This window comes from Homo sapiens, chromosome 14 (genome assembly GCF_000001405.40).
Source record: "Homo sapiens chromosome 14, GRCh38.p14 Primary Assembly".
NCBI classification, from domain to species: Eukaryota; Metazoa; Chordata; class Mammalia; order Primates; family Hominidae; genus Homo; species Homo sapiens.
The window spans coordinates 86,977,714-87,049,802 of NC_000014.9; the positions used below are offsets into that span (position 1 = coordinate 86,977,714).

At 36.6% G+C, this 72,089-nt stretch overlaps 1 long non-coding RNA gene across 1 annotated transcript, besides 3 other annotated features; it reads right to left on the reverse strand.

Annotated features, from left to right (window-relative positions):
- Positions 31,674 to 32,218: an enhancer, noted in NCBI's record as "NANOG hESC enhancer chr14:87475731-87476275 (GRCh37/hg19 assembly coordinates)". NCBI's record gives its function as "activates a minimal SCP1, AML or CMV promoter by ChIP-STARR-seq in primed H9 embryonic stem cells {active_cell/tissue: H9 hESC(primed)}" and the evidence as "EXISTENCE:reporter gene assay evidence [ECO:0000049][PMID:30033119]".
- Positions 39,312 to 40,174: an enhancer, noted in NCBI's record as "OCT4-NANOG hESC enhancer chr14:87483369-87484231 (GRCh37/hg19 assembly coordinates)". NCBI's record gives its function as "activates a minimal SCP1, AML or CMV promoter by ChIP-STARR-seq in naive H9 embryonic stem cells {active_cell/tissue: H9 hESC(naive)}" and the evidence as "EXISTENCE:reporter gene assay evidence [ECO:0000049][PMID:30033119]".
- Positions 42,328 to 42,938: an enhancer, noted in NCBI's record as "NANOG hESC enhancer chr14:87486385-87486995 (GRCh37/hg19 assembly coordinates)". NCBI's record gives its function as "activates a minimal SCP1, AML or CMV promoter by ChIP-STARR-seq in naive H9 embryonic stem cells {active_cell/tissue: H9 hESC(naive)}" and the evidence as "EXISTENCE:reporter gene assay evidence [ECO:0000049][PMID:30033119]".
- On the reverse strand, positions 55,658 to 56,427 carry LOC105370608 (uncharacterized). Its single transcript, XR_001750934.2, has 2 exons — positions 56,349 to 56,427; positions 55,658 to 55,982 (listed from the first exon to the last, which is right to left on the reverse strand). It is a non-coding gene; the product is annotated as an uncharacterized LOC105370608 (long non-coding RNA).
- Positions 56,428 to 72,089: the final 15,662 nt, after the last annotated feature.

Below are 72,089 nucleotides of genomic sequence, written 5' to 3' on the forward strand. Positions count from 1 at the left end.
CCAGCAACACATCAAAAAGCTTATCCACCACGATCAAGTATGCATTGTCCTCAAGATGCATGGTTGATTCAAAATACATGAATCAATAAATTTGATTAATCACATAAAAAGATCTAAAGGCAAAGATCACATGATTACCTCAATAGATGCAGAAAAGGCCTTTGTTAAAATTCACCATCCCTTTACGTTAAAAACTCTCAATAAACTAGGTATTGAAGGCAAATACCTCAAACTAATAAGAGCCGTATATGAGAAACCCACAGCCAATATCATACTGAATGGGCAGACACTGGAAGCATTCCCCTTGAAAACCAGCACATGACAAGGATGCTCTCTCTCACCACTCTTATTCAACATAGTATTGGAAGTTCTGGCCAGGGCAATCAGACAAGAAAAAGAAATAAAGAGTATTCAAATAGGAAGAGAAGAAGTCAAACTATCTTTGTCTGCAGATGACATGTTTCCATATCTAGAAAACCCCATTGTCTCAGCCCAAAAGCTTCTTAAGCTGAGAAGCGACTTCAGCAAAGTCTCAGGATACAAAATCAATGTGCAAAAATTGCTAGCATTCCTATACACCATTGACAGGCAAGCCAAGAGCCAAATCATGAATGAACTCTCATTCACAACTGCCACAAAGAGGATAAAATACCTAGGAATACAGCTAACAAGGGAAGACAAGGACCTCTTCAAGGAGAACTACAAACCACTGCTCCAAGAAATCAGAGAGGACACAAATGAATAGAAAACATTCCACACTCATGGATAGGAAGAATCAATATCATGAAAATGGCCGTACTGCCCAAAGCAATTTATATATTTAATGCTATTCCCATTAAACGACCATTGACATTCTTCAGAGAATTAGAAAAAACTATTTTAAAATTCATGTGGAACCAATACAGAGCCTTAATAGCCAAGAGAATCCTGAGTTAAAAAAAAAAGCCAGAAGCTTCATAATACCAGATTTCAAACTATATACTACAAGGCTACAGTAAGCAAAATAGCATGGCACTGACACAAGAAAAGACACACAGACACAGATGGAGCTGAATAGAGTACCCAGAAATAAGACTGCACACCTACAACCATCTGATCTTCTACAAAACCTGACAGAAACAAGCAATGGGGAAAGGATTTCCTATTTAATAAGTGGTGCTGGGAGAACTGGTTAGTCATATGCAGATAACTGAAGCTGACCCCTTCCTTACACCTTATACAAAAATTAACTCCAGATGGATAAAGACTAAAATGTAAAACCCAAAACTATAAAAACCCTAGAAAAAAACCTAGGCAATACCATTCAGGACACAGGCATGGGCAAATATTTCGTGATGAAGATGCCAAAAGCAATTGCACCAAAAGCAAAAATTGACAAATGAGTTCTAATTAAACTAAAGAGCTTCAGTACAGAAAAGAAACTATCATCAGAGTGAACAGACAACCTACAGAATGGTATAAAACGTTTGCAATCTATCCATCTGATGAAGCTCTAACATCCAAGCACCTATAAGGAACTTAAATAAATTTACAAGAGAAAACAAACAACCCCATTAAAAAATGGGCAAAGGGGAGGAACAGACACTTCTCAAAAGAAGACATACATGTGGCTAACGTGAAAAAAAGCTCAGTGTCACTGGTTATTAGAGAAATGCAAATCAAAACCACAATGAGATACCAAGTCACACCAGTCTGAATGGTTATCATTAAGAAGTCAAATAACAAATTCCTGCAAGGTTGTAGATAAAAAAGGAATGCTTTTACACTGTTAATGGGAGTGTAAATTAGTTCGACCATTGTGGAAGTTAGGGTGGTGATTCCTCAATGTCTTAGAGACAGAAATACCATTCGACCCAACAATCCCACTACTGTGTATATACCCAAAGGAATATAAATCATTCTATTATAAAGATACATGCATGCGTATATTCATCGCATCACTATTCACAATAGCAGAGACATGGAATCAACCTAAATGTCCATCAATGATAGATTGGATAAAGAAAATATGGTACATATACACCATGGAATATTATACAGCCATAAAAGGAATGAGATTATGTCCTTTGCAGGGACAGGGATGGAGCTGGAGGGCATTATTCTCAGCAAACTAAAGCAGGACCAGAAAGCCAAATACCACATGTTCTCACTTAGAAGCAGGAGCCAAATCATGAGAACATATGGACACGTAGTGGGGAACAACACACAGTGGGGCCTATCGGAGTGTGTGGGGGTAGGAAAGAGGAGGGAGAGCATCAAGAAAAATAGCTAATGGATGCTGGGACGACCTGTGCAGCAAACCACCATGGCACACATTTACCTATGTAACAAACCTGACCATCCTGAACATGTACCTGAACTTAAAAGTTGGAAATCAAAATAAAATAAAATAAAATAAATATAAGAGACATATATATTACATATATATTAACCAATCAATGTGTAGACCTTGTTTGGATCCTGATTCAAAATATAAGCTGTAAAAATTATATATATATATATATATATATATATATATATATATATATATATAAAATTTACAGACACACATTGGACATTTGATAATATAAAGAAATTAATTTTTATGGAAGTATAATAATGGTATTTTGGTTATATTTTACAAGAGTATACATAGACATAAAGACAAGAAAAATAGACACTGGGGCTACTTGAGGGTGAAGAGTAGGAGTGGGGTGAGAATGGAAATCTGGAAAATCTACCTGTTGGGTAGATTATTTTGTTGGGTAACAAAATAATTTGTATACCAAACCCCCATGACATGCAATTTACCCATGTAACAAACCTGCACACCTACCCCCTGAATCTAATAAAAGTTGGGAGTAAAAACTAATTAAGTGAAGAGTTCTTGTCTTTTAGTAATAGATACTGAAATATTATTTAGATGGAATGTCAGAATATCTAGGATTTGCTTCAAATTAATTTAAGGTCTGAGGAGTGGGTGGGAACAAAGATGAAGCAAGATTGGCCAAGAGTTCAAACCTGTTGGTGGTGGGTGATGGGTCCATGAGGGTTCATTATCCTGTTCTCCCTGCTTTTGTGTGTTTCTGAATTACCATAATAAAAAGTTTAAAAAATAAAAAATATATATGCAGGCATCAATATACAGATGAAGTCCTGACATCCCTGATGTCACCCATGGAAAATTTCTACAACCCCTTCCTGTCTAATGGACACTTTAAAAAGTGCTGGAGTCAGATTATGGAAGACATAACTGATATTTTAATAAAATAAATATGGAGAAAATATTTCATACACTGTAATTCTGACTGCTTATCTGGTCCTCTTGCTTTTTATTTTCATCCTATTACTTGCTGCTTTCACCAGACCTCTAGATCAGTGGTTCTCTACTGCAATGAAAACAAATGGTATCTATTAATTGTTCTGAAGATACTTTCAAGCAGTTTAAACAATGATACTTTGCGAAGAAACCCCATTCTACATATAAACAAAATTATATTTCCAAAAATTGCTGTACACTGTACACTGTTGATTCTTTCACCTTTACTAATGACTCTTGTGATGCCTAATATAGCAGTTACTTTTTGGTTTCTAAGGAATGCATGGTCTAATGTAATATTCACAGTCACCCTCTGTGGACACTGAAACAGAGTGCTACAGGTGAGCTGCCCAATGTAACCTAGCTAGAAGGTGGTGGAGCCCAGTTTGGATCCTAGCAGTCAATCTTAAGAGGCCACTCTTAACCAGTGTGCAATATCCTCCTGAGTCAAAGCGAATGGCGGGCTCATGTAATCAGTATCCCTGGGGTGTCCACAACCTAGGCTTCATCTCCCTGGGATGCCATGTCACCTGTCACGTGTCATGTCAGCCCCAGAAGAATGAAGGGTCAATACAGCCATTTTATATTCTTGCTGGTAAAACACACTGCATTTGCTAGTAAGGATACTGAGTGTGTGGTCACCATCAGTCACATTTCTGCTCAATGGATTAAATCTGACCAGAAGGAAAAGATTAAAAAATCCTCTCCCCAAATCCTGTACTTTTGTATTATTTTAAGTACATATCTTTCAGAAAAAAAGTCCTGTCAGATGCCTCCAAGGTAAAAATATTCAGAGAAGGGCTTAACGTCTGCATTTGGACTTTTAAACTTACATGATATAAGCAAAATTCAGAATTAGCTTATTATTTTTTGGATTCATATAGGAAAATTAGAAATTCTCTTTTTTTTAAGATCTTGGACAGATTGGGCACTAAAAAGGTTTCAGCTCCATGAGTGACTGGGCTGATCTGCTGGGGAACTGAATCCATGGCATACTCAGAATAAGGAAAATGCTTCTTTTGAAGAACTGTAGGTGGTTCAGAAGAAGGGAAAACGAAAGGCAAGACACAAACTGCATCTTGATTCAGCTTTTTCAGAGACTGTCTTATTCACATGGCATTCCTCAGAGATTTGATATTTGCCTTCTTATTGAAAGAAATGCACACAGAATTGTAAAAGGAAAAGACTGCTTTCAAATGTTACATAGGGAAAAACACAGCATAGAGATCTGAAGGCAGCTTTTAAGCATCTAGGTGGCATTTTAAGCCATTAATAGAATGTTAACGCCCACCTCTATATGAAAAGTTCAAAAGACAGTATAATGTGATTGGAAGTGTATGAGTGCTGAAGTCTTGCAGCCTTAGTCAAATTCTAAGCTTCCTGAATCTAGATTTTCTTATTTCTGAAATGGTAATTTATTTCACAGGATTCTTATTAAAAGCAATGAAATGATATTCCCTAATTGTGCTTAGAGAGAGTCAGCATAGTGTCAGTTGAGAGCAGGGACTCAGAAGCCAGACTGTGTTCAAATCTCTCCACTCTCTCTCTCTCTCTCTCTCTCTTATTAGCTGTGTGAGTTCAGGAAAGTTACTTTACCACTCTGGGCCTATAAAATGGAGTTGAAAATAATAGTGCCTACCACAGGGCGTTATTATGAGGATTTAATGAGGAATTCATTATAAAATGCTTGAAACACTACCCAGATGAGAATAAGTACTATGTAAGTTTTTGAAAAATAAATACTATGCTGGCTATTAACAGTCTAGCATTCATTCCCTCTAATTCTAGAATCATTATCCCATGTCTGCTTTGGGAAATGTCACCTTCTCCATTTGAATACAATCTTAGTGATGCGCTTAATCCAGGTGTTTCAACAAATCCTGGCTGAGGGGATGAGGATGTGATCACAGCTGGGCTAATTAGACAATCTCTCCCTGGAATTTGACTCATAAGGAGATACATAGACCTTATGGAAATTTATTCATTCTGACTACTGTGTCCTAAAGTACCCTCTGTAAATTCCTCACTCCAAAATTTCCAAGGCTGCCTTCATGTCTGCCCACTCTGGGACACATATTTTCACCCTCTCCATTAATTCTATGAGCCAACCTTTATCTTTTCAATAAATCAGTTTCTATTTTTTTATTTTCTTCCATCTGTTTCTGATGCCTTTAATCAAACACCCCCTAAATGGTTAAAATAGGCACACAAAAAATGTACTATTATTAAATAAAAATTGGAGGCCAAGGCAGGTGGATCATGAGGTCAGGAGATGGAGACCATCCTGGCTAATATGGTGAAAACTCGTCTCTACTAAAAATACCAAAAAAAAAAATTAGCCTGGCGTGGTGGCATGCACCTGTAGTCCCAGCTACTCGGGAGGCTGAGGCAGAAAAATCACTTGAACCTGGAAGGCGGAGGTTGCAGTGAGCCGAGATCCCACCACTGCGCTCCAGCCTGGGCAACAGAGCGAGACGACGTCTCAAAAATAAATAAAAAATACAATAAAATTTTATAAAATAAAAATTAATGATTCTAATTTTTTATCAATACCAATATTAGTTTACTGTGTAAAAATTCTTTCTATCAAAGTAATCTCTCCCCAAAATTAGTGTGTTTGTGCTCGTTTAAACTCTCATAAAGTTATTTAGTTGTATATCCTCTCTACTCCTCACATTAGTAAGCAAAAATACATGGTATAATTATAACCTGGCAAGGGCTGTAAGTGTATATAACTGGGAATAAGTGTTTTATAGGTGACTAGTAGGTGACCAGCTATGGAATTCAAGAAACAAGTCTGGGCAATCAAGGACCAGAGCTGGCACTTCATGCCCTGAATGTCTCAGCGACGCATAGAACTAAACACAAATTCAGTGGTGGGAAAGAAGTCAACTTATTGATATTTCATGTGTTCTTAATTTTACTGCTATGCCCATTCTCTCACTGCTAAAAGACAGAAGAAAATTCAGCAAAAATAGCAAAACCTATCTGAACAATTTGAGAATCCCTAATTGAACTTTGAAAATTACACACATAAGAAAATAAATTTCTAATAGCTAATATTCCAAACCATAATTACAACTTCATACTGAGAAGTTAGAGATCATGTGGTGAGCAATTTGAGGATTAAAAAATGGAATCTTTTCTGTGACTGGTTAGATCATTTATCAAAAATCATAAGCTAATCTATAGAGACAAAATACATTAGCGGCTGCCTAAGGCTGGGAGATGGTGGTATGGGAAATTATTGCTAATGGGTACAACACTGCTTTTGAGAATGATGAAAATGTTCTGAAATGAGATTATTATGATGGTTGTACAATTCTGTAAATATACTGACAATCAGTGAATGCTGTACTTTAAACAGATAAACTTTGCAGTATAAAGTATTAGTCAGGCATGGTGGCTCACGCCTGTAATCCCAGCACTTTGGGAGGCCAAGATGGGCAGATCATGAGGTCAAGAGATCGAGACCATCCTGGCCAACATGGTGAAACCCCGTCTCTACTAAAAATACAAAAATTAGCTGGGCATGGTGGCGCGCACCTGTAATCCCAGCTACTCAGGAGGCTGAGGTAGTAGAATCACTTGAACTTGGGAAGTGGAGGTCGCAGTGAGCCGAGATCGTGCCACTGCACTGCAACCTGGTGACAGAGTAAGACTCCATCTCAAACAAACAAATACAGTAGAAAGTATTATACCTCAATGTGGTGTTTTAAAAATGTGATTGTCAGAAGTCCCATCTTTTGAGTAACTGGTAAGCTCTAGTCTAAATGCAGGCTAGCAGGCTTGGGTGAGAGATGCCCAGACTAAGGTGGAAAACAAGATCAGCAAATTGTACCCAAGCCAAAATCCATGTCCAGATTCCTTGGCTGAGGACCAGACAGTTGATGGAACAAAGAGCAGGATTACAAATGAGAAGTGGGGCTGAGTTAGGAAGGAGATAGGCATTGGATCCAAGCAGGAGCAAGTTCAATTCAACTTGTCACCCTTAATGACTAGGTATCATGATCTGGTGGTGGTTTCTTAAATGAGCCATAGTCCATCCACCTAATCTATGTTCCTCTCTGGTATAGAGTCAAGATCTCTTTACCCAGGATTCTTCAGAGCATCCTTCATAATTTTCCTATTTTCTTATCTCAGTCTTACTAAGTGCTCTCAGGTGGTTGCCAGCACCCAGCACCTATTTCTGAGTGTGCCTACACACCTGGCTGCCCCTATGATTTCACAGTCCTTCCTAGGTGTTTGGCTATCTAGTGGATGTATGAGGTTAATTGTTCCTCTCCTTTATGTCACTCTGTTTGCATGGCTAAGTAGCTCTCATTGTGAAGAAGAAAGCTCTGGTCATTATTTACAAATTATGCATTAGTCTCATATTGAAAGGAATAATCAAAGACAGAAAAAAGATTAAGTGATATCCAAGCAGAAAATAGTTAATTCAGGATCTTTGATTTCCCTCCGTCGCTTTGTAAGCTCTGCTTCTACTCACTGTTTTTTGATTGTTTGTTTGTTTCAGAGCTTAAGGAAGATTCAAACATAGTTCGCTCCAAAAGTTCTCAGCTTCTCTCTCTTTTTTTTGCATACACTTGTAATAGATGGTTCTTAACACAGACTACTACTCACATTCTATAGGACCTATCTGTCCACATAAACTGTAGGGTATAGGTAATTCTCACCTCTGTTCCTTTCAAGGAAGCATATCAGATGGCAGGAGAATGAGAATGATATTATAGAAATAATCTAAACAAACACTTAACAAAATATGAATCATTAACAAAAGTTAACTCATACCAGTAACTATTAATTTGAAATATCCCTCACAACTGATTATAACACTTATGTCATGAAATCTCAGACGGTCTCTAAAATGGTTCCCACTCTTAGATTTATAGATGAGGAGAAAGAAGACTCGGAGACTTTTGCAATTTTGCTCAAGCATTATCAATCTAAATTAAAGTTGACTGTTTCCAAAATTAAGGACTTCTTCCATTGTTCAATTCCCACTGTTTTAGACAGTGTTTCTCCAAATGGACTGTGGATATTAAATACTAACCAACTTGGAACTCTTGTGGAAAGCCAGAATCTCACTTTGAGGTGTACATCTTGACTTATTTTTGAAAGCACCTCTATAATTTGCAAAGCACTTTACATAACGTAATAACATTTTATTGTTTCCATGACATCCATGAAAAAATAAATTATAAATACGGTTTTATAAATGTGCTGGTAATATGCCTTGTGTTGTACTCTAAATGACAGATCAAGAATTCAAACAAGGATCTGTGACTTTAAATCTTACATCTTTCCCTTGACATTTCTTCTTGCTAAAAACACATCTTTTATAAATCTTTCTTTCTGAAATCTAAAAGGATACCGTAACGGTAACTTTTCCAAATATCTTATTTTATTTATGTTTTTAAATTCTCTGTCTTTCAGAGATTTTTCTTGACATGGCTTATATTTCTAAATATGATCCTATTATTACTTTTTTATTTTTGAGACAGGGTCTCACTCTGTCGCCCAGAGTTCAGTAGCATGATCTCAGCCCACTGCAACCTCCGCCCCCCAGACTCTTGTGATTCTCCTGCCCCAGCCTTTTGAGTATCTGGGATTACAGGGGCAAGCCATTATTGCCTGGATAATTTTTGTATTTTTAGTAGAGAGGGGGTCTAACCATGTTGGCCAGGCTGGTCTTGAACCACTGACCTCAAATGATACATCCCCTACTTTGTCATCTCAAAGTGCTGAGATTACAGGTGTGAGCCATCGCACCTGGCCCTATAATCACTTTTACTATCAGTCTCCGTCATGAATCCATTCAAGGTAAGGTGAGATTTTCTCCTCTAGGTTATTTACATATTTCTCCACTGGTTTCAAATCTCCTCTATAGTCAGTCCGTTAGACATGGTACATTAAACACATTAAATTCTCACAATCTATTTCTATCTATTAATTTGCCTTTTAATCATATTTACTGTTTCCCTATAACTTGTCTGAACTTCTTACCCCCATTATTTCAGAGTAATTAAGAGGAACATAAGTACTTAGAGTCTCAAGTTTGCTACACCTGGATCTGTATATACAGCAAAACATCTCTTTGCTCTTCTCAAGGTCTTTGTTTAAAAAAATAAAAGATGTCATCCCGGCGCATTGCCTCACGCCTGTAATCCCAGCACTTTGGGAGGCCGAGGCGGGCGGATCACGAGGTCAGGAGATTGAGACCATCCTGGCTAACACGGTGAAACCCCGTCTCTACCAAAAATACAAAAATTAGCTGGGCATGGTAGCAGGTGCCTCTAATCCCAGCTACTCAGGAGACTGAGGCAAGACAATTGTCTGAACCCGGGAGGCGGAGCTTGCAGTGAGCCAAGATCGCACCACTGCACTCCAGCCTGGGTGACAGAGTGAGACTCCATCTTGAAAAAGAAAAAAATAAATAAAATAAATAAAACAAAAGATGTCAAGTGACCCCAAGTATATTTTGGGGGTATTTTAATTATCAGCTAAGAAGAAGGATACACATTTGAAAGAATGATTTATTGGAATTAAAACTTATGATGTTAGTTATGAATTATTTTAATAAATCCAGTGCCATCAATTTAGTAGCTTGAGATCTTGAAAAATACTAAAGATGCACCACATATGATTTTCCTAAGTGGATTTCTTAATCATTTATAGTATATATATTACTTAAAAATGAATTTTTTCAATTATTTTTAATAAAAATATTTAGCCATCCTATTAATGATAAAACTTGACTATCATGAATGGCATTTTTTTCTATTAGGAGAGTGAAAGACCACTGAATGAAATAATAATCATTCATAACAACCCAGGTATGTATAACATCATGTCTAGATTTGAAAACCATGTTCATAAATTTTCTGAAATGATGTGAAATAAAACCTGCATCATCCACTTTAATCATACCTGGCTGGCTGGTTCAGACCTATGTCTTTCCTTTCTCCATTTACAGAGGCAAGGAAGACCACCTGAAAGAGAAGAAATATAGATGCCCCAGAGAGACTGTCTTTTCTACAGGTACTCATGAGGTTATATCACACATCGTTGTTTTGAAATCTTTGCCATGTCAGAGGTCAGCTCTAACTGTACCATAGTATGCGGGGCTAATGGAACGAAGGCCTACAGGCCTCTGATTTTGAGAATGTTTATACTAAATGCTGATAAGAGATCAGATAAGTGCACTGCAGAGAGACTCAAAGTAGTTTAAGTGCAGATATGACTTCATTTCATATGTTCATTACTAGAAGTAGAATATGATGCTAAGATCAATTATTACTGCTAAGGATTCTTCCTGCAATCTGTGTGTGTGCAATAGAATTCACATTCTTTCTAGGCTTGACTAATTCCTTGGCTTTCCTGAAGGTGGTTTAAAAAGGACTCAAAACTTTGAAACTTAAGAACAAACCCCTTCAAGAAAGGGATCTAGACCCTAGGAGAATGATTCTCAACCTAGGCTACATATTAGGATATATAAAGAAGTCTTTTAAAACTTGTAAATGCCCAGGTCCTGATCCTGACCAGTTAAATCAGATCATCAGGAGATGAGGCTTTAAATTTTTAAAGCTTCTCGAATGATTTTAATATGCACCAATTTAGGAGGCTACTTTGGAGATGATCTAGGTGTATAATTTAAGAATAAAAATAAATCCAAAATAAATTGGCAACAGAGTTAGAATAATTCCTTTCTAATCAAGTGTTCCTTTTTGTTCCAAAAAGAATAATTTAAAATAAATTTTAAAAAGGATACAAATTAAATGACTATTTAGCAAATTGCAATGGAAAAGGACACAGATATAGGCTTTAATAAGGAAGGGCAATAGAAATCAAATTTGAAACCCCAAGGGGAGGAAATCACGAGGGTCAGTGAAAGTTTGTAGCCAGGGGAGATTATATCACATATTTACATTATTATTTAATTGTATGTTAAACAGGATTTGGAAAATGAACCACAAATCCAAATACCCCCACAGAGGCAGAATGCTAAAAACCTTCATCTCAGATTGACACAGTTTAGAGATTTGAAAGCCCACTTCTCCTTTTACCATGTCAAATTATAACAGGAAAAATAAAATGCTGATTTGAGTCTCTAATGAAAGGTAACTGTGCAATTATTGGAAACACACTTTCACAGCAAAAGCGGATCTTGTTACAGCACAGAGCTAGGTCTTCGTCTTCCTACCTTTAGTTTCGATGGTGAGATTGATGTTTACTTTCATCTGGTTTTCATTTGAAAAATCCCATCTGTGCTGAGCCTGAAAGAATTGTAAAAATACTAAAGTTACAAGCATTTAAGTAAGGTGAACAGAATTTCCTGGGTTTACTTTGCTAAAATGATGTTTAAAGAAGATTTGGGTGATGTAGGCTATGAGACCACTATAATATAGCTGCTACAACTAATTATGTGTCTGAGATGAGATGCAAAGCAAAGCTTCAAACCCAGAGGGGAGGGGAAGAATATCCTGGCAGCACTATGCACTTACATTAAGTATGGACATTTTCTAAAGTGAATGCATTATACTTTAATTATGCAAAACTCTGGATAATAGCATATTTGTCTGCCATCATATAGTGTAATCCAAACACTTATTGCTACACACGTAAGAGATGGAAATGATAGAATGGAGGAAAGAATGTTTCTATATTTCAAAGGAACTAAAAATGAATATAAAATAAACCAGAAAGTTTCTCTTTTATATATCACTCACAAAGGATCAGGTTTGTTATGAGAAAACAGTAAGTAGCTTAGGTACTCTGGCATCAGCACATAAAGTGTGTCTCAAAAGAGGAGATATGAAAGAAGTCAAAATGTCAATACATTAGATATGAATATTTTAAAAGATATCTTGGGACTAGGCATTATAGAAGTAAAGTTGAGTGTTTGGGTCAAACATGACTTCTAGGCAGGTTGTCCACAGTATTATCTCCACAATTCTACCCCAGATATATTATTAATATTAATGAAAAGAATTCAGGCTAGACATTTGAAGAAATTATTTGGGTATCTCTAAGGTGCTCACTTTAGGATTCAAAGGCGGCAGCAACTAATCACCTGGGCTTTGTCTCACTTTGGGTGACTCTTCATCGAATGTTTCCATGAAGTTCAGACCAGCCATTGGTCCAAGAAACAGTCTCCATGTTTAGGTTTTAACCCAGCTATTTTAAATCTTTTGCAAGCCTTGCATCCATGAATGATTGACTCCATATGCCTTTGTAAAAGTACGTGCCCAATAGCAATATCCAATAGAAACCAATCTCTCACTCATGTCCAGTTAGACAATGTTGAATTTACAAAAGTTCCTCACCTCATCTCTTATTTCTCACTCAGTCATTGCTTCTGTGAATAATTTATTCTGGAAATTAAGAAAACAAAAACAAAACGCTAAATAAACCTGCAGAAAAAGAGTATACAGAATTAAATCAGGGGTCTCTGCTAGCTGAGGGTCTCTCCATCGAGATCCATGTGGCTGGACTTCTTATGCAGATGTGAGATAATAGTGGAAAGTTTTCTTATGTGAATACCTTTTCTAATGGTCATAATTTAGCTGTGCCATAGCCTCCAGGCAAATTCCTGTGACCTCCTGATTCTGGTAGATTCTGATATGCATATTTCTCCACTAAACCTTTATAATGATTTGTACATTCTAAATAAAACTTACTACTTTGTGATTACTTAAGGGTCTGTTTCTCTCTCCATATTTTAAGATCCTTGAACACATAGGTTACAGTTTATTTAATTCACCACAATTAGGTATCAATAAATATTCCGTGATTAAATAAGGCTGTAGATGAATATTTAAATTGTATCGATTAGGCAAATGTATAATTCAGCATACCTATTTGCAAGAGTTTTGAGGTCCTCTAATATACAGTTGAATGTACAGAATTTTCATTCTTTCTATTGTCTTATAGAAATTATGTGAATCTTAATTTTTTTAAATAGACTACATTTTTGAGAAGTTTAGGTTTATAGCAAAATTGTGCTGAAAACACAGAGAATTCCCATGCATCCCCATCCCCACACATGTAAAGCCTTCCGCACTATCAACATCCCTGATCAAAGTGGTGTATTGGACACTATCCATGAACCTACTTTGACACACTATAGTAACTCAGAGTCCATAGTTTACATTAGGGTTGTTTCTTGGTGCTGTACATTTTATGAGTTTTGAAAAATGTATAATGACATGTATCCACCATTACAGTGCCATGCAGAATAGTTTCACTGCCATAAAAATTGTTGGTACTCAGCCTATTTATCACCTCCTTCAACTCCTGGAAACCACTGGTCTTGTTTTTTTTTTTTTTTTTTTTTGAGACGGAATCTCACTCTGTCACCTGGGCTGGAGTGCAGTGGCGCGATCTTGGCTCACTGCAACTTCCGCCTCCCAGATTCAAGCGATTCTCCTGCTTCAGCCTCCTGAGTAGCTAGGATTACACGCTTGCACCACCATGCCCTGCTATTTTTTTGTATTTTTAGTAGAGATGGAGTTTTGCCATGTTACCCATGCTGTTCTGGAACTCCTGACCTCAGGTGATCCACCCACCTTGACCTCCCAAAGTGCTGGGATTACAGGTGTGAGCCACCGCACCCAGCCTGGTCTTTTTACTGTCTCCATACTTTGGTCTTTTCCAGAATTCCACATCCATGGAATCACACAGTATATAGCCATTACAGGGTTGGCTTCATTCACTTAGTAATATGTATTTAATTTTCTTTATGTCATTTCATAGATTGAAGCTCATTTCTTTTTAGTAGTGAATAAAATTCTATTGTCTGGGTATTCTGCAGTTTATTTATCCATTCACCTGCTGAAGGGCATCTTGGTTGCTTCTAAGTTTTGGTAATTATGAATAAAGCTGACATAAACTTCTATGGTTAGGTTTTTATGTGAACATAAATTGTCAACTCATTTGGGTAAATGCCAAGGTATATCATTACTGGATTACATAGTAAGAAGATGTTTAGTTTTGTAAACTATTGCCATACTATCTTCCAAAATGGCTTTACTGTTTTGGATTCTCACCAACAATGAATGAGAGTTTCTGTTGCTCCACATCTTTGCCAGCATTTGATGTTTTCGGTGTTTTGGATTTTAGCCATGCTAGTAGTTGTCTGGTGGCTTACCATTGATGGTTGTTGTGATTTGCAGTTTGATAATGACACAGAATGTTGAGCATCCTTTCATATGCTTATTTGCTGTGAGTGTTTCTCCTTTGGTGAGGTGTGTTCAGGTTTTTTGCCTATGTTTTAAGTGGGTTGTTTATTTTCTTGTTGAGTTAAATTTTTTACATTGGAAGTTTTATCTAATTGTTTTTTCAAAATGTCTACCAATTTTTTTTAGATGGGGTCTCACTGTGTTTCCCAGGCTGGAGTGCAGTGGTGCAGTCTTGGCTCACTGCAACCTCTGCCTCCCAGGTTCAAGTGATACTTGTGCCTCAACCTTCCGAGCAGCTGGTATCACAGGAGTGTGCCACCAAGCCTGACTAATTTTTGTATTTTTAGTAGACATGGGGTTTCACCATGTTGGCCAGACTGATCTCAAACTCTTGGTCTCAAGTGATCTCACCCGCCTCAGCCTCCCAAAGTGCTGGGATTATAGGCATGAGCCACCATGCCCTGCCTGTATACCGAATTTTTAATCAATAAACTGTTCAAACACGTTCTCAGATATATAAATCGGTAGCTCTTAAGTCTAATTTTCAGTTGAAATGTTTACAATGTATGCCTATTACCACATCAAAACTCACATTTTATTGCTGAATATTGTTTCAACAGCAGTCAAGCTGAACAGAGATTCTAACGGTGGGCATCCTGCACTCTAATACACTAAAGAAAGCAAGATTTTCAGAAAAGCAAATAGATAGACCAATAAAAAACCATAAATTGTTTAATTTACTTTCCTAAAACTCGAAAATATAGTAATATGGATTTAATTCTAAGAGTTGAACCCCCAGAAAATGTGTAATAAAATTGAGTGCCATAAAAGCTACATTTCCCAGCTTTATTTCTAGCATTATTATCTTCCAAGAAATATTCAGGAGAAAACTTGGGTAATATTAGATGCCCTTATATAATGATACTCTGGGATGTATAAAGTGTTATTTTGGGTAAATTTAATAAAATAAAAAAAATCAGTGAATTTTCCTCATAATTGGCTACTTTACATTTTTAGATCTATGCCTTTTAGATTTCCAAATAATGTGTCTTCAGAGTAAGCAAGGCCTTCTTGCCATGACTCACTCTCTGGTATAACAGCTTGTTAGAGAATGAAAATGGAATTCTCAATTAGAAATATATACATAATGTTCAAGTTATGTCCAGCTCTGCAAATGCAAAGGATAGAAAATAGCAAATGCATTTCATTTACATAAAACAAACAGATTTTCCTCTAGAGAAGGCATGTATTAAAACACCATTCTGTCCAACCAATTTGAGATTCATACAAATCTAAATGAACTAAGTGTCAGAGATTTCTAGAACCCAGTCCTGGCTTCCACAACATGGAATTTAATTTTTTTAAGGGAAGGGAAATATTATACTACTAATAATCATAAATAATCTGTAAAATGCCTAAAGCAATTTACACATTCAATGCTATTTATCAAACTACCAATGACATTCTTCACAGAACTAGAGAAAAATTAAAAAAAATTCATATGGAACCAAAAAAGGAGCCTAAATAGTCAAGGCAATCCTAAGCAAAAAGAACAAGGCTGGAGGCATCATGTTACTGACTTCAAACTATACTACAGGGCTACAGTAGCCAAAACAGCATGGTACTGGTACAAAAACAGGCACATAGAAAAATGGGGCAGAATAAAGAGCCCCAGAATAAAGCTGCACACCTCCAACCATCTGATCTTCAACAAAGCTGACCAAAACAAGCATGGGGAAAAGACTTCCTATTTAATAAATGGTGCTGGGATAGCTGGCTAGCCATATCAGAAGATTGAAGCTGGACCCTTTCCTTACTCCATAAACAAAAATTAACTCAAGATGGATTAAATACTTAAGTATAAAACCCCAAACTATAAAAACTCTGAAAGACAACCTAGGCAATACCATTCAGGACACAGGAATAGGCAAAGATTTTCTGACAAAGACACCGAAGACAATTGCAACAATAGCAAAAATTGGCAAGTGGGATCTAATTAAACTTAAGAGGTTCTGCCAAGAAAAACAAACAAACAAAAAACTATCAACAGAGTAAACAGACAACCTACAGAATGGGAGAAAATATTTCAAACTGTCCATCTGACAAAGGTCTAATATCCAGCATCTATAAGAAACTTAAACAAATTTACAAGAGAAAACAACCCCATTAAAAAGCAGACAAAAAAAGACAGACACTTCTCAAAGAAAGACATACGTGTGGTAAACAAGCATTTGAAAAATAAGCTCAATATCACTAGTCATTAGATAAATACAGTTGAAAACCACAATGAGATAGCATCTCATACCAGTCAGAATGGCTATTATTAACAAGTAAAAACAAATAACAGATGCTGGCAAGGTTGTGGTGTAAAGGGAACACTTATACACTGTTGGTGGGAGTGTAAATTAGTTCAACCATTATGGAAAGCAATGTGGCAATTTTTCAACAGCTAAAAGCAGAACTACCCTTTGGTCCGGGAATCCCATTACTGGGTATATACCCACAAGAATATAAATCATCCTACCATAAAGACAAATGAGTGTGAATGCTCACTGCAGCACTATTCACAATAGCAAAGACATGAAATCAACATAAATGCCCATCAGTGATAGAGTGGAAAAAGAAAATGTGGTACATATACACCACAGAATACTATACGACCATAAAAAAGAACAAGATCATGTCTTTTGTGGGAACATGGATGGAACTGAAGGCTATTATCCTTAGTAAACTACTGCAGGAACAGAAAAGCAAATACCACATGTTCTTACTTATATAAAAAAACTTCTTACTTAAAAAAAAAAACAAGAAGAATGTTTTATATAAACTAAAGCTTAAGAAATTTTTGATTATTTAAACAAAGTTTATTAGTTAATAGTGGGAATATTAACACATTCAAGGAGGAGTTAAGATATTGATCATTCTATCACAATTTGAGCGTTGTTGTATATTGACAGCTATCATTTTTGGTTTTTGACTTTTCTTTCTATAGTGCACTGTGGAATTAAAACTGAATGTTAATCTTGATAAAGGAAAATGATTCCATCCCATGAGTAAGACTGAAGGTCAGCAACTCTAGCCCTCAAAGCCAATGCTGCTCAGGCAAGGTGTATGTTTCATGAACTATCCAAGGTGTATGTTTCATGAACTATCCATAATCCAGTTGATTTATTCCATAGTCTTTTTAGAAGCAGATGTTTGCCTTGCCTGCCAATCAGTGATTACTTTATAGAGTGCTCGGTATGTTTGGTGGAGTATATGGTACTTGTTCTCAAGGGGCTTATAATGTGTGATTTGATGTCATGATTAATTTAACAGCTTTCTAAACTGAGAACTTTCTTTTTCTGTGTGCCAGTCCCTAAGCTAAGCAGCTCTTGATCCCCTCACCATTTCTATGTGGTGGATGTTTTTATTGCCATTTTACAGATGGGGAAATAAAATCTCAGATCCCAAGTTCTTATAGTTAGTAATGCTGGAATTCAATACCAGGATACCTCGCTCCAAAAGCCAGTATGATTAATGTCACATACTTTCCTGATGTTGGTTTTTCTTAAATTTTTGTAAAAGGCTTTTTCTTTACCTTTCTTTCTGTTATTACATAAAATTGCTTCCTGTTTTGCATTTAAAGTCCTTTACTTTTGTCAACAATAATCTTCATATAGTTTTAGGCCATGAAACATTTATGAGAAACCAGGGGAAAAAAATGAAGAGAATTATCAAATATTTAAAAATGCTCAATATGTAGATAAGGGAAATTTTTGTTTGGCGAACGTGTTGGGAACCTTAAATTTTACAATGGAAATACACTCTAGAGTGAATAAATGCCCATAGCAATAACAACAGCAGTAACAGAAGCCCTTTATAGCCCATTTCGTCTAAAACCCTGTTCCCCATGAAGTGGTGCATGAGAATGATGTTTTGGTCTCAGAAAATTAAAAATAGCTTATTTATGGCAATATTACTATTATATATTAGTTGATTAATTAAGTCAATGAAGGACAGCAAACTGAGTAGAAGCATGACATAGAAGTGAAACTGCTACGTAAGCTGTGTGGTAGTGATGGTTGTCTGACTTTGGAGGAAACCCTCCCAGCCAGACACAACACAGGAGCAGACCGGCCTTGCCCCTAAACGTATCGCCAATGAATGTTCTATATCATAGAAAGTACTCATGAAATGAGTTGACTCTATATTCTAAAACTCTTTTGTCCTCGTTTTGTAAAGCATACTTAAAACAGGCTGTATGTGGTGGCTCACACTTATAATCCCAGCACTTCGGGAGGCCAAGGTGGAAGGATTGTTTGAGGCCGGGAATTGAGACTAGCCTAGGCAAATGGCAAGACCCCATCTCTATAGAAAATTTTAAAATCAACTGAGCATGGGCCGGGCACAGTGGCTCACGCCTGTAATCCCAGCACTTTGGGAGGCTGAGGCGAGTGGATCACAAGGTCAGGAGATCAAGACCATCCTGGGTAACATGGTGAAACCCCTTCTCTACTAAAAATACAAAAAATTAGCTGGGTGTAGTGGCGGGTGCCTGTAGTCCCAGCTACGCAGGAGGCTGAGGCGGGAGACTGGCGTGAACCCGGGAGGCGGAGCTTGCAGTGAGCCGAGATCTTGCCACTGCACTCCAGCCTGGGCAACAGAGCAAGACTCCATCTCAAAAAAAAAAAAAAAAAATTAGCTGAGCATGGTGGCATGTACCTGTCGTCCCAGCTACTCAGGAAGCTGAGGTGAGAGGATCACTTGATCCCAGGAGTCCAAAGTTACAGTGAGCTATGATCATCTCACTGCACCCCTCTGTGTGACAAAGCAGGACCCTGCCTCTACAAAAAGAAAAAGTAAACAATTTAGCTATCAATAAACATTTATTAAACACAGCATTAAATGATTTGGCAACCACTTTTGTAACACTTTGTATGTGCAATGCATTGTTTTACGTTCTTTACAAATATGAACTATTTATTCCTCTTAGCGACACTTTGGTCCTCTTTAGTCCTTTTTAGCAATAGGTACTTATTATCCCATTTTACAAATGAGAAAACTGGGGCATTACAAGGCTAAAAACCTTAGCCAATTCTAGTAGAAGATGTTGATAATAGGAGAGTGTCAGCACGTGTAAGGCAGGGAGAATAGGAGAAATCTCTGTGTCTTTTTCTCAATTTTGCTGTGAACCTAAACTGCTCTAAAAAAAAAAAAAGCCTTAAAAAAAAAAGAAAGAAAAGAAATCTAGCTGAGGTCAGTTAGTGAATAACAGAAACCTGACCCTAGAATTCATCTACTAACGATTATGCTATGTGTCTCTCACTTTGTAAGGAAATTTTTCAGATTATTCAACCTTGAAATAGTGTGGTGGGAAGATCTTTACAACTTTACCTCTTTGTAAAGATCAAAACAAAAAAAAAATCTTCTAGCAACATTTTAAAAAATCACAATGGAACTAATTTATTGGGCTATATATAAAACATGTATGTCTTTAAAAATGTAATAGCCTAAGGGCCAGAACCATTTAGTCAGACAAGTGAACATGATAAAAACTGCCCTGCTTTTTAGCCACAGAAATGCTAATATCTGGGCATGTTTGGGATAACAAAATAATTTGGAGGCTTCATTGTATTTTATTTTTTATTTTGAAATTAAAATGGATGCATTTTGCAAAGTTCAATATCTACTGCCACCCACCTCTATAAAATATTTATCACTGCAGATTTTAGAAGATGGAAGCCTTAGTTGCATAAACTATGTGTGGAACTGTCTCAGTTCTCCATTTTTCTGATAACAATGTTGACTGGAAATTGTAATGAAGGCTTGCAGGAGACACTCCAGCCAACGCTGTGTGCCATTTCCTGCCTGCCCTCATATTTAATGCAGCGGCACAGTTAGTAGAAATTGCTTTACGAATCAGGGAAAAAAACACATTGCACAGAGGAAGGCATCATTTTCATATTATACCGGAGGTCACTATAGCAACATTACAAGTCAGATGGGCCTCATGAAGAGTGTGGTCATGCCTAACTAAGCCTCTATGTTTATTTTGAAAATCTTCCTTGTGAAAAATAAATAGTTATTTGTGTTATCAAATTAGCCAAACTTCTTGACTTCCATAGTATCTTTCCAGTTGAATCTGTCTAAATAGATCCCATAATTTGCACACAAATCAGATCAGTTATCATTACCCTACTCTTCTCTTTGGGCCTCCCAAATCTGTGGTTAATTTCCTCAGCCATAAAGAGGAATCCATTTCCCAGAATGGCATCTTGTTTTATTTACACAAATAGGCATGTTCCATATAAGAATTTCCATAACACTTGCAATGGGAAATGACTACTTTCTCACCCAATATTACTGTCAAAAATTATTTTCAGTGGGCTAGGTTTCTAGGGCTGGGGTTTTAAATAATATATAGCATATGTATAGACCATAAACAAAAATATATTTGAAATATATGAATAACATTTTAGTTTCTTTGTCGTTTTCTTTCTTTTTGAAGAGGGAACAAATAAAGTAAGCTGTATTTCCATCGGAGAGAGTTAGATGTCTCCTATTTGCAGAAAATAAGCAATTTAGTTAATCATGTTTAATCAAATTTATTCATATGTGAAGGAGGGTGGCTTATTTTCTTTGTGGGGGAACAGTCTGTGTAGAAATGCACCTTGGTCGTAGAGGCTCAGCATATGCACATTCTCTGTGCGGCCATTTTATTGTCTACTGCTTGCTGACTGGGCAAGACAATCAGACATCTTTAAAGTACTCACTGCCTTCTCATTTGAGACCTTTCCTTGCTATTCTCCCCCCTCCTTCTTTCCTGTCCTCACTTGATGGTGATAGAGGACAGGCCAAACTTTTGACATAAATGTGAAGCAAAAATGTGTTCTTAAATACACCCTTTAAAGACATTCCAGTGGTAAGTGCAATCACATTGTGGTAAAAACCCCTTTCTCAACAGTTTCTAATTTATTTAATAGCAATTGGCATGCTCGCCTCTCTTCCCTTCCACCCCTTGCCGCTCCACCTCTGCTCTGGAGTCCTGATTCTTTTCAAACTGGTTTGCCACAGAGAGAGATACAAACATTTTGGGCTCAAATAAAACTGAGAAAGGTGGTGGAAAGTGCTCAGCTGTGAATTCTTTGAATCTTATAATAGGAATCAGATGAGCAAGTGACATCACTATGGCTCAGTCACGGCTTTGGCAAAAATCTGTTTTTAATTTTTGAGTTGCCTAGAAGCAAAAATAATATTTAAGTGAAATGGGGTATAACTTCAGTGTGTTAGCTGGTACCAGGTAAGTCAGCCATTTTATCACTTTAAATATCTAAAAACACTCATGTACCTTTAATGAAACACTGGAATTTAGAGCAGTGAACAGGACACTGGGACATCAAAACAAATAGAGAAGAAGACTTCACGTCCCCATCACACAGGTGCTCCAAGGGGTCATGACCACAGTTTGCTTCTTACATAGTAGCCTTTAGAAGACAGGAGCACAAGCATAGACACTTCTATTTTTCTCCAAATATCATCTCCAAATGAGCTACAGGAACCTCTCTTTCCTGGTTTTTGTTTTTATTATTGTCAGTTTCTCAGGTCGATCTCATAGTTTTTCTTCATCGTTGAGCTACTAAAAGTCCTGTCTAGTCAAATTCAATATTCACATCTTCAGCCTGGCTGTTCATGCCTAAGGCTACCATTGTCTTGGAGCCAAACATGAGTGTTTTTAAGCAAGCTCTTGGTTGAGACTCCTTATGACAGAGTTCCCCCAACCCAACTCACCCCTCAGTTCCTGTTCTTCCGTGTGATCCCCCACAGCCTTTTGGTGATATAGTCCCATCACCAGATAGCCAGCTTTGTGGGTGAGTTAGCAGCCAGGGAACAAATGCTGGGCTATCTGTATCTTAGGCTGTTTGTGTTACAGCAATAGGACACTACAGACGAGGTAATGTATAAAGAAGAGAAATGTATTCCTCACAGTTCTGGAGGCTGAGAAGTTGACGATCTTGGCACCGGCATTTGGTTTGGTGTGGGCCTTCTTACTGTGCATGTTCTCACATGACAGAAGGCAGAAGCGTGAGCTAAGCTAATGCTGTGTGAGGCCTCTTTTAAAAGAGCCTTAATCCCATTAACTAGGGAGCAGCTGTCATGCCCTAATCAACTGTTAAAGGCCCCATCTTTTAATAGTGTCATACTGGCAACACCTGAAATTTGGAAGGAATCCATTCAAACCACATCAATCTGCTATAGTGCACATTGAACCCCAGAGGATACTTAACTGTCTATACCAAACAAAAGGTGGAAGGGTTGTCTGTTTCACCCCTGGACCCTGTCTGTGCTCAGGTATCTCCTTTCCAGATCTCTTTTCCCTAGATGAGGTAGATGCAGAAAAAATAAATAAATAAACAAGGTTACTACCTAAACTTATATCCAGTGTGGGAAGGAGATAGAACTCTTCCCTCTTCCCTTCTTGTAGAAACTCTCCATATTTAAAAGTGATTTTCTTGGTACCAGCCACACTAGATACAGGAGTAGTTAGCACCCTCCTCTCCAGGTATCAGAGAGGAAGACCTAGCACTCTTCAGTTTAATGTCTCTCAAATCTGAAGTTTCTCTCTCTTCTTTCCATTCCCCTTATAGAGCCTGGGATGAGGCTAGAATAGGATTAGGGCAACAGAGCCTGTTCTTATCAAGCCTGAGGGAGGTGTACCACCCTCATTTGGGGCATCTCCCTCTTTAGAATATAGGCTACTTTATGCCCACTTATCCTGGACTTTAAGTTTAGTCATCAATTCCAGGACATCTAGAAAGGCATATTTTAAAATGACGTTGCAATAGCTTGTATTCCCTGCTATGCCCACTCCTATGAGAAGAGAAATTTTCAATAGTAGAACCAACTAGAAATACTTTTAAGCTTTGCATGTTGAGTTGGTTTATAAAGACAAGGTGAACAAATGTGAAATTCTTTCTCACTGTATCATCCTCCCTCCTTAGTTTCTTTCTGCCTTAAGTATACTCCAAGTTCAAGAGAAAAATATTAATTTTACTGTTTGGTTGAAGTATTTCCCATTCTCCCTGAGTGCCTGCAGCAGTCCAAACATGAAAATAGTTGACCTTACTAACATGACACCAGGTGTTTTGAAAATTCAGTGAATGTTTATCAAATCCTCTGTTTATAGAAAAAATCAGATGACTGAAGAATACAGGCTTATGAATTCATTTACTTGAGTGTGATTAAGATGACAACGGCAAAAAGTAACTTGTAAGCATGAAAATAGAGATACTCTTTCCTCCAAAGAGTTGAAAGCTTTATGACAGCTATTATTATGTTGGCACTCTCAGCTTCCTATGGAATACTTTATTTGAGATAAGTGCTATTCATTTTCATATTTCATGGATTTGAAATTTGACAAATTGATGTACACAGTGGCTTATTCTTGTGCTCATAATCTCAGTGGTGAAGGCAGCCAAATCCAGGACTTGCTTGGAATCTCAGGATGGGAAGGCTGTAGCTGTGTGAACTCTGCCTAACGCTGGGTATCTTGATCTCCTTCTGTGTCTGCTCTTGCTTAAAATCAGATTCCTTTATCCTAGAGAGACCTGGCACATTTAAGAACCTCAAATTGCATGGAAATAATTGAGGCTGGCTTATTGCGATCAGTCCTATCACATCCAACTCTTACGAGGTTGGTGAGCTCTGTGAAATAACACCACTGAGTCCTAGACACTGTGATTATCTGTACGAATGGTTAGTTGACTGTGTCACTCCAAACCTCAAAAACGTATAATGCTACTTTCATTCAAGTCATATGTGTTCATAAGTCTTCAAAATAGTATAAAGTTACCGTGAAAGTCAAAGTTGTGCGCAAGCTTCACATTCTACCCATTACAAACTGTACCCAGGAATTCTTCACCTGTAGGTGCAAGTTCTTCTGAAGACAGCACCCTGCACTTTTCTCATCTTGTTTGTAAGAAGTGATATTGAAATAAATCATACCTCAAACACAGAAGTAAGTTTTGACAGGACACAGATTTGTCTTCTGCCAGATTTATTTTTAGAATTTTTTAAAAACTTGTTTTCTGAGAAAAAAAAAAAAAGCAGCTGAATATACAACAGGTAATAGAGCTGTAACACTTTCCAAACAAGGAGGAAAAGTGTCTTTAAGTAACGGGACTAACAGAACTATACACAAACATGTTTATACAGACACATTCATGCATATGCTGATAAATGAATTTTTTTTTTCTTTTTAGCACTGGAGTAGAATTTAGCCAATACTTTAAAAACATTATCTTTGCTTTCAAAATTTTTATTTCAAAACACAAAAGAGCATAATGCTATCTGGTAAGAATAAATTTGGAATACTCTTTTTTTCTATAGCCCATGTCTCTCAATTCCCCACGTTCCATCTTAGTAAACATAAATAGATCCTACATTTTTGCAGTTTCATCACATGTCCCACTGTGAAACTCAACTTGCAGACACCTGATGATGAGAACTGAATCCATTTTCTTTGCTCTTGGTTCCGGTTCTCCTGGTAACCTAAATGCTGGGGAAGAAGTTGCTCTGTACTGATCAAGCCAGTATTCTATTCAGAGTCGAACAAATTGTCTTTCTTGCTGGTGCTGATTCCTTCAACAATCTCTGGAAGTTGTCAAGGACGAAGAGGGTCAAGAATAGCTTTCCCATTTTAAGCTACATGACAAAACAGCATAAAGTTTCAGCAAGTCTGTATGAAGTTTATTCCTGTCATTGGTGCAATCAAATCAAATCTGTTCAGCAGAAGTCAAATGTATTGCCTTCATTCTTCTTTAAAATTCAGGAATTAGAGAGCCATCTACTGGTCTTATCTTCTTCCTAAGTGGTTTTCCAAAATAGCTAGGGGACTATTCCTAAGTAATTGAATCATAGGTCAAAACTTTAAGCCACCCCTCCCCTACCAAATTACATTTTCCATTATATTTGGGGAAAAGAAGTAAACATTCTTCTCTTCTGAGATTGCAGAGTAAAACAAAGGTATCGTTTCTATTGGGCAAATTACAGAAAATGAAGATTATGCTATAAAAGTACAGTGAAATACTAATTTATATTAACCAGTTATTAATCAGCACACAGTTACAGAAAATATGTTACATATTTAGGGTTTTTCTTCAAGAATAATTATAAGACATGCTAACTCCTGTCAGAGAACTTATATTCTAATTTTAAATAAAAAATACAACACTGAGTGGAGAATGCATTGTTTTGGCATCAAAGAAAGTGTTCAGACTTGGCTAAAACATCTGAGTTTAAATGTTGCATATCCCACAAATTAACCCGATAATTTGAGGCAGATGAATCATCGTCAGCTTTTCTGCCTGGAAATTGAGGAATATAATATCTGCTTTACCAACTTATCATTGCTACTACACTGTAAATCATGAAAAGTTATATGTATGCAGGATATAAAATGCTAAAATCATTAAGTCTAATGAGATGCATGAGAAGCAGAAATCTAAACATGCAGGAGAAGTAATGAAGGCCACAGTAGTTAGGGGTGGTGTTATAAAGAGGTATGAATGACAGATAATGTGTCCACAGGTGAAAGGGAGGTAGGTGGGCACTTGATAATGTACTTAAGTAATTTAAACATAGGACACATCAATCTGGGGGGAAAAACACATTAACAAGTATGATTTCCCTATGGCTAGTAGCTTTTAGTATATATTATAATGCTTCAAGGATGAGAGAGAGTATGAACTAAGTTTAAATTTAATCTCTGGCTAGAGGAACACAGGTTTTAAAAAATCATCAAGGGGGGAATGCAAAATCAAGTATCAAGTAAAATGAAAAATAGGAAGAGGGTGGAGATAAAGAGTTCCAAGGAGCATTAAGCTGACGAGGGAGACTTCAAGAAATATATATGTATGATGGAAAGAGTCAAATTAACCTTGAGAGCAGAAGTAAAAATAACATTAATGATTCAAATCTTTGTGATTTCTGGAGGTTTTGTATTAGCGTTAAACTCTAAGGTGAATATACTGATTACAGACATGTGGTAGTCTTCTATAACTACTAAGTAATGAAATCAACTCCTAAGAGAACATTGCTCCCTGCTTTCAAAGCCCACTGTAGATGAGAAATTTGCTATCTATCTATATCAAAAGGCCTGATATTCCTGAGAAGCTTCTTTGCAAAGGGAATTTAAAGCTAGTCTTAGCTTCAAGTAGTAAACAAAGATATGAATAGGTTTTCCTTGCATGTCTTCATTCAATAAAGCATACTGTATTTCCTCAAAATGTAATTAGAAGAAAGAAAAAAATCTGACACCAGTGTTTTCTTTTCGAGGATTGCATAATAAATAAGCAATATAGTTATTGCTAATTTTTGGAAAATGAAGGTAAATTCATACTGGGTAATCTTGTGTATTTTCCAAAGCTTTTTATGTTTGAGTAAAAACTAAAAGCATGTATTCTCCTTCAGATTTCTATTTAAAAAAATCTTATTAACCATAATTTATATTAATATTAGTGGAAATAATGGAAAATTTAGGGTGCTTAAATTCTTAAATTCTGTTTTTCATTTCATGGCACATTTATTTTATTTTGGATAAAACATTTAACCATCCACAGCCACTATATTTGTAACATGGAATTTAAATGTAAACCTCATTCTTTCTCACACGTACCATCTTTAAAGGTCCAATTTACATGATACCTTATTCCTGAAGCAAGTTAATTCTCAAGACTGTAAAAGCCTGAAGGTAAAATTCACCACAGTTTCTAAAGCACATGCCATTTATTTATTGGATCATTGCATTTACAATGAACTAAACTCTTGCTTATGTCTCTCTCTCTCTCTCTCTCTCCACCATTCCTTTCTCAGTTGCACTGCAAAATGTCTTTGGCACGTGAAAATGTATTTCATCTCTGCAATGAAAATCACTTTTTCCTTCTGAAGCCCTAGATGTTTTAATGGGTTCCTCACTTAGGATATTTGTATTCCACTTTTATTTTAATTATTTTTGTCATTGTTAGTGGATCCTAGCAGAAAATGTTGCTCAAAATAGGTGTCACTCTCTGGGAGGAGTCAATGGATTGATGGATTACTACCCTCTGCCTCCCAATACAAATACACACGCATAGCTCTTAGCCCATATCAGGGATGTAACAGAAATAAGAACAAGGCACACCACCCAGAAGGAGTTTTGCTGTAGGCCACATATTCCAGGAATGGAGTCATTGTAGCTGACTAAAGGTCTAAAAACTGGACAGTTTTTGCCAAAATTAGCCAGACATCAGAATAACTGGGAGCGTTAAAAAAATTAAAGGTAATTTTAAAAAAGAACTTATCTAGGCCCTACCTCAGGAGTTCTGAATTATACTCCCCTAGGGTTGGGCTTCGTAAGTTGCATTTGTATGAAATCCTTAGTGATTCTTATGCAATCATGCTGGAATTAGTGTCTGGAACACTGACTAGTCCAAGAAAAATTATCGAATTTGCTAAGTCCTAAGATACATGTTTAAATTAGTTTGAAGACGTTTATGCCTTCTACTCTCTAACCCAGCCAACTAGAGTTCTTTGCAATGGTTTAGGACTCAAATATGACTTAATTCTTTGTTTGACTTCTTTTGCCTTATTTTGTATGTTTCTACATCCAGGACTACCTGGAGTGGAAGAAATTTTTGCAAGCAGAATTCTGGACACTGTGCTAGAATTTAGAACATCCTGCAAGATCTAAATTCCCCAGTCTCACCCAGTCTCCCCAGTACTTCTAGACTGTATAACCTGATACTAGTTTTGAAAATTAAATTAATTTTAAAATAACTTTAGAATTTGAGGTATATATATCAAATCATATGTTAACACATTATAACAAGAAAAACCTGAATATGAACCCATAAATTATGCAGTATTTTATAGTCATAGAAACCTTTGTGAAACCACAAAATGTGTGTAGATTTTCATGTAAAATCATTAGAGTTCAAATCACATCCCCATTAACTTATTTGCAATCAAGCACAAATTGTTTAATCTTTCTTAGACTCAGTTTTCTCATCTGTCAAATCGTGATAATTACACTCTCTACATCCTGAGTTTGTTCTGAGGACCATATGGCATAATCCACGTAAAGCACCTAGTGTTCAGTAAGTTAGTTCTAAATACCTGCTAGTTAAGGGTATTTTAATATATTTATTACTATCATACTATTAGAAATTTAATAATAGGTACCCTTACCAGTTAGAGAAGTCAGGCTTATATCCTTAGTTTTGTTCATTAAATTAATCTCCAGTACTGTAAAAGCCTTGGGTTGAAATTCACCAACAGTTTTTGAAACACATACAGTTGCTAGTTAGATCATTGCCTGCTGCAATAAATCCTTAAGCATGTGCCCCTCTTTTACTGCCATTCCTTTCTCCACTGTACTGCAAAATGTCTCTGGCACATGAAATGCACAGATACAAATTTGTAATGAGAGGCCTTTATTTTTTAATTGACAAAAATTGTATGTGTTTTTAGTATACAACTTGATATTTTGATATGTGGATACATAATGGAATGACTAAATATAAAGCTAATTAACATACACCTATCAGCTCACTTATGATACTTAAATATATTTTTTACTGGCTGACACCTCAACATTTTTCCCACCCCACCTCACCCCTCTAGTCCTCAGTATTTACCATTCTATGCTCCATTTCTATAAGTTTACTTTTTAAGATTCTACATATAAGTGAGATCATGCAATATTTTGCCTTTCTGTTCCTAGCTTATTTCACTTAGTATAATGTCCTCAAGATAACTAAATGTTATTTCCTTGTGTACAAATACCACATTATCTTTATCCATTCATCTGTTAATGGAGACTTAGAGTAACTGAGTATCTTGGGTATTGTTAATAATGCTACAATGAATGTGCAGCATTATCTTTTGCAAATATCTCTTTGAAACACTTCATTTCTTTTGAATTTATATTCAGAAATGGAGTTGCTGAATCATATGGTAGTTTTATTTTTATTTTTTGAGGAACCTCCATACTGTTTTTCATAATGGCTGTACTAATTTATGTTTCCACCAACAGTGTGGGGGAGTTCCACTTTCTTCACATCCATGCAAAGGCTTGTCAATTTTTGTCTTTTTGATAGTAGCGATTCTAATAAGCATGAGTACTATTCCGTTGTGGCTTCATTTGCCTTTCCCGGATGATTGTCTTCGTTCATTTTGTGCTTCTATAACAGAATACCTGGAGCTTGGAATATATAAAGAAGAAAGGTTCATTTAGCTCATGGTTCTATAGGCTGGGAAGTTCAAGATTTGGTGGCTGCCTCTGGTGGCTTCTAGTGAGAATCTCATTCTGTGTCAAAACATGGTAGAAAAATGGAATGGAAACAAGGCACTTGGGGGGAAAAAGAGGGGCAAACATGAAAGGCAACTTTGTTTTATAACAACTTGCTCTCACAGAAACTAACCCATTACTGAGTAAACCAAACTAATCTCTCAAAAATGACGTTAACTTATATTCATGACCTAATCACCTCTTAGAAGCACCACTTTTTAACACCACCACATATAAGACCAAGATTTAGCATGAGTTTTTCAGGGTAACAAATTATATTAAACCATCACTGTGATGTTGAGCATTTTTCCTATACTGTTGGCCTTTTTAAAGTGTTTTTAAAGAAATATCTGTTTATGCTTTTTACCTATTTTTTAATCAGGATGTCTGTTTTCTTGCTATTGAGTTTCTTAAGTATTTTGGGTTTTAACCCATTATTAGATGTATTGCTTGCAAATAGTTTCTCTATTTTCATAGACTGTCTCTTTATTCTGTTGATTGTTTTCTTTCCTGTGCAGAAGCTTTGTAGTTTGATGCAATCCCATTTGTCTATTTTTTCTTTTGCTGTTTATGCTTTTTAGGTCATATCCAAACATTCTTGGCCAACACTAATGTCAAAAAACGTTCCTCCTATGTTTTCTTCTGGTAGTTTTACAATTTTTGGTCTTATGTTTGATTCTTTAATCCATTTTTAATTGATTTGTGTATGTGGTATAATATAGGGTCTAATTTCATTCTTCTGCTTGTGGATATCCAGTTACCTCAGTACAATTTATTGAACAGATGATCCTTTTCCCATTATGTGTTCTTAGCCATCTTTGTCTAAAATCAATTTAACATAAAAGGGTAGATGTATTTCTGGGCTCTGTATTCTGTTCCATTAATCTGTATATCTGTATTTGTGCCAGTACCATACTGTTTGGATTACTATAGCTCTGTAGTGGATTTTGAGATCAGATATTAAGATGTCTTGTTCTTTCAGATCAAGATTGCTTTGGCTATTTGAGGTTTTTGTGGTTTCATACAAATTTTAGGACTCTTTTTTTGTTTCTGTAAAAAAAAGTCATTGAAATTTTGATAGGAGTTTTATTGAATTTGTAGATTGCTTTGGATATATGGACATTCTAGCAATATAAATGATTCCAATTCATAAACAAAAAATATCTATTTATTTGTATCTTCTTCAATTTCTTTCATTGCTTTATAGTTTTCAGTGTGTAGATCTTTCAGAGAATCTTGCTTCTTCTTATTCCATCTTTAAAAGAGGAAAAATATCTGTCCAAAACTGCAGTGTTTTAATAGCAAAAAATATCTGTATAGAATCAGATAATTATGAGCACTGAATTAGATGCTGCTTTGAAATAAATTGATGATAAACAAAACCTTCAAGGAAAAAATAAGATTAAGTATGTTGGTAATGTCCCAGACTTTTCTCTCCACCACCTGGCTAATTGTAATATCTGACTTCTTCATTTTAATTGATGAAAAAATTGATATCTTAACCATGAGAAATGCAGTCTGTGTATCTCAGACTGTACCCAGTTTCTGTGTGTTCTATAGCTGTTACACCAAGCTGTAGGTTTTATATGTACATATTTATGCCTTTGAAAATATGCTCAGTATGTGCAGTTAAATGTTACTGGATTGGGTCAATATTCCATGTGATGTGCTAAGTATAGCTAAGCTGAGTCACCTGACAAGTCCCTGCAGTTAAGAATTTAATTTATAACACCTCCCAGTACAAAGAAATAAAAATAAAGTACCACTTACATGACATTATATAGTATAAGTTATGTATCTCAATTTCTCCAGCGGCTGAAGCTGTTGAGCCAGCTTCAGCTGGAGAGACAACTGGAGAGAAAGGCTTACATTTTCATAAGGGGAGAATCCAAAAATTTTCTTCTATGTTCTGTAATAAGGAGGCAAGAGTCCTATTCCCATTTAATTCAAGCAGTGATTTAAATGAATGTTTCTGTGTTTGTTATTGCCATAAATTTTAATCATACATGCACCTTTTAGTCTAAAATATAAAAGTGTTTCTTCAAACATAAGGTAAATCGCTCAGATTTGAAGAGTAAAACATTTTCAGTGATGTGGTAATTTATGCAAATGGAGGCTCAGTGGTCTTCTCAGGACAATTGGCAGGATTTAAGAGAGATAGAAGGACTTTTAGATGTGACTGTTTTACTAATTGAGGATGTGTCTGATGTGTCGGGGTCATCAGACTTTTAGCTGCATCTGATGTGATTGAATGAGTTTCTGTAGAAAATATAAAATGCTAGACAAGGATTGAGGAGTGGAGAACACCTAGATTTATTCCCAGAGTCTACAAGCCTCCCTCTGGGTGACTTATGCAAGCTTATGTTCATATCTTTAATATGAGAGGCATGGAGAGAAGATAATAGAGAAAATAATAATAATAGTGATATGATGATACTAATACTTAACATTTATTCATAATTTTTATATGTAAACATTGTTTTATTACTCCATGTGATTTATGTTATTTAAAAAAAACACAATCTTTAAAGCAATAAGCATATTAAAGGCCCTCAGGGAATAGGGCCTGTACAAAGGGGATTTTCAAGTGAAAGAATCTAAAATAAAGGGAGTCTATGACTAATCTCTGCTACATCTCCACCAAATAAAATCTTGCTATTTAGCAACTATGAGACCTGCTGCATTATCTGGCCTTCATCCATTCCTGCCCTGATCATTCACCATGCAAGATATTTACCTTGTGATTGTTAATTTTATGTCAACTTGAATGGACCACAGGGTGCCCCGATTGAACACCGTTTTGTGGTGTGTCTGTGTGGGTGCTTTGGGATAACCTTAGCATTTGAATTAGTGGATTTAGTAATGCACATTGCCTTCTTCAATGTGGTGGGTATCATCCAATCTGTTGAGAACTTGAAGAATACAAGAGGCGGATGAAGGAGAAACTCACTTTTTCTTTTTTTTTTCCGTTTTACTGCGTGCACTGGGTCAGCTTATTTCCTCTTCTACCTTTGGACTGAAATTCATACCATTGACTCCCTGATTCTCAAGTCTCTGGACTCTGACTGAATTACACCCGTGGCCACTGGCTTATTCCAGTTATGCAGCTTGCAGATGGCAGACTGTGGCACTCCTCAGTCTCCATAATCATGTGAGACAATTCCTCATTAAGTTTCTCTGGAGAACCATAACTAACATACTACACCTTCTTCCTTTTATTTTGTACAAAAGAATTTTATTATATATGTCACACAAAGTTTACATACCTATAAATATTAGATACACCACGTCATTCTCAAAAAATGAATTGAAGAGGACACTAAACAAATTTGAAGTAGATAATATTGTTCTCCCCATTTCTCAGATTTCAGCACTCAGACTTGGAGAGGATATGTAATTATCTCATGCTACACACTGGTGAATGGCAGACCAGGGACATGAAACCCAGGCTATCTAACCTCAAATCTGCCCCCTTTTAAACAGAAGACTGTGTTGAACACATTTTTCGCTTCTATCAGCCCCTTGAAAGGGGAAGGGCACCTAGACTGGCTGTTACCATTGCACTTGGGAAAGCTAATGATAAAGCTTGCAGAAGCTCTTCCAGCCCTAGGAAAATGAGCCAAACAACTATCTTATTTGAAGAGTTACAAAATGAATTGTTACAGGGAAACTTAGAGGTCAGTTGCTTACAGCCAATTTCCTTCTCCAAGGTTGTACCCACAGTTTTGGGCTCTGATATGTCACATTCCCTAGAATTGCTACCTCCTCTTAGGTACTCAATTGATGTTTAAAAGAAATCAATATGCAGTTTTAAGTCTCACTGACAAGGGAAGGTGGATTTTTGTTTCCCGATATATCAAGATAACTTGCTCCTGTAAAATTATTAAGTCTGTGTGACTTGTTGGCCAACCTGACTTCAAATAAAGTTATTTCAAAGGATAATAAAAGTCCTCCAAGCTCAGAAGACAAGGAAGACCTTAATTAAAATCAATGAAGAAAAAATCTGTAAAACAATTAAGCACTTAAGTTGACTCCTTTTAATTTGAGGTCTGAAGGTCTTCTTGGGAAATTCCTAAATCACTGAGATGATTTAATTTGGCTGCCTTGAATTAAGTCTGGTGAAATAGAAATGGTCTCTCAGATACTGTATAATGTATAATACTCAGAAGCATTATAGGAGTAGTAAAAACCAAAGATACAAGAAAACATTTATTTAAAGAAACAGGTGCAGGAGTTAGTTGTCCTCTGGAATAGATTTTTACAGTGGAAATATTTAATAGGCTGTTTATTTAAGAAAAATCCAGTTGGAGCCATTTTCTCTGAGACACAAATGGAAATTTAGTAGAAATTTTACCCTAAAAAAATCTATGATTCCATCTCAAATTTTTTCTAGAATTCAGTGTTTATTGAAATAAATGTCAGTGAACAAGATAGAATCATTCTAGCATTTCTATTAAAACTGTTGTACAAAATAGGTAAAGTGATGAATGACTGTGGAACTAGTTGTTTTGTTCTTTATTTTGATAGACATCTGTTGTTCCTACTGCCTAGTGTTGGTTGAATTTCCTTTAGGAAGTTACCTTTTTCCTTTTCTTTCCATAAGGTTTTGGGGCTAACCTTAGCTCCAGAAATATACATGTGATCCAAATCAAAGCCAACTTGACATTCTGTTTGCCAAGATCCGGTGTAGACATATGATTAAATTTGGTCTAAAATTAACACACAAGAGTCGAATCTGAGGCTTTGTATTGAAATTATTAGAGAAAATTCTCTTTTTAATTTTTTTTTTTTTCTGAAACCATGTCAGGTTCATACTTTGGGTGGATTCGAGCCTAGGAGAGTTTGAACTGAGTTTGCTAGGGTCATTATGTGAAGGAAAAAAAAAAAAAAAAGAAAAGAAAAAAATGAAGAGATGCCAATTCCTGATGATATTGTTTGGACTCCAGGATCAAACTAATTCCCAAGCCTACACCTAAGCTTGGCGGGATTGCTACTGTTTCTGCCTAATACTACTTGATGTGGTTTTTCCATGTTTGCAAATAATCAAGTAAATATTTCTGAGAATCCTTATTTTATCTCACTTGAGTTTCAAACGGGTGATAACCATTTTATGAAGTAAATGTACACATTTACTTTAGGTTTCTTTCTTAGGAAGTAATGAATTCTCATTATTTAAGAAAGATTTCCTGGTGAGTAGCATTTTTTAACTCCTAAAGGAAGATATTTAATCTATTTAAAGAGTTTTCTCATTTACCCTCAAATTTGAATACCTGTAACGACTGAATAGATCTGCATAGAATTCAGCTCATCCCATTTATGAGGCCCTGTCTTTTCCGAAAGGATGATATAGACTGCAGGCTTGTATTTCCATTGAACTCATATGCTGAACCTCTAATTCTTAATGTGATGGTACTTGAAGATGGGGATTTGGGGAGATAATTAGGTCATGAGGATGAAGCCCTCATGGTGGCATTAGTGATCTTATAAGAAAGAGACAAAAGAGAGCCTGCTTCCTTTCCTGCTGTCTACCAGTTGAGAAAACCAGGGAGAGGTCACTCGCCAGAACCCAATTGAGTTGACATTCTGACCTCAGACTTCCCAACCTCTAGAACTGTGAAAAACAACTGTTGTTTAAGTTACCTAGGACGTGGTATCTTTTAATAGCAACTTCAAATGACCAAGACATATGCCTTAAGCAAATAGCACACCATAAAACAGAATAATAATCTGAAATTTCTGATTATTTTTATAGAAGACTGACCCTAATTGGTCATTTGACAAGTTGGTATAGGCAGATAACTAGTGGATAGAGTGCCCTTCTAAAGTGAGTTCAAGGTAACAATAGTTGACTAATAAATGACAAACATTACACTGAAACAAAGAAAGTTTAAACTATTTAATACATCCCATATTTAAATCAATGTGACCTAGTTTTTTAAATTTCTTAAATCCATGAAGTGTTGTCATGTAAGTTAACCATTGTACCATCATAAAAATGGGTTGATTCTATTAATTAAATTTCTCTCCATAATGTTTATTTAGGAGTAAAAAAGAGAGAGAGCTAAGCTAATGATATCCAGTTGTGAGAATTTTTACCTACCGGGTTGAGTTGGTCTTGTGTGAACTTGGTTGAGTCAGTCTTATAGGAACAGTCTTTAGGAAACCCAAGCTTTGACCCTCTGGTTAGTGATGAACTTGCTCTGCAATTATTTAGGTCCTTTTATCTTTCCTTTTGCATCTGCAATGGGTGACATATCCTCCACTGAGTCACTTTTGACTTTAAATTATGAAACGATGCCAAAACTCCTTGCAAAAATAAAGGGTTCTGTATGTGATTCATAACCAAAACAATAATGTTAACCTCTACACAGTCTCCTAAAAATAATTATGCTTCATAAACTCCAAATCAGTACAGCTGGCTTGAGTTTCATTTTTAACCCACATTAACTTAGAAGCATTTGATCAAGTAAATTCAGCTTAAAAGCAATAGACAAGCTAGAGAATAGATGGAGGGTCTGGTTAAGAAAAGAGATCAAGATGGAAAAGTCAGAATGATTTTGGTAATTTTTGTACATAAACACAGGTCTACCCTCAAAGCAGGGAAGTAATTCCTTGCTAAGCAATTCCCAAAGAGAGGCCTGATAAAGCCAGAATGAGTTAATATCCTTAGAAAGAACAATGCTGAAAAATACCAACCAATTGAGAAAATTATCTGTAACAGAAACTAGCTAAGCTGTGCTCATGTATTTTCTCAATTAGTTCATATAAAAATTTTAGGAGTTAGGTATTATTAAATTTCGTATTTTACAGAAAAGCAAACTGAAGTTGAGGGAGGTTAAGTAGCTCTTCCAGAATCACCTATTAGTTAGTGGTAAAATAGATATTTACACCAAGCTTGACTTGTTACTGGAAACAACTACAATGCATAACAAGAAACACCGTATTTTCTATTTACAAGGTATCATATAATTAAAAGTAAGAGTTTTTCTCACACTTGAAGATGAGCAGTCATTTAAAACCTTATTGTTAAAGCATTAAGGGTTTAAACTTTATAGATTAAAGTGTTTTTTTATTTTTTATTTTTTGGTTGTCCCACTAACCAATCTCAACTGTGAAAAGGAGCAATGACAATCAAGGCAGAGAATACTTTCTCAAAAAGCCTTCTAATTATATCAGCATATGACTGAAGATTGCAATAGGATTCCAAGAAAACCCAAAGTGTTCAGAAGGTACTGACTCCATGAGTCAAAACCTCCAACTGTCAGTGATACAACCCCAGTGTAATTAGCATACCCAATGAAAAAGAAGGGGCCAGCTTATTAGACGGCGTAACTGCTAAGTCTGAGGTTAGATAAAACTTCAGGCACACTGGAACCAAGAACAGAAATGATCATAAAAGCTTTCACTTTCTTTCTAATTACATCCATCCCCTCATCTTTCACCTTGACTTCTGCATGTTCAGGTCTCTTTTATGGACCAATTTCAGGGAAGGATTATGATTGACTTGTTTACATCACATCTCAATCTTTAAACCAATCAGTGCCACCAAGTGGTAAGGACTGGGAAGGTACATGCCCATAAATACCTGTTCCCCATTCTAATGTTAATTTGGGACAAACGGACACTGGGAAGACAGATGTGGCAGATATTCATTGCAGAGGCTGCTGTTTTCCTGTGCAACATATATAATACCTCATTTGCCTTCACGAAACTTCCAATGAGATACGAATATTATATTTAGAACAGTTGAGGTTCAGAGATCTTAACCATGTGGTTCATCATAACACACCTAGTGTCATCTTCAACACATGTACATGTTCTTAGCCATGATATTATAATGCCTCTAGGAAAGAAAGATATTGCTTGCCTATCAAGGGAGCACAATGTTTTTCCTCCATGCCAAAGCTATAAAGATTCAACGATCCATGCTAGATACCTAGAAAATGGAAAAATTCTTCGTTTGCTTTAAATGTAACCCGGGAGTTTTAAAACTTTCAGTATAGGCAGACCTATCTGAAAGAAAATGGAATCTGGCTCTGCCTAAATTTTCAGAAACTATAATGGAAACTCTCTGCTATTTTATTATCACAAAGTGAAAGCTTATAATGCTCAGCATTCTAATTTCTACTTCTCTTACTAACCTGATTGAGAATGATTGAATTAGACATACTGGCATGCAAGCTTTTAAAATAAGAAACTTATTTATAAGAAGACAGAGGTTAAAATGAGGAATATAGTATAGGCTTCTTCAACATTTCCTTACTGCTCTTGGACACAGAGATGAAGATTTTACCCTGATGTAGGTTTACAAGTATACGGAACTCTCTGAAACAGAAATAGTTGAATGTAATGGAATGTGTCCCTTGGCTATAAGTGGATGTCCAGTTATTTATCTCAGGAAACTAGAGAACTAAAGGGACAAGGTTCTGTCCCTTCAAAAGATCGTATTTTAATAACCCAGTCTCTTTGATTGAGAGCAGTATTGGGCTGTGTTTGTTTGTTTGTTTGTTTCATTCTTCTTTCTTTTTTTGTAATATACTTTAAGTTCTGGGATACATGTGGAGAATGTGCAGGTTTGTTACATAGGTATACATGTTCCATGGTGGTTTGCTGAACCCATCAACCCATCATCTACATTAGGTATTTCTCCCAATGCTATCCCCCACCAATCCCCCATCCCCTGACAGGCCCTGGTGTGTGATGTTCCCCTCCCTGTGTCCATATGTTCTCATTGTTCAACTCCCACTTATGAGTGAGAACATGCGGTGTTTTTCTGTTTCTGTATTAGTTTGCTGAGAATGATGATTTCCAGCTTCATCCATGTCCCTGCAAAGGACATGAACTCATCCTTTTTTATGGCTGCATAGTATTCCGTGGTTTATATATGCCACATTTTCTTTATCCAGTCTATCATTGATGGGTGTTTGGGTTGGTTCCAAGTCTTTGCTATTGTGAATAGTGCTGCAATAAACATAGTGTGCATGTGTCTCTTTTTTTTGTAGAATGATTTGTAATCCTTTGGGTATATACCCAGTAATGAGATTGGTGGGTCAAATAGTATTTCTGGTTCTAGATACTTGGGGATCGTCACATTGTCTTCCACAACAGTTGAACTAATTTACACTCCCACCAACAGTGTAATAGTGTTCCTATTTCTCAACATCCTCTCCAGGATCTGTTGTTTCCTGACTTTTTAATAATCGCCCTTCTAACTGATGTGAGATGCTATCTCTTTAATGCTTACTTCTTGACATGGAAGACAGAAGTATTATTAGTCAGTTTCTAAATCTCCTAATGTTTCTGCTCTTTAAATGATCTCATTTTAAATGTTTTTGTTACGTTTCAAGTTTTCTTTAAAAAATTGTTATGCTGTAATATCCATCTTCCTTGGCTGATATGTAAAGATTGGATATAATGATTACTGTAAGATATTGTAGGACATGTATTAGTCTAGTTGCACTAACACTTACCAAGAAAAGCTTATATATGTTAGGTTATGAGTTTGCATAATCCAAAAGCAATAGTGCAGTAAATAAAAAAATACCATTGTGAAGTTTTACCAGGGGTTTATGCTACAGATAATGGCCTACATTTTAAAGATAATTTTATCTCAACTTGGTAGATTCATCCCAATGAACATTTATTAAACACTGAGTAAAAGCTAAGTAGTTTATTTTTTTTTTAACCTGCGCATCACTGATGAAAGATACAAGGAATTTCCCAACTGCGAGAGAGGCCACATGCATTTCATGCCAACTATCGCCTGTGGAGCGGTGAAGAACTGTTACATTCTTAACAGTGTATTTAGACCCTGAAATATCCGAGGGCATCCCTAAATTCCTGAAATTTTAGCATGAGATATTTTAAAGCACCACAGCGTCTTAATTTTGCAAAAGTATTCTTTTCTAGAGATATTTAGAGTACTAAGAGTTTAGGAGGGCACTTCAAAGGATATGGTGAGTATCTGTTAGTTTTGGCTTCCAACATTCCTGAGCGTTATAGACTCTTAATGTATTGCAGTGAGCACCTGCTGTTACTTCTATAGATGAGACCAAAGACCATTAGCTGGGCAATTAAGGTAGTAAGTAATCCCTTTTGCTGGTCCCCAGATACTAAAGGGATGCCTTCTAGTTCTTTATCCCCTGCATAGTTAATCTCAGAGTTCAAAAGATTTTTGAAAAAAAAAATTACATTGCCTACATAAGGATTATGTAAGAATTAGATAAATACTAACTTTCTCAGCTCCACTTTTAACCAAAATCTTAATATGAGCTCTTGGTATTCATCCTTGAAGGATTCCTTATACTCAAATAAATTGTTGATTTTTGACAAGCACAATGACACAGAAAGCTAACATACAGTAACTTTATGCCAACAATTATATTAAATTTCCAAATTTAAGGACACATGTCAAACAAGAAAGTGTTTGCTTAAGAGGTCAAAATTAGTTTCTTCTTGAAACCAATTTTGGAATATTACTTAGATAACATAAAATGTACTTGAAGAAATTTCTTCTGATTTTTCATTTAAGATGTTATTTTTTAAGAGTACATCTTTTCATTTTATTATTTCTGATTTTTGTTTTTAAATCTGCAAGATCAAGGTGTGATTAACATATTGAGGTAAGTAGAGTATGAGTTGATCCTCAGTTGAGAAAAAAATGAAGATTTGTTTAAGGAAATTCAATATTTATTATAATTATATGATGAGTTAGCTTGCAAACCATCTTATAAAAACCAAAGTGATTATCTATCTATCTATCATCTACTTATCTCATCTACCTATCTATATCATATCTGTATCTTAGGCACCTCTAAGTTTATCCCAATTCCCATTTGCCAATTTGAAATTCTGTTGATGTCTTTTCCAAGGAAATGGTACAGATACTGAGATGGGAAGTTAAGAAAAAAACAGTAGAAATTACCTGAGGCATTGTTAAGAATATAAAGCCTCCTGTTAAAAATCTTGCCTGGAGACAATTCAAGTCTTAGTCACCATGCTTAAATAACTATGTAATTGCTGTCAAAGAAGTTTTACCTCCTTCAACCCAAATAGTGTCAGGTTTCAAGCCATATTATGGAAAAGAGATGGAGAAAAGTCAGTTTATTCTCATTGGATAAGAAAAGAGTCCACAATGATCTAACTGAGATTTATCAAGTTACATCTGACTTGATGAACGTTTGAGCAAGTCTCTCTTACATAAATAATAGATCCACATGAAAAAGAATGTATCTTGAAATTAGGGCTTTGGGAGCCAAAAGTCAGTTTTTTTAAAAAAAGAAATTATGCCGGACACGGTGGCTCACACCTGTAATCCCAACACTTTGGGAGGCTGAGGTAGATGAATCACGAGGTCAGGAGTTAAAGACCAGCCTGGCCAACATAGTGAAACCCCGTCTCTACTGAAAATACAAAAAAGAAATTAGCTGGGCGTGGTGGTGGGCACCTGTAGTCCCAGCTACTTGGGAGGCTGAGGCAGGAGAATTGCTTGAACCTGGGAGGTAGAGGTTGCAGTGAGCCGAGATTGTACCACTGCACTCCAGCGTGGGTGAGAGAGTGAGACTCCATCGCAAAAAAAAAAAAAAAAAAAAAAAGAAATTGTAAATTTTCCACTCCAAGCACCCCTGAATGGGGAAATGCAGGGCTGTTGAGATGGGGGCTGTTAAAACAGGATATACAGAGCAAAGAGGGAAATTAAGGAAGACTCGCTACTGAAATCTGTAGCAGTGTGGGGGATGACTGTCTTAGTTGTCATGGGAGATTAGGACTGGCATGCATCTGTCAGCATCACCTACCTAAAAGTACAGTTACTTTTATTAGGCAGAGTCTATCAGATTACTGTGAATTTTCTGACCCCAAAACTCCAAATGGTCTTTTGTGTCCAGAACATGCTTACTAATATATAATTTACAAGTCAGTGAATAAATGTAGCTTTATATTTATTAGTAGACTATATTTAGCATTCAAATTTGAGTGCAATTTCTAATAATAATGCATTAAGAAGCATTATTCTATTCTAATAGAAATATTACAATAGCAGTGTAGTTGATAGGATTCACAGAGATTTCTCCTATATTGATTCTTTTGAACTGGCTACAACCCTGTAAAATAGTCAGGGTTGGTATTTTTTATTCCATTACACCAAGAAAGAAATCTGAGCTTTTAGGTCTTAACTGGCTGCCTCAGTTTACATAGCTAGCTAAAGGCTAATAAGAAGCTTTGTAATGGAAAGGAGGTAGACCAGTGCATGCTGGTAAATAATGTGTAAGTAGTGGTTTTAGTGCTAGAAATCTATGGTAAAACCAACCTTCATAGCAATTGATGAAAGAAACTCAGTTTTAATACACAGAGAACACAAGCAATTTTATGGTTTTATCTCCATTAGCTCAGCCCCTTATTCATTTATTGGCAGTAGTATAGTAAGTAAATGGGAAACTATTATCCAGTCCCAAACATATAATATTTCCAATAACTTAATTATACCTTTGGGCTTTTCTTCTATCTCACCGCGGTATGTTCTCATCTTCCTTTCCAGTTATCACTCTGTTGAAGTTTGTGTTTATTATATGTATACAATATATATGACATATACACACATGGATATATCGTATATATGTATATATACATGTACATATAATATGCTTGTGGGGAAAATAAAGATCAGACTGTTATTGTGTCTATGTAGAAAGAAGTAGACATAAGAGACTCCATTTTGTTCTGTACTAAGAAAAATTCCTCTGCCTCGAGATGCTGTTAATCTGTAACCCTACCCGCAACCCTGTGCTTGCAGAGACATGTGCTGTGTTGACTCAAGGCTTAATGGATTTAGGGCTATGCAGGATGTGCTTTGTTAAACAAGTGCTTGAAGGCAGTATGCTTGTTAAAAGTCATCACCACTCTCTAATCTCAAGTACCCAGGGACACCATACACTGCGGAAGGCCGCAGGGACCTCTCCCTAGGAAAGCCAGGTATTGTCCAAGGTTTCTCCCCATGTGATAGTCTGAAATATGGCCTCCTGGGAAGGGAAAGACCTGACCATCCCCCAGCCGGACACCCGTAAAGGGTCTGTGCTGAGGAGGATTAGTAAAAGAGGAAGGCCTCTTTGCAGTTGAGATAAGAGTAAGGCATCTGTTTCCCTGGGCAATGGAATGTCTCCGTGTAAAACCTGATTGTATGTTCCATCTACTGAGATAGGAGAAAACCACCTTAAGGCTGTAGGTGAGACATGCTGGCAGCAATACTGCTCTTTAATGCACCGAGATGTTTATGTATGTGCACATCAAAGCACAGCACCTCTTTCTTAACCTTGTTTATGACACAGAGACATTTGTTCACATGTTTTCCTGCTGACCATCTCCCCACTATTACCGTATTGTCCTGCCACATCCCCCTCTCCGAGATGGTAGAGATAATGATCAATAAATACTGAGGGAACTCAGAGACCCGTGCCAGCGCGAGTCCTCCGTATGCCGAGCGCCGGGCATGTGGAGGGATAGGCCACCCCTTCAATGCTTATATATACAGATATATTACTCTACTATCCATTTTACAATACATATGAATGCATACATATACAGTAGTGCCCTCTTACTAGGGGTTTCATTTACCCATGATCGCCTTTGAAAATAAGTGACCACAGTATAATAAGAGATATTGAGAAAGAGAGAGAGACCACATTCACATAACTTTTATTACAGTATTTTGTTATAATTACCTTACTTTGTTATTAGTTATCATTGTGTTTTTTGTTTGTTTGTTTATTTGAGATGGAGTTTAGCTCTTGTTGCCCAGGCTGGAGTGCAGTGGCACTATCTCAGCTCACTGCAACCTCTGCCTCCTGGGTTCCCGGGTTCAAGCGATTCTCCTGCCTCAGCCTCCCCAGTAGCTGGGATTACAGGCGCCCACCACAATGCCCAGCTCATTTTTGTATTTTTAGTAGAGATGGGCTTTTGCCATGTTGACCAGGCTGCCTCGAGCTCCTGACCTCAGGTGATCCACCCGCTTCAGCCTCCCAAAGTGCTGGGATTACAGGCATGAGCCACCATGCCAGGCCAGTTATTATTGTTAATCTCTTACTATGCCTAATTTATAAATTAAATATATCATTACCATATAAGTTCATACAGGAAAAAACATAAAATATAGGGAGTTTGGTATCAACTGTGTTTTCAGGCATCCACTGGGGATCCTAGAGTGTATTCCCTTTGGATAAGGAAGGACTACTATATAACTAAAATGAGTAAAATGTTATTAAGATAATAAAATTTGTTTTTCTTTAATTTGTTTTTTTAATGTCAAATTGTTCTGAATTATGCTACTAGGACCTATCTTTTGTGTGTTAAGTTGCAGTTCATTTATTTTCACTGCTTTATGATATTCCATTGTGGCCATCATTTTTTGAATCAGTTTTCCCATTGAAAGTTATTTCGTTATTTATTACCTATTATAAATAGAAGAAATACAATGAATATTCTTGGAAATGTCTTCTGGCACGTAACATAAAATTTATCTTGCATGTATACCTAGCTCTGGGTTTTGTGAGTCATAGGTTATGCGAATATCCCACTTAATAAAACAATGCTAAATTGTTTTCTGAAGTGGTTTTACTGATTTCCACTTCTACCAGCATTGTATAAAATATTACTTTGATTGACAATGGGTATTGTCAGACTTCTCGGCTTTTTCCAATCAAGTGATTGTAGAATAATTTCTCATTATGTTCCTAATTTGCATTTTTCTTGTTAGTAGTGAGATTGATAGTTACTCATATGGCTATTATATATATATATGTTCAAGTCTACTGCTGTTGAAATTTTCTCTTAATGATATATAGATGTTCTTTATATATGCTTGTTTGAAATTCTTTGTTGGTTAAATGTGGTGTACATATTTTCTCCTAGTTTTTAGGTTTCATTTACATATTTTAAAGGTGTATTTTGATAAACAGAACTTTCTGATATTAATATAGACAAAAGTATTAGTCTTTGTAGTCATGATCACGACTTCCTGTGTTCGTTTAAGAAATCCTTTCATATCTTGAGGTGAGAAAGATATTCTTCTGTTTTTTTACAAGTTTAAATTTTTTTCTTTTGGTATTTAAATGCTTAAATTCATCTGTAGCTTAGTTACATACATGGTCTTAGCTAGAGATCTAATTTTTAACTTAGGCATAGTACATATTTTATCTACATTTATTGAACAATACATTCTTTCATCAGTAATTTGCTATGCTACCTCGTTTCTATACACAATTCTCACAAGAGCCTGCTTCTGAGCTGTCTATTCTGTTCCACTGGTCACACACTCATTAAGGCAGTGTGATCTCTGTATACACATAACACTGTCTTAATTAGTTGTACTTTTTATAAATCTTTCTATAGGCCCCTCCTAAATATACTCTTTCAAAAATATATTGGACCATCTAGCCAATTCACAAGTCTATACACACTTTTGAAAACACTATTTTACTGTGAAATAGAACATACTTACAGAGATGTGCATAAAATATAAATGTGCAGCTGCATAACATATTATAATGTAAACACCAAGAAATAGAACAAAGCTTCCTTCACAGAAGTTTTCCAAATGCTTCTTTTCAATCACAATCTCTTTCTTCTTTCTGAATGTAATCAGTTTGTTACTTTTATTGATAATCACTACCCTGTCATGCTTTATAAGTGTGCATTAGTAATGTAGTATAATTTTCCTGCTTTAGAATATTTTGTTAGCGGAAAAATATAGCATTATTTTGTATCTGGCTTCTTTTGAACAACGTTAAGCTTTTAAGATACCTTCGTGTTGTAACATTTAGGTATAGTTCATTCATTTTTATTTCTGTATAGTATTCTACTGTATGAATGTAACCACAATTAATTTATCTGATAGCAATTTAGGTGTTTTCAGTTTGGAGCTATTAAGAATAGCATCTCCATGAATTGTTGCAAATATGCATACATTTCTCTAGAGTAATACTGAGACTAAAATTTATGAGTCATAAAGGATGCACAAATTAAAATTTAATAGAAAATGCTGAAATGAATGAGTGAATTTGAACATATATAAGAAATATATACAAGTTCTTATTCTTCTATGTTTTCATCCACATCTACTGAGTTTTTGTTTTGAGTGAGTTTTTGTTTTATTAATTTTTTAGCCATTCTGATGGATGGGTAGTGGTATATCACAATTTAAAATTGTGTTTATTTGCTTACTAATAATATTGAGTCCATTTCCATATGTTTTATGGCTAAACATATTTTTCCCTTGTAATTGCCCATTTTTCCTTTTTGATGTCTCTTTTTCTCTTTGAATTGTTGGATTCCCTTATATTCTACATAATCTTTTATTGGTAATATTTGTTTTACATATTTTCTCTAACTGTGTGGTTTGTCTTTTCACACTCAATGGTAGCACCCCTCTCTCTCTCTCTCCCTCTTGTTGTGTGTTTGTGTCTATATATACAAATATATATGTATATATTTCCCAAGAATGGAAATTTTGAATATAAATATAATCAAATTTCTTGATATTTTCCTTTGTGATTGGTGCATTTTGTATACTGTTTGCAAAATCTTTTCCTACCCCGAAGCATAAAAGAATTTTTCTGCATTATATTCTAAAAGTTGCTCATGGCTTATATATTATATATTTGGTACTCTTTTATAGTTAAGTGTATACTCCATGTGAAATTGCTATTTTGGCATATGGTGTAAGGTCGGGGCCAAGATTCTTCCCCAGCCCCTCTCCCCTACAACTCTGGATATCAAACTGTTTCCATTTGTTTATTAAAAAGACTTTCTGCCCATTACTCTGAAATTGCACCTTTCTCTCAAATTAAGTGTCAATGTGGATATGGTTCTGTTTTTTTCTTATGGCATATTTTTTGTACTATTTATACTTGGTCAACATTATACTATTTTTTATACAAACATTTTAAGTTCTCATACCATATTTTAAAGCTCCTAGAGCATATCATCTGTTTTTAGATCTCTGCATTTCTATATCATATTTTAAATAATCTTTTCAATTTATACATACACGTACATACACACATATGTGAATGACAGGTTTTGATTACAATTGCTTTAAAACTATGAACAATCAGAGGGAAATCTGTATCTCTACATTGTGGATTCTTTCAATCTATGAAAACGGTGTCTTTTCATTATTAGTTATTCCCAGGATGTTTTATAGTCATCTGTGTAGTGGTATTTAAATCTCTCTATAAAGACTGAATTTCATATATAGAAATCTTATATACATTTATTCTTAGATATTTGTTACTTGAGATGCTATTGTAAAAGATATCATTCAGATTTCATTTTTGGTGTGTGTCAAGCATTTATAAATAAAATATATTGTTTGGTATAATGAATTTGTACTTAAAGAAACAATAAACTCTGTCTTGATTTCCATATGGATTTTATTAAATCTTCAGAACAAAGTGATGGGAACAGATATCTTTATGACGTCAATTCTTTCTTTCCATGAAAATGAGCTATCTCCATTTATTTCTGTCGTTGAGCTGACTTTTGATGCAATTTTATAATTTCTGCATTTCTTTAACAGTTTCGTTACAGATATTTAACCAAAAACTTTATACTTTTGTAAATGTTAAAACTGATCTATTTTTACAAAGTGTTTTCTTTAACTTTTTGGCTGTCGTGTAAATATGTAATTGACTCTCGTATATTAGGCTTTTATCCATGCAGATGTAAAGATGTTTAAATATTAAAATATCTTTGTGTTACTAAGGTAAGTCAAATCTTATATTTATGCTCTGTTGAGTTTGGGCTTCTTATATTTTTAGTTTTTTTTCACAAACTAAAATGTGAGGAAATGGTAATTTAAACTTTCTATTCTTCTGCTATACCTCACAAATTTTTGGTATAAAAATATGCTAAATATAATACTCAAATGAAATGAGCTAGAAAACATTCTGTGTTTTTCTCTTCTCTGAAAGAATTTTTATGTTTAACACATTCTACTATTTAAGCAAACTCACTTATTAATCTGTCTAAGCTGAATAGGATAATTTTTAAATGACCCCTCTAATCACTAAACTATTTGTAACTTATCTTTTTTCTTGAGTTTGCTTTAGTAAGATAAGCTTTTACTTTTTTTGGAAGTAAATTTGACAAGATTCTTTCTTGCCTTTAAAAGAATCTGTAGTACCTGCTATGATAGCCCTTTTTTATTCATAGTGCTGGGATTTTTGTCTACTCTTTCTTTTTAGTTGAAAGGACATCTATTTTGCCAGAGGTTATCTCTTTTACTAGGTATTTAACAGAGCCAACTTATGTGATTGTGGATTCTTTTTGTCTCTGTATTGATTTTGGCTTTCATTTTTATTTTCACCTTTGTACTCCAGTTATTCTGCTGTTCTTAACTTCTCAAACTGGACAATTGATTCATTTATTTTTCACCCTCCTTATTTTCCAATATATACATTTAAGACTAGAAATTGCCCTCAGATTATTCCTTTGTCTGTGTTCCTCAATTTTGATATATAATGTTATCCTATCATTCATTCCTGCATATTTAAAAAATTTATTGATTTCTTCTTGGAGCCATAAAACATATAAGTTTTATTTCCAACTTCCAAGTATATATGTTTTATACTTTTGTTTAAATTATCTACAATATGTTTAGAGAAAATTTTCTGTATGATGTTGGCTGGGTGCAGTGGCTCACACCTGTAATCCCAGCACTTTGGGAGGCTGAGGCAGGCAGATCACTTGAGGTCAGGAGTTCAAGACCAGCCTGGCCAACATGGTGAAACCCCATCTCTACTAAAAATACAAAAATTAGCCAGGCGCGGTGGCAGGCACTGTAATCCCAGCTACTTGGGAGGCTGAGACAGGAGAAATGCTTGAACCCAAGAGATAGAGGTTGCAGTGAGCCGAGATCGCGTGCCACTGCACTCCAGCCTGGGCGACAGAGCAAGACATCATCTCAAAGAAAAAAGAAAAAGAAAAAAAGAAAAAAAATTCTATATGATGTTAATTCTTTAAAAGTTGATAAGAATCAGTTTGTATCCTAACACCACATGCTTGTATCAGTCATCTTTTACTATAAAAACAAATATCCAATTTTTCATGGTTTGCAACAACAAAACTTTTATTTAACTCACGGTAGAAAGGCTGAGCATCAGCTCCAGTTGTGTTCAACTCAGCTGCGCTCAGGTGAGATCCCCATTTTTTCCCATTCACCCTATGGTGAAGGATCAGCATCTATCTGGGACATGCTGTCCTCATGATAAACAGCTGAAACTCCTAAGGCCAAACTAAACCACATAAGCGAATTATAGTTATTTATTGGTGCCTGGATTGTTCACATTCTCTTGGACAAAGCAAGTCATTTGACCAAGTGTGACATTGGGGCAGGGGCATATAATCAATGTACCTGGAGGCATGACACAAATGGGAATAATAATACTTTTAAAGATGAGGACAATAGTAAAATCTACCATAATGGTTGAAAAGAATGTCTATTCTAATTTTTCTTTGAAGAATTGAAAGAAAAATATATGGGTTCATTTGACTCTGCCTATTAGTTGTGTTGTTCAAATCTCTGTGTCTTTACAGATCTGTCTACTTGACATAACAGTAACTGAGAAAAGTTTACCAAGAAGATAAAACATTTATATTTAATAAAGTAGCCTCATTTGTATGAAACAAAATCTATTGAATGTATTAAATTAAGTAAACAAATCTATCATCATGATGGGACATTTCAAAACACTTCCTGTCTCTGGCTAAAGGAAATCTTGCTGAATGGTTAGGCTTGAGGAATTTACTTTTGTGTAAATTTTCGAAGGTAGCTTTTGTCTTTTATTAAAGACAAAAAATGAAAAATAAAGAGAATATTTAATGTCTGAATCTCCTTCTATGTAATTTAACTGTTCAGACTATTTTCAATAGTTTCAAATGGTTTTAGCTATGAAAAGACAAATTGTTTTTAAAGTTCAAAACATTAAATTTTTATGTTTAGAAAGGATTTATGAGTCTCAAATTGTTGACACATTTTATTTTAGATTGTTATTTTGTCACTTGTAGCACATTTACATGCAAAGATGTAGATTATCTCCCAAAGGCCATAGGTGAATAGAAAGAAGTTAAGAGAGACATAGCTTTTGCCTATTAAAAAACCCAGAATTTGAAAGTTTAGGTTACACCAGTGATAATAATGAGTGTAAATTAAAAGATGGTCAGGAACTTGACAAAATGATAGTTGATTAGATGGCTTGGTATTTCCTACATAGATTGCTTCAATAGATAACTTTTAGCTGAAAGAATTCATTTTACTTCTAATAACAGTTAAAATTTACAGAACAGGGCAATGCAACCCCCCAAAAAAATACCATTTCAGAATTCTGTGTGTGTGTGTGAGAATAGTTTTGCTGCTCCAATTTAAAATATCCTATTGTTTGATTCTAGTTTTGTCATTAATACCCAATGTAATTTTCGTAAGCATATTCTCCAAAAGGTTTTAATTTCGACAGAGTTTCTGTTACAATGTGCATTTCCAATCTTTGGCAGAGGGCAGGTCATAGTCAGAGGGGAGACTTGGCCTGTCCTCAATGAACTTTTCAGATTCTCTGTTGATATGGTTTATGTTAGAGTAGGAAACAAGCAAATTTGGGTACTTTACAAAACTCTTGGCATATATCCTTCCACCGTGTGGAAAAACATGAGATTTCATTTACAGAAAGCTCTTCAGACCATATACTGCCGCCTCAGGCATAAATACAGTCAATGTGAATTCTTCACAGTTGGTCATATCCTGAACCATACTCGATAAGTGACTCGAAATACATCTAATATACTGTTTTTAACTCATGCTGTCTATTTCTCTCTCTCTCTTTTTTTTTTTTTTTTTTATTTTGAGATGGAATCTCACTCTGTAGCCCAGGCTGGAGTGCAGTGGCATGATCCCAGCTTACCGCAACCTCCGCCTCCTGGGTTCAAGCGATTCTCCTGCCTCAGCCTCCCGAGTAGCAGGAACTACAGGCGCGTGCCGCCACACCTGGCTAATTTTTTGTGTTTTTAGTAGAGAGGGGATTTCACCATGTTAGCCAGGATGGTCTTAATCTCCTGATCTCATTATCTGCCCGCCTGGGCCTCCCAAAGTGCCGGGATTACAGGCATGAGCCACCACGCCCTGCCTGTGCTATTTCTTATGTTGTCTTCCTTCAAATTATCTATTGACAATAAAACTAATCTCAGCTTCCTAATGTATTCTGCCAAGCCAAGAATGTGTTTATGCAATCATTCATTCAACAAATTGTATTGTGAACACCTAATGTGTGTCAGGGACTCTGTTGGGTACCGGAGATACATCCAGTGCAAGACAGTCACTATTCCTTCTGTCATAGAGTTCTTTGAGTAAGTTTTACTTCCTTTGAGAGTCCGTGGCGGGTGGGGGCGGGGAAGAAAATTCTTTGACTTTCATATTCATCCTTCAGATGCTTGATATTTTCCTTTTGTAGGATAAAGAATGACCCTGAAAATGTTATGGGGATGATTTTATTTTGTTCATGGCCCAGAGGTACCTCAAAGAAAGGGTTTAATTACAGATCCATTTCTATTGCTGGACACAAATTTTAGCTGGTGGGGTCTAATTCCAACTCACCTGGCAAGTTGAGAGTGGGTTCTTACTTGACAAGTGCATAAAAATGACCAAGCTAGTGAATGATCCTCAAGGAACTCCCCCCTCAAATGAATGGAGTTCTTAGGCTTCTTTTTCCAACAGTCCCAGCAGACAAAAGTAAGAGACTAGCATTCTTGCATACTCTTGTGCTCCTAACACTGGAATACAAAGCCACCAAGGATGGCTGGGTCATGACAGAGATACATAAAGAAAGCCACATTGTAAACATCAGGCTATTTCCTGAACAGTTTCATTGAGTAGTAAATAATTTACATATTTATTGTTATATCAAAGCAAATAGGGTTATATAATCAAGTAAATGAAAATTTCACATGAATTTTAAGATAATGATAATTGTTAATACTTAAAAAATAGTTCCTAGGTGCTAGACACCATGTTATATACTTCACATGGGTTAAGTCATGTTAGTGCTCTGCTATGGTTTGGCTGTGTCCCCACCCAAAATCTCAACTTGAATTATAATCCCCGTAATCCCTATGTGGCAAGGGAGAGACCAGGTGGAGGTATTTGAATCACAGGGAAAGTTTCCCCCATCCTGTTCTCGTGATAGGGAGTGAGTTCTCCCAAAATCTGGTGGTTTTATAAGGTAGTTTTCCCTGCTCTCTCTTGCGCTTTTCTCCTTCCTAGTGCCATGTGAGGAAGGTGCCTTGCTTCCTCTTTGCCTTCCACTGTGGTTGTAAGTTTCCTAGGGATCCCCTGCCATGCTGAACTGTGAGTCAATTAAACCTCTTTCCCTTACAAATTACCCAATCTTGGGCAGTTCTTATAGCAGTGTGAAAACAGACTAATACATTATCCTAATAATGAGGTAGGTACATTTTACAGAAAGGAGACTAAGACAGGTAAATGTCAACAAAATTGCTCAAAGTGATAATGTGGTAAATGCTGGGGCCAGAATTTAAAGCCAGGCAATCTGATTCAGAACCTATGTTCTTAACCACTGTGTTATGTAATTAAATATGCAACTTTAAGGAAATGGCTGATGGCTGAAGGTCAGTGTTACTATTTGCTTTTTTTTTTCTATCAAAAAGAGACATAGCAGATGAATCAAATTGTGCTTTACATGATCCTGCTACCACTGCTTTCTGTTTTATTCTCAACCCAGAACTCAATAGCCGTACAAGAATCAGTCACTATCCCAATCCCAACCCATCTTTCACTAGCTTCTGGTACAAAACTTCAGGGCATGACTCTTCATGACATCATTTCTCACATAAAGAAATGACAGTTCCTGTCTTGCCTGTTGTTGCTCAACTTAAATCCAAAACCCTTTCACCTGTCCTTTCCCCAGTCTCTTCTAATCAGGCAGTTTGTCACTCAGCAATGCCATCACTTTGCTCTTGCCAGGCAAAACTCTTCTCCTGCTCTTGCCTCATCCTGTGAACTTTTGACTTTCTGTGAGCTCACTCCAATTTTAACAGATTGACATTTTTTCTATCCTAACCAAGTACATCTAAGAAAATGAACGTGGCAAAATCTTACTTGGTGATCTTGGGAAAATATAGAACTTTTTTTCAAGACTGATCTTCCCTTCAAAGCCAAACTGTTTTCCATGGAGGGAGATCCCATTTCAAAATGTGTTTGAACCAGTTTAGCTCATCTCAGTTTGAAACTGTAATTTATCTTGGGAGATAGGCATGAATGGTAGACCCTAGTGAAAATGTAAAGGTTTTCATAACCACCGGATCAATAGAAAATGCATTTATGAAGGTTTGGATTTGTTTTCAGAAGCTGAGAAAGGCGAAAACCCTGATTTACGAACTAAGGATTAAGGTGAGTTATGGGCAGTAGGCGAGACAATGTTGGGCTTTTTTTTTTTTCTTTTTCTGCAAAATGAGTCATCTCCAAAGCCAAAACAAAGAGAATCCTTTCACTAAGTTCAAAGCGAAGAGTTGCACTTGAGTTAAAAGACTTAAGTTATTTCATATTCTTTCTAATTTTATCACACAATATTTCGATTTTCAATGTGAGATTAGAACCATGGATAATGTGGGTTGCAGTGCTCCCGAGTGATACATAAATTACAGGTAATTTCATGAAGATTGGAAGGAAGCTATTGTGTGAATGAGAGAGGATAGAGATATTATTACCAAAACCTTAAGAAAATCGATTAAGGAAAAGAATTTTCTTGCAGAAGGGGAGATAATATTTAATAATTGCAATATTTGCTTCTTAGGGTTTTAAAATTCTTAACATAAATAGATATAGCAATTATTATGCCAAAAAAGCCCTCCAGTTAGTCAACTATAAGCGTACTCTGTCGTTTTTGACATGCAGTTGCTGTGAAAATATTAGGAACATATATCCAGCAAAACCAACTACAACTCATCAGTGGCTTGGGTTTCTAAATATGAAATGGAAATGAAAATAGTTCCTGATACATAGTATATTAGAATCTGATTATGTCATGTTAGTAAGAAGATAGGATTAAGAAGAGCCCTTCCGGCTGGGTACGGTGGCTCAAGCCTGTAATCCCAGCATTTTAGGAGGCTGATGCAGGTTTATCATGAGGTTAAGAGATCAAGACCATCCTGGCCAACATGGTGAAACCCCGTATCTACTAAAAGTACAAAAATTAGCTAGGCGCGGTGGCGCATACCTGTAGTCCCCACTACTCAGGAGGCTGAGGCAAGAGAATCACTTGAACCCAGGAGGTAGAGGTTGCAGTGAACCGAGATTGCGCCACTGCACTCCAGCCTGGTGACAGAGCGAGACTCCATCTCAAAAAAAAGAAAAAAAAAAAAAAGAAAAGAAAAGCGCTTCCAAATTTTGAGTTTTGGCAATAATTTTATTGGACATTTTGAAGGTAGAAGGGATTTCTTATTAGGTAATAAAGAAGCAAGTAAAACTCACTTCAAAAAGCATTTCCCTAGTCTATAGAAAATTTCTGAGACCCAGTCCATCTAATCAGTAGGAGCACATGTATACTGTGTAATCAATATTTATGCAAAGTGAAACAAAGCTATACAATTCTGGAAAACGACCATCCATTAGACCTTTGTCTAGTACCTAAGAAAGCCATCCTCTGGCTCCCCAACTAGTGTCTCGCACCATTTATAATATGCCATCACATTTTACTGTGAAGTTGACAGTAAAGGTGATATATTGTTGATGTGCTGCCTCACAAAGCGTGCAATATTCATGGAAAGGAGATAGTGTTTTTCTCAGGTTATAGGTGGAGCGTACAAATATACTCGGTCCCTGCCAGGGTTATTAATATTTTCTCTGATTATGGTTTCTATAGCAGATTGCCAAAATATTGTTCTACACTGTTTACACTGTGATTGAATGTGATTCATCTAAGAGGAGAAAGAAGGACAGGCTTGGGCATCAGAACACCAGCAGGCAACTTGGTATAAGATGTGAAAAGAATGCAGGATTTGGAGTGCTTGGCTCTGGTTTGTATTGGTTCATAGCTTCCGTAGAGAAAGTTACTTGTTAGACCTCAGTCTTTCTGTTGTTACAATTAGGAAAATGAGAATCATCACTTCTTTAATTCTTAAAAGTTTTTGTAAGGACATAAGACTATAATCTGTGGTACACACTGTATGTGTATTTGGTTTCTTATTTTTACTTGTCAGAGTGACACAAAATGAGAATATTTTGTATGGCTCTTTTTGTTCCTCAAATTACATCCAAGTAAATATGGAATTGGTTTTATGAAGGCTGCCACTCTTCTCCCAAAACTCTGGTTATTCATACCTTGCTCTGTGATTTCCAGAGCTGTCTTTTCTTTTCCTTTTTTTTCTTTTTTTTTTTTTTTTTGAGACGGAGTCTCGCTCTGTCGCTCAGGCTGGAGTGCAGTGATGCGATCTCGGCTCACTGCAAGCTCCGCCTCCGGGATTCACGCCATTCTCCTGCCTCAGCCTCCCGAGTGGCTGGGACTACAGGCGCCTTCCATTGCGCCTGGCTAATTTTTTTGTATTTTTAGTAGAGACGAGGTTTCACCGTATTAGCCAGGATGGTCTCGATCTCCTGACCTCGTGATCCCCCCGCCTCAGCCTCCCAAAGTGCTGGGATTACAGGCGTGAGCCACCGCGCCCGGCCCCAGAGCTATCTTTTATTTTTCCACTTCTGCTAACTTTACTCTCCTCATTCTCTTCTTTGGTCTCTATTTCTGTTTGATGTAGCCATACAGTAGCGTCACCACACGCAAGTCTGGCTGCTCCACTCAGAGGCTGAAAACACGAGAAGCGGGGTGTGATGAACAGAGAGCTACTTTATTCAAATGCCAAGATCTGGGAATGGCCAAGCTCATGCCCTTAAAAGACGATTTCAAACTTTCGACTGTGGAGAGGTGTTTATAAAGGGGAACTTAGAGTGGGAGGCATGCAGGAGTGGTGCTGGGTGCTAGGTGTCCGTGCCTTGGTCTGGTGGCTATCTTGAGTCATGGTCCACCTGGAACGCAGTCTAATGTTATCTTGACGATGGCTGGGTTGTAGACTAACAACCTGGAGGTCATTTCTGGAATTTTGCAGCTTGGTCTCCATGCCTGGTTCATCTCAATATTAGTCCCTGGAATTTCTAAGCAAACACATAATTAGATAAGCCAGCAGTGCAAGGGAGTGTCTGTTGGAAAGGTAGGGAAACGAAGCTTTAAACTGTGTTCCAAGGCTAAAAGTAAGAAAGGAAAAAGAAAAATTTCAAAATGCATTTTGAAGCCAAGCTATTGGTTACAGTAGTTCGCTTTTATCCACAGGGAATACATTCCAAGATTCCCAGTGGATACCTGAAACCTCGGATACTATAATACCAAACTCTATGTAATACCATATTTTTTTCCTATACACACATACCAATGATTAAGTTTAATTTATAAATTAGGCAAAGTAGGAGATTAGCAACAATAATCATAAAATAGAACAATTGTAATGATATACTGAAATAAACCTTATGTGAATGTGGTTCTCTCAAAATGGGTTACACTGTACTCAGCCTTCTTCTTTTGATGATGTGAGATGATACAATGCCTATATGAGGAGACAAAGTGAGGTGAATGATGTAAGCATTGTGAGGAAAGTGAGAAATGTCAAAAACAAACAACTCCTCAGTTTAGAAAGTGTGCCATTCTGAGCAGCATGATGAAATCTCATGCCGTCCTGCTCCATCCTGCCTGGATTGTCCTTAGTCTCTCAGCGATCTTGGTGATCAGATAAACTTTTACAGTACCATGGTGCTTGTTTTACTTAATAATGGCCCCAAAACACAAGAGTAGTGATGTAATACTTCTGGATCTCCACTGAATGCAGATAACAGAAACCTTAGAAAGCAGACTGTAAGTAAGGGAGGACCACTGTGTTGTTTTCAATTTAACAAAATTCCCCTGTAAAACATAGCAACATGATTTAAACACATGAAAATTATGAAGGTAGTACATTGGTCTCACCAAGAAGTGTTTATCCTAGTTCAAAATGAGAGCCACTGTTCCTCCCTCCTTGGTCCTGGCAGCCCTCTTTCTTTGCAAAATGAAATCTTAGCACTCTAAGAGCTGAATTTTTGCCTGGTGTTCAGCTGTTGAATTATAACATCTATGTAATGTTTCTCCAATCCTGTGTTCTTCTATAGGAGTTAAGTGACATCTGTTTGATGTCTCTTTCAATCTGTTTTGGTTGAGGTAACTATCTTCCCTGATTAAGGAAATGAAAGATGAGACTGAAACAAGCTATAAACTGCCAAAGTACTTAATGCTGTGTCTACACTAATTATATACATGTAATATCAGACACTTTGCATGAAAGGATGCCTGCAGTCCCAGTGTGATCTACCTCATATGGAAATGAAGATGTGTTCAAAGCCAGGGTGCTCCACGGAATGGTTCTTTTGTTCATCTGAATTGTCAAACTTTCCATTTAAAACATTAAGTCTATTTGATGCTTCTCTCTTATTAAAACTAGCTCCTGTTTTCAGTAAATAACTTGTTACTGATGATGTTAGTCTTTGAATGCTCAGAATCCAGGCAAAAATCCTCCAGAGAATCCAAGGTCAATATTGATGTGTCCAAATAGCATGTTCTGCTGTTCCAAAGCAAATAAGATCTGAGACCCTTGGGACTATCACAGTGTTGTATTTAAACTGTAAAGTATGTAGGTACAACCTATGAACAGCATCAGCAAAACTAAACATAAAATCCCAATTTGACAATGAATAGATGTGCTGAGTTTTATATTACACTGAATATTGAGAATTACTCTTGTAATGCACTATTGGCTTCAAGGTTTATTTTTCTTAAAGTGTGTATTTAAGATCACAGTTATGTAAGCAGAGGCAGTGCTCTTACTGGCTGATCAGCCAGCCTCTGTATGTTGTTAATCAGTCTTTAAAAATCAGTGTTGAAACATATACATGCATAAATCACATTTGATCAAAGCACAACAATTAGTACTGAGCCACATGGCTGGGGACTAAAAAAACAGTATGAACTAGAAAATTCAGGCATCCTGGTCAAAAGAAACTAAACACTCTTACACTTACAAATCTTTTTGCTTAAAATTTATTATGTCTTGCTAATAATGGAATCTAACCTCATAGCCCAATTAAAAATAACAGTATGATAACAGTCCTTTACTTTTTATACAATGTTTTGTACACCTCAGTTTAATGATATTCAAAAATAGTGTTAAGAGCAGAATCTTGCTATAAACAAAATACAATGCAAAGAGAAGGCCCATCTATTTTATTAATATAACAAATTAAGCTAGAGATATTATGGTGGAGGTGAGACATTTGAGGCAAGGGCATAGTAACACATAGCCTCTATAGTCTACAAGAGATCTGAAAGACCCTTCTTTCTTGGGAATCCTTAAGACTCTGTCCAGCATAATTTTAAAATCACTGCATTTGATTTATCTTCATAACTGCCTCAAGAGCATGTGTTGTCTCAGAGAAAGCTAAGCCTGAGTGATGTATGGAAATTTGCCCTACTTCTTCTGCCAGAAATACTGAGTTTTCCAAATCCAATGTGTATGCCTTTTTTTAAAACACAACTTTTATCTACAAGAGAACATAGCAGATACATGCTAATAAAATAGAGATTACTATAGGAGAGAGTGAATATAGATGACTGTTGAGTGGCCAAACATAATTAATTTGGTGTAATGATTACAGGAATACCTATTCGGACCTGAGAAATAGCATTTGGACCTGAGAAATGCTGACAATCAAGATCCTATCAGTAAACCTGTAAGATAACAGCCTTCTATGAATCATTTAAATTAGAGAAAGGTGATTTTTCTGAATTTAAAAATGTTGAGGTATAAATAAATATAAACATTTTCTAACTTAAGAGTGTGATCTCCATGTGCGTATTCTGGTCCGTTTCACTGGTTTTGTGCTCAATGTGGACTTTTCTGTTTGTTGCTGGCAAATCTACCCTTTATTGACTATTCATGTACCTATATAGCTTTTAGTTAATAGCATTTTAAGGCCATCTCTTTGTGAGAAGAAAAAAAATCAGTGTCTTTAATCATTCACACACTTCTATGGAAAATTCAGTGTAAGGGGGAGGATTTTAAACTTTCTTTCTGTATCCCCCTCAACCCCTTTTTTTTATTTTTTATTTTTTACCAGAGTAGTATCTTGGCTCGAAGAGGAAAAGAAAATGTCAACCTGTTTGGGAAAAAGAAAACCTAAAGACTCAATTATACGCATGATTTAAGGACCTTGAAATCCTGTGTAGAGGGAAAAAGGTTGAATCTAGAACTCTTGATACTTTAATTTTGTCTTGCAGGTGCTTTATAGCAACAACCACCTGTGATGTCGTGGGCATAACTAGTTGGAATATTTACAGTTATTTCAACTCTTTGGTTGTAAAGTTGTTGCTAAGTACCAAAAAGTTATATGTAGGTTACTTCTTGTGCAAAATTAAGTTGGTAAAACTTTATTTAGTGGGTTAGAATAAATGAAATTATTCAACACATATTTATAAAAACCCTATCGCACACAGGCACTCTGCCAGTTGTTTGAGGAACAAGAGAGAAGATCTTGCTCCCCCAAGATCCATAGCCTAGTGAGTGGGAACAGATACCCCAACACAATAAATATTAAAAATTATAACTGAAAAATGTTTAAAAACTGATTATCTATCATCCCATGGGGTTTGTTGTTGCTGTTTGTTTGTTTGTTTGTGTCTTACTCCAAGCAGATTGCCAAGCAGAAGGGGCACATGTTTCTAGGAGCCTGGGAGAAGAAGCAACTCTCTGCCTCATAATCACATGCTCATGAAGAACCCCTAGCAGTGATCAGACCTGAGAAGAGAAAAACTGTGTGATACCTGCGGGGAGGTTGAGCCCTAATTTCTCCGAATTTTTCCATGCTTTTACTGTGGTAAAGAAGACACAGCCCTTACTATGGTAAAGGGACACATGAGGCTGGGAAAAGGAGGTCACATGACGTGAGGAATCTCCCCAATCCTCTATGCTAGCTATTACCCCAGGAACTGTCCAGAGCCCTTGTACAGGAAACTCCAAATATGATTGGGGTGAAATTTCTTCTCATGATGCAGGCAGGATAGATGTTTATGGTCAGAATTAAATTCACATAGAGGAAAGCAAATGTGGTGTATCTTTGACACCTGAAACTGAAATGCATATCTATAAAACAGAAACTATTTTTATTGTAAGCCCTATGGAAAAAAAAGAAATTCAAGAAATTTAAATAAGCTGATTAAGGAAGGGTCTCTGTGTGGATGGTGATTTACCTGAGAAACAGGTTCATGAAGAGTTGTGTAGAGAACACCATTCAGGCAAATATCAGATTTACAGGGCAAAGCTCATCACTTCTCCACCCATGTAGTGTTTTGTTTCACACAAGTGGTGTGACAGCATCACTTAGCCAGGCATTGCCATTTCTGTATGATGAAAGTAACACCTTTGTTCTGGATGCACAGGACCCTTAAGGACTTGCTTTCTGTAAAAGTTAATTTTACGTGTCAACTTGACTGGGTTATTGGACACCCAGATAGCTGGTAAAACATTGTTTCTGGGTGTGTCTGTGAGGGCATTTCTGGAAGAGATTAGCATTTGAATCAGGAGACTAAGCAAAGAAGATCTGCCCTTACCAATGTAGGCATCATTCACTTCATTTGGGGGTTCTATATAATAAAAGACAGAGAAAGGGTGAATTCCTTCTCCCTTCTGGAGCAGGGCTATTTCTTTTTCTGCTCTTGGATGTCAAAGCTCCAGGTTCTTGGGCCTTTAGACTTTGGGACTTATACCAGTGGCCACAGTGATTATCAGGTCTTTGGTCTCAGGCTGAGAACTACATCATTGATTTCTCTGGTTCACAGGCCTTCAAATTATTAATTACTCCACCAGCATTTCTGGGTCTCCAGCTTGCAGGCTGCAAATGGTGAGGCTTCTTGGCATCCATAGTCAAGTGAGCCAATTCCCATAAGAAATTCCCTTTTATGCTTCAAATTATACTACAAGGCTATAGTTACCAAAACAGCATGGTACTGTATAAAAATAGGCACATGGATCAATGGAACAGAATAGAGAACCCAGAAATAAAACCAAATACAAAGCATACAAAAACATCAAATGGGGAAAGAACACTATTCAATAATTCGTGCTGGGAAAACTGGCAAGCCACATGTGGAAGAATGAAACTGGATTCTCATCTCTCACCTTATACAAAAATCAACACAAGATAGATCAAAGACTTTAAGACCTGAAACCATAAAAATTCTAGATGCTAACATGAGAAAATGTCTTGTAGACATTGGCTTAGGCAAAGAATTCATGACTCAGAACCCAAAAGCAACTGCAACAAAAACAAAAATAAATAAATGGAACCTAATTAAACTAAAAAGCTTCTGCACAACAAAATAAATAATCAGCAGAGTAAACGGACTACCCACAGAGTGGGAGAAAATACTTGCAAACTATGCATCCAACAAAGGACTAATATACAGAATCTGTAAGAAACTCAAACAAATCAGTAAGAAAAAAACAAATAATCCCATTAAAAAGTGGACAAAGGACATGAATAGACAATTTTCAAAAGAAGATATACAAACAGCCATTAAACTTATGAAAAAATGCTCAATATCACTAATTATCAGGGAAATACAAGTTAAAATCACACTGAGATACCACCTTACTCCTTCAAGAATGGCCATAATTTAAAAAATCCAAAAATAATAGACATTGATGTGGATGTGGTAAAAAGGGAACACTTTTACACTGCTGGCGGGAATGTAAACTAGTACAACCACTGCAGAATACAGTATGGAGATTGCTTAATGACCTAAAAGCAGAATTATCATTCAATCCAGCAATCCCACTACTGGGTATCTACCCAAAGGAAAAGAAGTCATTATCTGAAAAAGACACTTGCACACGCATGTTTACAGCAGCACAATTCACAATCGCAAAAATATGGAACCAACCTAAATGCTCTTCAACCAATGGGTAGATAAAGAAAATGTGGTATATATACACCATGGAATACTACTCAGACATAAAATGGAACAAAATAATGGTCTTTGCAGCAACTTGGATGGAGCTGGAGATCATTATTCTAAGTAAAATAACTCAGGAATGGAAAACAAAATATTGTATGTTCTCACTTATAAGTGAGAGCTAAGCTGTGAAGATAAAAAGGCATAAGAATGATATAATGCACTTTGGGGACTCAAGGGGTAAGGGAGAGAGGGGAGGGATAAATGACTACATATTGGGTACAGTGTACACTGCTCGGTGATGGGTGCACCAAAATCTCAGAAATCACCACTAAATGACTTATCCATGTAACCAAAAACCACCTGTACCCTGAACACTATTGAAAGTTTTTTTAAAATCCCTTTTATATGTCTATCTCATTCACTCTGCCTCTCTGGAGAAGCCTGAGAGACGTAACCCCCCTGCCCCCCCATCTGCCTGTCTATGCTTGTGTATAACCACCCCTCACACTCTGCATCCCATTCGCACTGAGATACTGCTGGGTCCTCAAACACACCATGCTCTTTCCTATTCTAAGCCTTTGCATGCCGAGATTCTCTCAACTTCAGATACTCTGTGAAATTCTCACACATTCTTCAAGATTGAAAAAGGTCAGCTCCTCTTTAAAGAGTGCCTTGAACTCTCCAAGGTAAACTGTGAAAACTCTACTACCCCATTGTAGGATGGGACCCATCTTCAAAACCATCTATAATAACAGCATTGATTTGTCTAGATATCTCTATTCTCCTACACCTCATAAAGCGTTTGGGAGAAAGGACGCTTTTGTATTAACAGAACCTAGCCTGTAGCCTGGCACTTCTGAAAGTGATTAAATTTAATTGTATCTATTCTTAAGAAAGTCAGGAATAATGCTCACAACCCACAGATTCCCTTGACTCTACTCAACTTCTCATAAATGACTCAACTTTGTAGCACTATGAGCCTACTTCTGAGCCCAGGATGGATATTCATTCAACTTTCTCATTGCCTTAAAAACAAGAGATGCTGTCTCCCCTCACAGTTTCTAGAGTTAGACACATTCTGTTTTTTATGATTGTTGCAAAGACTGAAATTCTCTTCTTCCTCTTCCTTAGTATGATCCAACCACACCTCCTTTGATATCTCAGTATGTGCTGCACCTTGTAAGGAGCAGCTGGAATGCTGGAGCCTGCTCACATGGGCCAGTCGTGCACATCTCATCCCACCTCCACATTCACTGACACTACGTTAGTAATTTGAAGTCGGCTGCAGTGAGGGGTTATAACACCATGGAAATGAGCACATGCTACAAGTCAGAGAGAGACAGAGATGAAATATAGAAATATAAAGATAGAAATAGAGACAGAGCTAGAAAGATAAAAGGAGAATGAGATTTAAACTAAGGCTCAAAGATGTTACAAAACTTGCTCAAAGTCATGTAAATATGACAGAGTCATGATTCAACCGCAGATATGTCTATTACCTTAACATCATATGGATTTCCTCTCATCTCTCAGCTAAGCTCTTTAAATTTCCTTTTTCCCAGCCCCCTCACCTGTGAGTTCACAAGCTGCCTTATACTTGCATAATGCTAAATTGCCAGAAATATGCTCAGAGTCAGGGCTGACTCTCAAATGTTTACTGAACGAATCACAAAAAGATAGAAGGAAACACCTAGAAAAGCTGTTTTGGTGATTTTTTTGCCTCTACCTTCTAACGAAAGGGTGAGCCATCCATCTCTCAGTAATCATCTGATATATTGTACTACATCAAGCAAGTCTGTAGCCATGTATTGTTACCTCAGTATGTTGTCCTTTCTTTATGAAGCTGAATGGACTCTAATGTATGATAGCTACCAAAAAGAAAAAAAGTGGGAGGTTGTTACTTTCAGACCCAGAATTTGACTGACTATGAATCATACTTGGAACATACAGGTGCATAGAAGCACAAAATGTTCCAGGGTATAACTTAAGTTTCGTTTTTATGTACTTCTGTACAAAAGAGAGTGCACATATTTGATTGAATGTATTGTATCATTCGTTTATCTTGAAAACTGACCTGAAATACTACCACTTGAGATGAGCCCAAGAGCCTCAATGGCATTCGTCAGAGGAATGGCAAAGGAATCTGAGTGCCTGAAACTTTAAGACTTATAGCAACTTCCCTTTTAAAAGGAAGCTTTTAAACTCTGTGTGTGCTTCTAAATCAAGTATTACAACTATGACTTAAGGCAGGTGTCAGGGAAATGTTTTGCACTTTTAAAGATAAGAAGATAGAGACTCTGAGGTAAGTTGATTCCTGACGCCCTTATGAGTCAGTGAAATTATCCAAGAAAACAAATGGATTTCCTCTGTGTTAGAGAAAGTCTCTTCCTACACGGGGAATAAAGATATTATCATTATTGTTCCGAGGAACAGACTTCCAAAAAGCAGGATACACTTGCAAACTTCTAAGTTTCCAGTACTTTCCTCAAACCTCAAATTTGAACATTCCCAGCAGCTGCTAAAAAGAGAAATAAACGTTTTCATCTGGGTAAGTTAAATGAAAATTTAAATGTTGAAACATTAGCATAGTTATCTTTCTCTGGGAAGAACATGGTTATTTAGGTCCTTCTTTAACTGGGAGATAGAAATTGTGCCTGACCATCTCCTCCAGGAATTGACAGCCTGGCTTTCTACTGCTCCATGGAGACTTATAAAGTAGCTCCATGTATTTTAAATGAGAAAAAATAGAAACACTCCGTCAGTAAATCCTTTCTCATTTCTTGTCAATATCCACCCCTCCCATCATCTTGTGTTGACAGGACCGATTTGCAGAAGGAGGGTTTAACATTACAGACACTCCTTCATCAGCTTAAAAATTGAGATGAGTCAATATTTACATCATGTTGCTGATCTTTAAAGTACATACCCTGTTTTCTGTTCTAATAAATAGCTGTCACTCTTTCCTCCATCAGAGCTTAGCTGAGAGTGGGTTGGCATGCTCAGTGGTCCCCGTATTCCAGGAACGATCTAATATTTCATGTCTCTCATGTGACAGCAGGTCGATTTCTTTCTCTCTCTCTTTCATATTGGTTTGCAATGACAGACCTTATAAAACCATTTAGGTCAGCTTAAAGAAAAAAAAAATCCATAAGCATGCTGGGTTTATCTGTCTTCAGAAATGCACGGTCTAACATTTAGTGAAAGAAGATAGGCAGTATGTTTGTTATCTATTTTGCCATGCAATTTTCAGAGCATATTTTTGACTAAAACACTAGATGCGACTACTATGTTTCTATTTCTTACCAATGAAAAGAAGTTAACACTGAACCGGAAAAAGAGAAAAGCCTTCCATCCTCTAGCCAGAGAGTTCATAACCATAGCAGTATACTTGTTCAAGATCCCCTTTACTCTGTGAGTGCTCTCACTTAGCTCCTGGATAAATTTAACTGGGGTTTATTCATGGCACACCTTTTCCAATGGACCCACACTGATCACAGAATAATTTCAAGATTAGTTTTATGTGTCTTATTGTTCTCAGCTTTTGACTGTTGTTGGTTCTTACTTTCCAAAATCATTGGTATGGTTCAGGAGCACAGAGGTGTCTAGATCAGAAATAAGCTTTCCTTTTGGACCATCTGCCTCTCACACTGTGGAAAGCCAACTTCAGAAGAGCCTGCTAAGTATGGGTTTTAAAAATTAAGCAAAAAGGACAGGAGAAGAGATGATCTGAGATATTATAGATATCTTGACATCCTTGAGAAGATGTCTATTTTACAAATGTGGATTAAGGACTCTGAGATAAAGAGCAAATGAGGGTAAGAACTTTATTCCCAAACTTACACAGCATATCTGGAGACAAAATAAGAAAGTGTGACACCAAAGCAGATGTCCATTTCCTGTACTTGTCTGCCTTCCTCACACTATCCAATAAAGATGTGAGCTGTGAGCACCCAATGGAAACATCCAGCAGAGGCAAGAGGGGTCTTTATGTACAATGCTGTGGTTATGGATTCAATTGTGTGTGTGTGTGTGTGTGTGTGTGTGTGTGTGTGTGTGTGTGTGTGAGAGAGAGAGAGAGAGAGAGAGAGAGAGAGAGAGGAGGTAAGAGCCAGGCCTAATTCCAGCTTGATTTGTTCTGTTTCAATGATTTGGTGATAATCTGTTGTTTCAAGGAAGTGCCCTAATGCAGTAACTAAACCTCATGATATATTTGCATGGACAATTTGGATAAAAGATGCTTAAGTATCATGAGTGACTATTAAGATCAGTTAAGAAAAAGCATTTCAGAATCTGCAAGTTCAAACAAGACAAAGCTGAAGAGTGTATGAGTAAAGCTCAGCCTCTGATGTCCTCTGAAATTAATCTGTGAGCTCAGTAACTGCTAGGATTTGAATGAGGGGTGTCCCCTCAAAAACGAATGTTGAAATTTAATCCCCAATGCAACAATATTAAGACACGTGTCCTTTGGGGTGATTAAGTCATGAGGGCTCTTATACAAGCACAGGAGGTCGAGGGGAGCACCCTCTTCCCCTCCTCTCCCATGTAAGGACACAGCATATCTCCCCTCTGGAGGATCTGGCAGCAAGGCGCCATCTTGGAAGCAGAGAGCAGCCCTCACCAGACACTAATCCTGCGGACATCTTGATCTTGGACTTCCCAGCCTGGCAGACTGTGAGAAGTAATTTTTTATTGTTTACAAATTACCTAGTCTGTGGTATTTTGTTATAGCAGCATAAATGACTAAGACAGTAACCCAAGCTGAAGTACGATGAAGGAACATTTCCATGTGGCTAACAATTCAGCTTTTACAGTGGATTTGATATCGACAGGTATTTTTCAGCTTTACCTGGTTACACATGACACCTTAAGTTACTTCTTATGCTTTATCAATAGCAGTTCCCAAACAACCAAGATGAAAGGGAAATCCTACAAATGGATGAATAGGAATTAAAAATCCTCAGATGGAAGTGGAACATGTCTAAACCATCAATTATAAAAGGCACATTAGTAATTATCTTGATACCCATTCAATAATTCATTATGCTATTGATTGATCAGCAAGCAGGTCAGTTTCAGCCCTTGACCCTGTAGTTTTCTAGACAATTTCTCTTATAAAATAGGACAATGTTCTTTTTCCTGCATCACGATCCAGGGAGCTGGTGAGAATTGTTTTATAGATCTTTCCTCTGTTAATGGCTGCTTTGTTTTGTTTTAGTTTGGCACAGTGGATTAGCCATTATGTGATGAGTTTCTATTATTATAGTTTCCAAAGTATGAGAGGAAATGAGGTAAATGATTAATGGCAGAGTAACTTAGAGTAAGATGGAATTATATAAAGCCATTGAAAAATAGATGGGAAGTGCAGCCTCCCAAATGGACCTTGGTTCAGCTCCAAGGGTAACAGTCTTATCAAAGGTGTCACAAGGTTTTATTCATGATCCCAAGTACGGGGGCTCTCAGTATTCAATCTTAGCAACTGCACAATACCATGAAGCAACAGGAAGCTTCCCAGCCCTGGCATGTGATCCATCCTGTCTCAGAGGGAAGCCCTCTTTGCTCCAGGTCTAGCATCATTTTTATACATCAACTCCTCTTTATTTTGACTTTCTAAAGTTGCAGTTCAGTTCACTGTTACTTTGGAGATTTTCTTAGAGACCACTTGCATACACTTCAAATGAGCATGGTTTTGTTCTGTTTTATGTTTGTTTGTTTGTTTGCTTGCTTTTTAAGGCTGTTAAAGAGTTTGGTGGATTGATTTTGGTCGCAGGACCAGGAGATCTAAATGCTCTTTCTGTTTCGGGTTGTTTTTACAGCATAAACAGAGGCGACTTCATTAAAATGCAGCCTGCTCTGACATGCTACTGGGAAGATCAGTTGGCAAATGTGTATGAGTGATTCCAGATGAAAGTGAGGTCACCCAATCAACTTGATAAATAGAGCTCATAGCATAACATCCCACATTCTTACATATCTGAAATTAAAAAAAATATATAAATAATTCTGAATTATTTTACTCTTAAGAGTACAAGTGCACATTGTCTTCTGTGAAGCATAATGGAGAACCCACACCAGCTCATAGACGGCAGCCAGCATTTTATAAATACCTCACGTTTTTAACTGGTCCTATCCTTATCATTATGGCAACAGTGGATACTATTAGTTTTTAACTAACGGTACTAACTAATAATAATTATAAGGAAAATTGCCAATGTTCTACACATACATATTTCACTGAATCCCCAAAAGAATAAGAGGTGCATTTTATAATTACCATCCCTTTTTACAATGCTGATGCTAAAATCTCAGGTCAAGTGCTTTATCAAAGTGGCTGAATTAGGACTTGAATTCCATATTTTGTTTTGATGCTACTCTGCTTTTAGGAAAGATTTTGAAGAGTGGGGAGGTCTCACTAGAAATACATTTCTAAAAGCCTTGAGAGTTTCTTTAGCTGTGAATTCCCAAAGCAGCTTAAAGAATTTTGCAAGAACTGAGCTGCTGATTCTTTTACGTCAGTTTGCCACCGAGATGATTTTCTTTCAGAGGAAAAACCGAAGATAGAACAGTAGTTTTCCACTCTGACCTTCCTGGCTGCCTTCACCCCACCCCATTTCATTCATGCTGCTCCTTAGGCAACAAAACAAATGGGACAAAGCTGTATATCCTTTCCTAAGATAAATTCATCAGGTGAGGGAGAAAGTTGATTTAGATTAACCATGTGTTGTGTAGGCAAGTTCAACGGAGAGAGAGATTACGTGAAAACCTAACAAGGACATAAGCACCACCTTCACCAAGCAGGACACGTGGACAAACAAGGACTCCCCAGAAGAACCAAGGGATAGACGAGCATCGCAGGAATAAAACCAGAATATCCAAATCATATTTGTGAAAAAATTACATTTTCTACTACGTTTTCTTATTTTTATATATTTAAAAAATTTTGCAATGTTCAGTCTCTTCTTGTTTTATAAAAAGTTGGTAAATATCCTTTTCATCATCTCAACTCTTGTCAGTTCATGGATGGTTTACTCAATTTCGCCTGTTAGTCTCACTTCATGGTATGCTGCCTGTACTTCTCATAAGAGAAAAACTCCAGCTCAGAATCAGATGCCCTCTAGAGAAAGGCTGGCTTGACTTTGTTGTGTGTCTGCAACAAATGACTTATTTTTTCAATAAAACCCTCAGTGTGGCTGGGTACCTATATGTTACCTTCTTTCTAAAGCGCCCAAGAGGCCACAGAGATCATTGTCAAAGTGAACTATTGAGCATTGCAGTGCTGGGCATCAGGGGAGCAAGACTTCGATGACAGGGGAAGAAGGTTTACAAGAGACCAGGGAGAGGAAAGGGAGATCAGCAGACAGCTGTCACTCCATGTCTCTTAAAGACACATTGGCAGTGAATATGAATGCTTGACAAAGAGGAAATTCAACACTGGAGGGACGACCCATAACTGCTATAACTCAATGCTTCCTGCATTTTTATACAACTTTGTTATTGTACAGGTTGTTAAATTGATACCTTAATTACATGCATTGTGGCCAAGTTATAGCTGTCATGAGAGGCATAAATCTGGTCTTTTCGACATGCTCTCAACCAGATCATTTTGTTAAAGATAGTTGTGGATACAATTTTGATGTCAAAAGGAGATATGCAATACAGAGATTTACTTCACCACTAAATGAGTACAACTGTTCTCTACCCTGCTGCTGATGGATGTGTTTTGTAAAAAGAGTGAAGTATAACCTGATGTCAAATTCTGAAGGAAATTTATATTGCAGAATTTTAAAATGAAGCTCTCTTTCTTGGCAAATTGAATAGGTAGTTTAAATTTATAGTCACTATTGCAAAGATTGAGTCAATTAGGACTTCTGAAAATTCATTAAAATATAGGCTTTGGGGATTTACAAATTATATATCTTTTAAATCTACCAAAGAATAAGGTTTTGGTCTTTGGGGTAAATCTATCTCTTATTGTTTTTCTACCAAATAATTGCAAGGTTTGATTTCCTTTGTGTTAAACCACAACTGATTTGTTCTATAATTTTATTCTCAGCACCTGTCATCAGTCATAGCTATCATAAATCTCCTCTTACGTACTTCAGTTTCAATCCACTCTTCTTAAACAAGGATGCACACAAGACTGTATGCAACTATTCTTGCCCAATATAGATGGAATATATTTGGTCTTTTGCTAAATTACTTTATGTTACTAAAAAATAAGTATAAGCTTGTGTGGTACATTTCGCTATTAGTTTGGAGTTTCAAACTTATTCTACAATCCTGGAAGCAAGAGCTTAAATGGAAAAACTCATCAAGAAATAATTTTAAAACTCTTTACTGGCTGGGCACCGTGGCTCACGCCTGTAATCCCAGCACTTTGGAAGGCTGAGGCAGGCGGATCACGAGGTCAGGAGATTGAGACCATCCTGGCTAACACGGTGAAACCCTGTCTCTACTAAAAATACAAAATATTAGCTGGGCGTGGTGGCGGGTGCCTGTAGTCCCAGCTACTTGGGAGGCTGAGGCAGGAGAATGGTGTGAACCCGGGAGGCAGAGCTTGCAGTGAGCCAAGATCTCGCCACTGCACTCCAGCCTGGGCGACAGAGTAAGACTCTGTCTCAAAAAAACAAAACAAAACAAAACAAAAAACCACACACACACACACACACACACACAAATCTCTTTACTTAAAGAAATGTATAGGACACTCTCATTCAGACATAAATGGAAATATCCTAAATAGTTATTTACATAAACCGATCTCTATGCCTTTCATTGGAGCTAAAAGCATAACTAGGCGTCCTTTACCTGAGTTGTGAAGGTATTAAAATGGAAAACTAAAAATATTTGTTGGAAGGATAAGCCTACTGGTTTGTTATATTGGTGAGGCAACTGAATGACAGGGACTGGGGTATGAAAGCAACTTTTTGTCAATATATACTTCTGTTGTACCTACCCATTTTGAATCATGTAAATGCTTCATCTAGTTACAAACAAAGCTTTTTAAATTGTTATTGGCAACATTTAAAATACTTTTAGACGTATAACCTATCTATCTTGGTAGGCATGGCTTGGAATTAAATTGCTGGAGGTTTCATGGGAGCGCAAGCAGGAAAGAGGTTCTACTTAAATTAGGGAGAGAAAAAAATTAGACTCTGAGCTAAATGGACGCTTAGGGACCATCTGGTATAAATCCTATATCTTTAAACTGAGACTTGGTAGGTTAAGTCACTTTTCCAAGTTCACACTGCTGGTAAGTGGCTGAGCTGGTCTTCTTCAAGTCCATGACTATAATTTCAAAGTGTGAGGTCTCTAATGATGAGCTTCATTCTTTGACTTTGAGCAATTAACTTCTGTAGGATTCTATTTTGTTATCTAGAAAATGAGAATGGTTACACCTAACTCACTAGGCATTTGTGAGAAACACATGTCAGTAAATGGAAAATAAGGAGCTGAACACTTAGCAGGGAGCTCTGGCATTGATTACTGGGATTTGCAGCAGTAGTTAAGCAGTAGCAGAAGCGGTTCAGTTATAGTAGAATTTGGGTGAGAAACCATGACTGAAATTCAGGCATTAATGCACAGCTGAATGCCCTTTCCAGTAAACCATGTTTTAATTTCCTCAAACAAAATGCATTATTTGTGGAAGATTGTTTATATAGTTTGGCAATATGGAATTTGGAGTTTCTGTATTTATTAAGAGCTTACATGCAATATTTTCCTCTGCATCTCATTTGTGGCTGCCTTTTTGAAAAAGAAAATGAAAACAACACACACGCATTTGGATTCAATTTCCGTATCTTCAGATGACTAGCCACATTATCGTCTGTCAGTCATTTTGATCCTACGAACCTTAAATTCTTCATCTATAAGAAAGGAATAAGATACTTCTCTACTTAAAGGATCATTGTAGGGATTAACATTATAAAATGAATTTGAACATACCTTTAATCTTAAGGTGCTTCACTTTCTGCTGCAAATGCAAAGGTTTTATCTGGTGAGTTGTCTGGCGGAGGAGCTGAGAATTGGTTTAGAGTCACAAAGATGGGGTTTCTAACACTGCATGCCTCTCCTGCAACTCTAGGAAACATCCTTATCTATTCTAAGCCTCAATGTCCAATATACTTCTTAGGGTTATTTCTGAAATCACAACAGATAGAGTATATAAAATGCCTGGCACACAGTTCATTTAAGAAATTTCAGCTATTTTAATTATTTTTAGTAGACCAGAG